The following is a 72,089-nucleotide window of genomic DNA, read 5'->3' on the forward strand; positions in this document are numbered from 1 at the left end:
CAGATGCAGAGCATTAAAGTTACATTAGAAGGACCGGAAAACAAAAGACTATATAGTAAATAGAAGAATAGACAGCACACGTGTTGCTATGTATCCAGTATATAAGGGATAATGACCTTATCAGAAATTAATGGATAACACGGAGGTGTAAACCTAATAGCCAGTTTATTTCTGATGGATGACAAATAAATGAGTCTTTCCCATATTTGAGAATAACATTTGGTACTATTTATTTTTGAAAAATTTATCATGTATTTATTTATTTCCATTCTTTCATGAAAAACATCATAAAATGATACTTATTCTTTATACAGCGTAAGAATCAAGTGCACATTTTTTACAACGCATTCCATATATCATGTCCTGTCTTTAAAAGTATTCATGCACTTGAGATACATTTAAAGGAAAATATTTCTGAAAAAAAAAAATTTCATAATTAAACATGGCAATCTACATACCATTCAAATACTTACTCAATCACACAAAATAGTTAACTTGTATTGATCTAAGCAACTTTTATTAATTTTTGCAAGCACGTCAACAGGAGAACAGAAAAGTCTAAAACTGGTCAAACAGCACTGAAGACAAATTAAAAAATAGTCATAAATAATGTATATATATATATATATATATATATATATATATATATATATATATATATATATATATATATATATATATATATATATATATATATATATATACACTGCCTGGCCAAAAAAAAAGTCGCCACCTGGATTCAACTAAGCAAATAGGTATGAGCCTCCTATTGGATAATTACTGCATGGGCAACAAGTTATTTAACCCCAACTGGTGCAATGACTTGCTTCTCATTTCCTAAACAACCATGTCGAAAGACACATCGCTTGGTCGTGGAAAAGATATTAGGCTGTTTGAGAAGGGTTAAATCATTGGCATGCATCAAGCAGAGAAAACATCTAAAGAGATTGCAGAAACTACTAAAATTGGGTTAAGAACTGTCCAACGCATTATTAAAAACTGGAAGGATAGTGGAGAACCATCACCTTTAAGGAAGAAATGTGGCTGGAAAAAAATCCTAAATGATCGTGATCGGCGATCACTTAAACGTGTGGTGAGATCAAATCGAAGAAAAACAACAATAGAACTCAGGGCTATGTTTAATACTGAAAGTAAGAGCATTTCCACACGCACACAATGCAATGGGAACTCAAGGGATTGGGACTGAACAGCTGTGTAGCCGTAAGAAAACCACTAATCAGTGAGGCTAACCGGAAAAAAAGGCTTCAATTAGCTAGGGAGCATAAAGATTGGACTGTGGAGCGATGGAAGAAGGTCATGTGGTCTGATGAGTCCAGATTTACCCTGTTCCAGAGTGATGGGCGAATCAGGGTAAGAAGAGAGGCAGGTGAAGTGATGCACCCACCATGCCTAGTGCCTACTGTACAAGCCTGTGGGGGCGGTGCTATGATCTGGGGTTGCTGCAGTTGGTCAGGTCTAGATTCAGCAACAGCATGTGCTCAAAGAATGAGGTCAACTAACTACCTGAATATACTGAATGACCAGGTTATTCCATCAATGGACTTTTTCTTCCCTGATGGCACAGGCATATTCCAAAATGACAATGCCAGGATTCATCTGGCTCAAAATGTTAAAGACTGGTTCAGGGAGCATGACACATCATTTTCACACCTGGATTGGCCACCACAGAGTCCAGACCTCAACCCCATTGAGAATCTTTGGGATGTGCTAGAGAGGGCTTTGCGCGGCGGTCAGACTCTACCATCATCAATGCAACATCATGATAAAAAATTTATGCAGCACGGGATGGAAATAAATCTTTTGACATTGCAAAAGCTTATCGAAACAATGCCACAGCGAATGCGTGCCGTAATCAATGCTAAAGACGGTCCAACAAAGTATTAGATTGAGTGACCTATTTTTTTTGGTGGCGACTTTTTTTTTGGCCAGGCAGTGTATATAAATGTATCAACAATTACAAGAGAGATATGTCCGCAACAACATACAAAAAAAATCAAATTTATAGCTTTGTTTATTTATTAAATTGATTTTTTAACTCTGTCATTATGAGGAAGGAATAAGAACAAAAAGCCATTTTACTGCTCAAAAGTGATTTGGGATTCTAAATAATACAGGTGCTGGTCATAAAATTAGAATATCAGGAAAAAGTAGATTGATTTCAGTAATTCCATTTAAAAAGTGAAACTTGTATATTATATTCATACATTACATACAAACTCATATATTTCAGATGTTTATTTTGTTTAATTTTGATGATTACAAATGACAACAAATGAAAATCTCAAATTCATCATATCAGAAAATTAGAATATTGTGAAAAGGTTCAAAATTGATGGCCCCTGGTGCCACACTCTAATCAGCTAATTAACTCAAACCACCTGCAAAAGCCTTTAAATGGTCTTTCAGTCTAGTTCTATAGGCTACACAATCATGGGGAAGACTGCTGACTTGACAGTTGTCCAAAAGACGACCATCGACACCTTGCACAAGGAGGGCAAGACACAAAAGGTCATCGCTAAAGAGGCTGGCTGTTCACAGAGCTCAGTGTCCAAGCACATTAATAGAGAGGCGAAGGGAAGGAAAAGATGTGGTCGAAAAAAGTGTACAAGCAAGAGAGATAACCGCACCCTGGAGAGGATTGTGAAACAAAACCCATTCAAAAATGTGGGGGAGATTCACAAAGAGTGGACTGCAGCTGGAGTGAGTGCTTCAAGAACCACCACACACAGACGTATGAAAGACATGGGTTTCTGCTGTCGCATTCCTTGTGTCAAGCCACTCTTGAACCACAGACAGCGTCAGAAGCGTCTTGCCTGGGCTAAAGAGAAACAGGACTGGACTGCTGGTGAGTGGTCCAAAGTCATGTTCTCTGATGAAAGTAAATTTTGCATTTCCTTTGGAAATCAAGGTCCCAGAGTCTGGAGGAAAAGAAGAGAGGCACTTCATCCACGTTGCTTGAAGTCCAGTGTAAAGTTTCCACAGTCAGTGATGGTTTGGGGTGCCATGTCATCTGCTGGTGTTGGTCCATTGTGTTTTCTGAGGTCCAGGGTCAACGCAGCCACATACCAGGAAGTTTTAGAGCACTTCATGCTTCCTGCAGCTGACCAACTTTTTGGAGATGCAGATTTCATTTTCCAACAGGACTTGGCACCTGCACACAGTGCCAAAGCTACCAGTACCTGGTTGAAGGACCATGGTATCCCTGTTCTTAATTGGCCAGCAAACTCTCCTGACCTTAACCCCATAGAAAATCTATGGGGTATTGTGAAGAAGAAGATGCAATACACCAGACCCAACAATTCAGAAGAGCTAAAAGCCACTATTAGAGCAACCTGGGCTATCATAACACCTGAGCAGTGCCACAGACTGATCGACTCCATGCCACGCCGCATTGCTGCAGTAATACAGGCCAAAGGAGGCCCAACTAAATACTGAGTGCTGTACATGCTCATACTTTTCATGTTCATACTTTTCAGTTGGCCAACATTTCTATAAATCCTTTGTTTTTATTGGTCTTCAGTAATAATCTAATTTTCTGATATGATGAATTTGAGATTTTCATTTGTTGTCATTTGTAATCATCAAAATTAAACAAAATAAACATCTGAAATATATGAGTTTGTATGTAATGTATGAATATAATATACAAGTTTCACTTTTTAAATGGAATTACTGAAATCAATCTACTTTTTCATGATATTCTAATTTTATGACCAGCACCTGTATTTGATTGACACATTTTTATAGGTCACCTATAACGCTTTTTAAAAGAAATCCTACAACCAATCAGCATCAAGTTTTCACCCAGATAATGGTATAAATCATATATACATATTTGCAACAGAATTTTAGTCCAGCATTGGATGTAGTTCTGTTTTTTTTTTTTTTTTATAAAATCTAGAAAGGTAGTTCTGTTATGTTGCCCTTAACTGACATGATTGTTTACTTAAATGTGGGACATGGGCATGTAAGGAGAATCTCACAATATCCTACTGACATATTTTTTGAAATTATTATATTAAAAAGGCTTTTTTCCATGCAAAAAAAATTCAGAACTTTTTTTAAACTAACATTCTTTGAGGATGTCTCAAGAACAAAGGAAAATCATGGTTAGTTGAACACATAAAATCTACACACATCAAATTTAAATCAAGATTAGTGCGCAACACTAATTAACTTAAAATTTCCGACATAAAAAACACAACTATAGCGGAAAACCCTGACCTTTTCCTATCTTATTTTTTTCTAAGCATGTACTGTGCTGGTCATCTCGTATTAGTTTCACATTCGCAGATTCATCTCTGTGCCTTTTTTTTTTTTTTTTTTGCCTCTGTGCCTCAGGGTCTAAATAAACCTCGGAGCACATGCTGGCAGTGAACGTGTGCAGAAATCTGTAATGGAGTTTTTTTATGCATGGTGCATAGATAGATGGAATATGTTAATGCCAAATAACTGGTTAGTGAATGTTTTATTTTTTATTTGTGAGTTTGTGTCTTGTAACTCATACAAGAATGTGTTTCTTCCCTCAGTAATAAATCGTTTAAACAGTGTTGAGGCCTGCATCCCTATGACACACTGATGTGTTTCATGTCTTAAGTTAATGTGTGATTGTGTGTTGACGCTTACACACTCTGAAACTCATGAAAAGAGGAGTCTTGAGTGATGCAAGCATCAACAAAGTGCATGTCAGATGAGAAAGAGGAAAGCTTTTGGCCTGCTTGGATAAGAATCCAACGCCTTGGTAGATGTTGCGTTTGATGTGGAAATGAATCATTCAGATTCCCTGGGCTCCAACTTGTCTTTCCACACCCAGTTTCTACCTTCTTCCTTCTTTTCGAATTGGACACTTGCCAGTGATCCAGAAACATCTCCTTGTTAGCCCTTCACGCTTATCCCATATGCAGTGTTATTTATAGGGCTCCAAAACTACTGTGCTATTTGTGATTTAGTAGAGGAAAAGACACTGTGTCATTTTTAGGATGACTTCAGTCGTCAAAAACTAACACAATATTCAGAGCATTAAGAGGGTCTTTGAGATAACACTTTAGAAGAGATAAAACAAGATGATATTTTGGGATTTTAGGCAAAAGACAAAAATAGAAAAGTCATCTCTAAGACAGGATTAGGGCAACGCTGTATTTTTCATCTAATAAGTCATATGTGGTGACTTTGTATTTCTTTTCAATATGCACACACCCTTTTACCAAGCTTTGAAGATTTCTGAAAAAAACTTGTACAAAACTTGTAATGTGTTTACAAATTTAAAGTAGGGGACCATTGTCCTCCACCAAAAAAGGATTGGTCCTTTCAGGGGTAAAAATGAGTTAGTGCTGCATGTAGGGGTTTAAGAATCTAAATGAGCATGGGGCAAATATAGAAACTTGTGGTCACTCCATTTAATTGTCATCAATAAATTATAATATTAGTGAAAAGTTAATTTATTTCAATTAATAAATTTGTTTTTCTGCTAATAAAAATAGAACATTTAGGATTAAAATGTTAGATCAGACCAATATAAAACGTTTTACCTGCACTTGAAGTATTTAAAAAAATTTGACGGATGCTAAATTAAAAGGTCTTTAACCTGACAAAGTAGCCCCATTGTTATGTATATTTAAATTGATTTCTCTCCACAAATGTAGCTCTATCTATGCAAATGTACATAAATATTTGTCTGTTAAAAAAAGAAAAAAAATCTCAAAATCATGTCACAGACTCTGCATCACAATGACAATACCAAACCAAAAATACTGCATATTTGCACCATATATATATATATATATATATATATATATATATATATATATATATATATATATATATATATATATATATATATATATATTAATGCTCTGAACATCTATATCAGTGTGCTTTTCTGCACCATGTTTTTTCTCCCACACTTTTTACATTTGATCACTGCTGCACTTTAAGGAATGAAAATGTTAATTTACTGTCTGAAAAGCTGTACTAAACAAAATTTTATTTTGTATACATTGTATACAAAATGACAATAGAAGTTGTCAGTCTATCTAGTATTTATCCATCCCTCTATCCATTATCTCCAGTTAAAGCTGAAGTCTGTAAGTTTTTAAAAAACACTTTTTTGTCATATTGGCTAAAACTGTCCCTATGCCCAGACAGCAGTACATGTGATATGTAACCTGTGAAAAAAACTGCTTCAATTGGTCCCCCCTACTGCCTATATTTCAATCTGGAAAGAATATTTCGGGACGAGTCAAAACAACCAATCACAGCCAGAGGAGCGTCTGATGGAGTGTCAATCACAGCTCACACACGCTGAATCCCAGCGTGTGTGAGCCCATGTAGACCAGGTTGCTCCTACCCTAACCACAGCTCATTTCAGTCTCTTATCCACAGTGATCTGTGAAGCCAATGCAGCCAGAACTCTTTCTTTTCTTAAAGCGTAAACCATATGACATAACTTAAGGTAAAACCTATAAATAGTGGTGTCCTCCTTTTAATATCTAATGCTTAAAGGAATAGTACACCCAAAACATGATTAGCCTTCATTTTCTACTCACCCCCATGCTGAACAACACTCTGGAGTACTTTTTTGATATCTCAAATGCATCTGGAGATCTGGGAGGCTTCTTGCTGTCTGCTGACATTCAAATAATGGAGGTGCCCAGCGCCCTGAAAGTGCGCACCTGCGCGTTCATGACGCTACGGAAGCCGGCAGACCAAACCAGATGAAAGTGCGCATTCAGCGTCTGCTCTGCCAATAATGCAAGCGTAGAAGAAGAAATGTGCTGTTTACCTGTGCAAAGAAAGAAACAACGAAAGAAAAATGTCTGAGGACTTCAGTGTTGAGGAAGAGCATGAGTTCTTTGCTGAGCTGAATGCGCACTTTCGTCTGGGTTGGTCTGCCGCGGTTTCCGTAGTGTCGTGAACGCACTTTCAGGAAATCCTATACACTACTGTTTATGCTCTAAAAACATTCTAAATGACTTTGTTTCGAGTAAATTCTGGATGCTACCCACTCAGGACACTTGGAATACATTGGACGAGCAGTATGGAGGAATATTGAAACGTTTTTTGTGGACTTTTATGGACCTTTCTGTCTCGGGCACCATAGACCTCCATTATTTGAATGTCAGCAGACAGCAAGAAGCCTCCCAGATCTCCAGATGCATTTGAGATATAAAAAAAAAGTACTCCAGGGTGTTGTTCAGCATGGGGGTGAGTAGAAAATGAAGGCTAATCATGTTTTGGGTGTACTATTCCTTTAAGGACTGTTTAATTTCCAACCCTTGAACTGGTTAGAAAATAAATGCTATTATAATATTGAAATTTATAAAAATATATATATATATATTAACCATAGGTATAATAGAGATAGACCCCAGATGCAAAAATGAAGGAAGGTGGAATGGAATACTAGTGAAAAAAATAACATGTCATGGAGCGGTGTTTGTATGGAGGACCCAAATGCAGAGACCAGTAGGCAGAGGTGAATTAAAGTCGGTTTATTGAAGTTGTCAGATCCAAGGGCAGGAAACAAAGTCCAACAGAAAACTACTAACGCACCTGAACCAAGGAGACATCAGGGGAAAACCAAAACTAGAAGCCAGGGAGAGACGAGGAACACAGACAGAAGTTAGACGGGGAAGGAAGGCAGAAGTTAGACAAGGATCCAGCAAACAGGAACTGAAGAGGGAGGGCTTTTAAAGGGGCCAGAAACAAAGAGAGAGCTAACGAGGGAATTGAAAACAGGTGCAGGCAGGACAGAAAAACAGAGCAAGGAAGGACACAAGAGGGCAGCAGAGGACAACAAATGGAAAACCAAGAAAAACAGGAACAAACAGACCAAGACTCTGACATAACATCAACAACCAATAAATTTGGTTTTGTTGATATATAAGTATTACTTTTATACTTTTAAACAAATGTATTCTTTGGTACAAGTATTCTTGTATTCAAGTATTCTTCTATTTTTATAGTAGATCTCAAGACTCTTCACTTGTTGATCAACAACCCTAAGTGGGGTCATGAGAAAAACCTTGGGAATCAGAGGTGTAGATTGACCCTGAACTTATATTGGTGCCTGAGTTGTTTGCCACCATTTAGTGCAGATTGTTCCCTGTCTGGTCACCCCTATGAAAATGTTCTAACTCTGCCACAGGCCATCAGTTCTATAGTCTTCACAAAGACAAAAACATATTTAGCCCTTTAACTGCCTGGTCAACCACATAGAGGTTGGAGGTTGATCAGGCAGATAAAGGGTTAATATGTTGGGGATTAAATTGGTAACTCAATGAACATCCACATTTTCATCCATTAAAAAACTTTTTTTCATTATCCAGTGTTTGAAGAAGAAGCCGTTGCTACTGATAGCTGTGTTAAGATCTATGAAATTGTGAGCACATCTGAAGCAAAAAAAAAATCACTTTAGATATCATGTACCCTGTGCATCCCGCTATAAATCTATTTGAATTAACAATACAGAGAGCCACCATCCTAGAGGTGTGAAATTAACTTGACATGTTACAGTGACCATGTAACTTTTTTGCGAGCCTACATACTGCAGAAGGCATGTTTCCTGTGAAAGGAAGAACAAAGTTATAAAGTATACTAAGTTGCACGATAGAGCTGCCAAGCAGATGGCCATGAGCCTGATGGGAAAACAAGGCAAGGACATAGGGAGGAGGATGAATACTGCTGGCTTAGATGATGAAAGAAGAATAGATTACACATGATTAAATTCACACCCTTTTAATTTAGTGAAAGTTAATTAAAGCAAACCATGATTCAACAATGATTTCACCTTCAATATTTTACAAGAGATTCAAACTAAAAAAATTTGTTTGACACTAAATCCCCCTTATGAGGTCAATTTGATTTGCCATTTGACAAAAAGTCATTATGCCACTTTGTCGCTAAGCCCACCTAAGATGGCACACAACAGATAGAGACACAGCTGAGGAGGTTTGATCACATAATTTACAAAATATTTCTATGCTCATTTCATATCTGGCTAAATGATTCTCCAACCTTTCAGAACGCCTTGCAAGGTGCGGTTTTAACTACATCCCAAAGATAGAGAAATGTTAAGGATCTCAAAAAGAGAAATTTCTGTGAGTCTGGCTTTGAAACATCAACTCCACAAGCCAGTCTTTAAAAGCACCAATAATCACTTTTATTCCCATTATTACACAAACCACTTTTTGTAGTAATAAACACAGTTATAGTGATGGGAAATAACAGTTTAGCAATATTGTTTGTAATATCAATGATATTTACTGTAGCACAATGAAATATGGTAAATGGCTCGTACTTTTTCAAGACAGAGGACTCCAAAGCTCTTTATACTACATTCAGTCATTCATGTACACATTCACACACTAATGGTTGAGAGCTACACTGTAGCCACAGCTGCCCTGAGGCTCACTGACAAAAGCAAGGCTGCTGTACACAGGCGCCACTTGACATCCAGACCACCATCAGTAGGCAATGCAGGAAAGAATCTTGCCCAAGGACAAAACGACTGAGATGGACCAAGCAGGAGTTAAGAATGGTGACCATCCATTGTAGACAAACTCCTGGATACCATGCCTCTGTCAACCTAAATATTGTTATGAATGATTGAGTAATAATTACAAATAATCAATTTTTCTCACGTTCCCTTTCTCTACTTCATTTAACTGCATCCCAACAGCAATGTTCACTGGATATATCTTGCTCTAACACATTCAGTTTGAGCTTTTAAATATTTTGTTTTGGTCTGAATGTACGTACGTCTTGATCCTTGTTGTCCCATCCTTACATTTTTAGATGGGTATAAAGGGTGTTGCATACTGCCTATTTATACCATACTGCAGTCTATGATTAAAAAAAATATTGTAACCTATGGGCTTGAGAACTTGGGAATGAGGGAACATTTAACAAGAAACCATCCATCACACCTGCATGATTGTATGGCAAACATAGAAGATAAACATTTTGATTTCCAAAGATCCCTAACTCCCAATGTTTACAGCAGAAATTGAGTGTGTTGTCACCGGCTCTACTTCAGGGAGTCGGCATGTTTCATTACATTTTCTTCAGACTATTTCTTATTTAAATCCACTACACCAACCTGGGACCCTTGCTAGTCAGCACATTAGGCTTTTCTTTTCCAAATGTTCAGTCTCTTCATCTTTTTTCTGTAATACAAAGGCGGATATTTTCCTCATAAACAGTGCAAACAGCATCACCTTCAGAAACCAAACAGCACCACATATAAACAAGATCAGGGACGTTGAAGTGGCACACACATGCTTACAACAGTAGGTAAACAAAGAAAGGCAAAGGGAAGATGGGATAAATAAACCAAACAAGATTTGTGTATTTTTTTCCAAGATAATTACAGTGAAAGGGTATAAAAAACAAAAAAAGCAAGTGCCCAACCAAATATATTATCCTTGTATTGTTGAAGAAATAGAAAGTGAGCTAACAGCATTTCTAATGCATATGTTTGATCTAAAAAGGCACTCAGAGACTCTGTTGATGAAGTCTGAATTTAGATTTTCTCCTGGGAAATATATGAAGGAGAATAATGTTAATAAAAGAGGAAAAGTGCATTTACAATCACAGCTGGAGAGAAAACGTGCACATAATGGAGAAATACAAACCTATGATGCTCAAATACATTGAAAACAGTCCACATGAGCGCAGATATGGAGGAATAAAACAAGTAAATCTAAAACTGACATAAAATCTTGATTTAGAAAAAATTCTCAGGATCATTTCCTATGGTGGCATCTTATCTAGATTGCTTTGAAATGTCTCAATATATATAAGTAAATGATTAAAAATAACCATCACAAAAACATATTTTGCCCTGGTTTTCTTTGACCTGTGAGCAGTGGCAGAGCTAAATATTTATTGTTTAAGGGCAAAGCTATCAGCTATCTCACTGTGGTCCACAAACCAGAAAAAAAAAAGTCAAACAATCGTTTGCAACTGGAGCTTTTAACACTTGATGACTGGGGCTTTCTTAAGATGCCTGAAGAGTTGCAACCAGATAAGAACAATATTTTCTTTAGCAAATTTAAGTAGAAGGATAAAAATTACACATTCTACTCACAATGAGTCCCAGACCACTGTTTTCCTCCAGATAATTTATTTCTGATTTTGCATAAATCCAACAAAAATGCAAAAAAAAAAAAGAGCTAGAACTGGAAATTATGTGACTTTGTTCCTAAGAGTTGTAGATTTTTCTATGGTAAATATTACTTCTTACCTCTCACAGCAGATGTAGAAGAGAGCAACCAAGTACGGAATATAACGGGCAAATGGCAACCATAAAGGGGCCACAAGAAAAGCAACAACAAACAAATACCTGCAACAAATAGGTCAAGTTCTGACATATAAACTCAATGGTAATAACAATCTCCAGGCAATCAACAGCTATACCTTGCCAGTAAGCAGAGACCCTGCTGGGACAATAACTTGGCCCAAAGAGGATATTCAGGCCACTAATCTTAAAACATGAAAGCTATCCAGTATTACACTAAGCACAATGAAAGACCCAGAGGACTTGTGAGCAACAGAGACTGCAACAGATACTGCAAAGAACCCTCAAGGTCCCAGGCCTTTGGTAGAGAACCAAGCCAAACACACTGCTTAAGAGTAGCAGGGGTTGGAGAAAAAGCAATTTATATATACATATATAAAACAAAAGTTAAGGTACATAGACAACATTTCACTGTGATGTGTCACTATCATGATATTCTTGATATCAGCAAATCTAACATATAGAGTGACTTTTTCCTGTTTGCAGTGTTGATGATGTTAAGGAGGATAGAGAGGAGACATTCTGCTCCCTTGAGACACTCAGTGGTGTGGAGAGAAGGAGAGGAAGGAGCCATTTCTGAAGGACTACAACTGCTTCATGGGGGAAGTTGACCTTTTGACCAGCTGATTCCTCACAGAGAAAGAGCAGGAAGTGATATCTCACAGTGCTGCATCACTTTGCTTTAACAGTAGCCTCCTGTTGCACAAGGAGCTTTCAAGAGCAGTTGATGGTTGAGCTGTGTGGGTCGACTCCACAACAATACCAGAGGCCTGTCAGTACATCCCTGTGGCCATTACTAAGGAAGCATCAGGCTAAGAGAAAGCCACACAGGGATAAAGTTCAGTGTCTTTGGGAAATGCACTCTCTTTATGTGTGCGGCGTGTGAAATTCTTTTGTGTGTGACAGTGGACAGGTCTGTCACTGCTCCACCGGCTCTGCGACTGGGATTTCAGTATTGTAAGTAATTTATTATAGATAGGGTCAGGTTGTTCCTGTCATTTCGTTTTTGCATCCTCTTTTTTTTCTGTATCTTGATAAAAACATATTATGTGAATTTGTGTTTATCTGTCATAAAGTTTCAATACGGTAAAAAAAACTACAATATTTTTTTGTTGTTCATAACAATTTATATTTTTTGAAAGCGGTCTAGTGATGTATAAAGCTATGAATTTTTTCTATATTTAGAAAAGTATGTGTTATTTTTCATGTTAGTTAATTGCACTTTCTAAGATTTTATTTTGTCAAAATAAATTTATTTCATACACCTTGTTAACATTTAGAAAGTAAGGGTTGTAATGATGTCTTGATTATTAGATTGCCCCAAAAAATGGCGCTACTAAAACATGCCCTGATAAATTTTCATACAAACGTTTCTCTCCATATGAGTACTATGACATTTCCACAACAAGACCATCAAAGAGTAGATTTTGCAGTTTCGGTTGTCGAGGAAATTAGCACACCTGCAGACTCTAATGATTAATCAGAACTACATAGGATTTACAATAGTTGGATTGACTCAGTTTGTAGAGAAATTAAAAATCCCTTTGGGAAACGTAATTGTGACTTGATGGAGGCACTCAAAACCCCAGATCCTGTGCAAGCCACATTCTTGGATGTCAGCAAGGTGAAGCCTTTACTTGACAACTGCAGTGGACGCTGAATTTAAGGTGGCCCGCAACTTCCTGGTAACACAAATGAAGGAGTCTTCTCCACCAGATGAGAAGAATTGGACAATAAAACAGGTGAATAAGGATATGGCCAAAAGTTCAGCATTTTTTTTATTTTATTCAAGAATCTCAAAAAAAAAGCTACAAGGCCTGCTTTAAAACAATTAAATAGCCTATATTATCATTGTTGGGATCCTCAGGCTTGCCCACCAGAGGGCGCCGAGGATCCTCTTCTGCTCTCTTTGTCTTTTCTTTAGGGCTGGAGTCACTGTTAAGGTTCTGGAGATTACCCTCTGCCTCCAGCAGAGTGTGCCGTGGGTCCTCCTGAGCTGAGCCTCCCACACACCTGTGGCTGATCTACTCATCAGGAGGACCACAGTATTTAAGCTGCCTTCAAACCTTGATTCCACGCCGCAGTGTTGATCTTAGTTGGTTAGCTTCCTGAGCCTCTGTTACAGAAGAATCTTTGTTATTTCTGATGCGAGATCAGATTCTAATTCTTCCTTGTCTCTGCCTCACAGGAATCCTGTCTCTTCGTGAAAGCTCTGGACGAGCTTAACCTCCTGTCTCCTCGTGAAAGCTCTGGATGAGCTTAACCTCCTGTCTCCACGTGAAGCTTTGGAAGAACTGTCTCTCTGGCAACCTGTCTCTGGCCTGCAGCTCTGGGAGAGTTGCATCACAGGGAACCAGTTTCAAACCTAAAGGTCTAGGAGAGCTAGCCAGCTAATCAGCCCTGGTGAGCCACCCGAAGACCCCTACGTGGTTTAACCTGAAGACTTCTTCGTGGAGTCCCCAAGAGGTTCCCATGTGGATTATCTCCTGTTTTTCTCAGTCATCCAGCCATCCCCCGCTCCTTGCACAGACTCCAGTGAACCAGCCCCTGACCCATTCTAGTCCCAGTGTTTTTCTGTGTGTATTTGGACTTTATTAAACATTTTGAACTTTTCCCCTGCCTCCTCTGTGTGTGTTCTGCATCTTGGGCTTAACACTAAGAGAACCCATCATGACAATCATGACATGGTCTTTTGTGGCATTTAAAACAAACTGATATTCTTCAGCATCAAACCTTCATAGTAAAGCTGTGAAACAGATTACATATACTTAACGTGACATGCTTCAGCAAGATTAGAATGCATTATCTAATATGATGTTGGATACAATAATTTTACATTATATAGGGAATCAATGTTTATAACAATATTGATTTAAACCTTATTAATCCTTACATATTTTGAAAAACTTCAAAGGCCATTGGAAACAATGCCTAATGCCATTTAATAATGGACTGACTTTAGAGCCAGCACTGCATCCTGGGAAAATTAATTTTCCACTCTTAAAAATGTTGTCAGCGAGCATCCCCAAGCCATGCTTCATCAACACAAGGCTATTCTGATCCAGTCGGCATTTTGAGAAGGACTTGACTCGGAAATTTAGAATTGAATGGAAACACAGGGTTTTGAGAAGGTTTCACAAGTGCTTCCTGCCACTGTCCTTAAAGTGGAGTAAATATCTCTCTGCACACACGTATACAGATGGATCACTTGTACACAGAACGGTAACACACTTTGTTCTGCTCCCTGTGCTCCCTAGCTGCTGTAACTGATTCTCCTAGCATGAACATTTACATCAGTCAATGTTCAGCATGACTGTGACAAAGTGACTTAAATTACAACAATTAAATTGATTAAACAGTGTGGTTTTCGTCCTGGCCGTGGAACAGTGGACCAGCTCTACACCCTCTGCAGGGTGCTTGAGGGTTCTTGAGAGTTTGCCCAACCAGTCCACATGTGTTTTGTGGACTTGGAGAAGGCATTCGACCGTGTCCCTCGTGCTGCCCTGTGGGGGGTGCTCCAGGAGTATGGAGTCGGGGGCCCTTTATTAGGGGCCATCCGTTCTCTGTACAAGCGGAGCAGGAGTCCTGTTCGCATTGCCGGCATTAAGTCGGACCTGTTCCCGGTGCATGTTGGACTCCGACAGGGCTGCCCTCTGTCACCGGTCCTGTTCATAACTTTTATGGACAGGATTTCTAGGCGCAGCCAAGGACCGGAGGGGGTCTGGTTCGGGGACCAGCGGATCTCATCCCTGCTTTTTGCGGATGATGTAGTTCTGCTGGCTCCCTCCTGCCAAGACCTACAGCGTGCGCTGGGGAGGTTCGCAGCCGAGTGTGAAGCGGCCGGGATGAGAATCAGCTCCTCCAAGTCCGAGGCCATGGTTCTCGACCGGAAAAAAGTGGCTTGTCCCCTTCAGGTTGGAGGAGAGTCCCTGCCTCAAGTGGAGGAGTTCAAGTATCTTGGGGTCCTGTTCACGAGTGAGGGAAGAATGGAGCGGGAGATCGATAGACGGATCGGTGCGGCTGCTGCAATAATGCGGACGCTGCACCGGTCTGTCGTGGTAAAGAGAGAGCTGAGCGAAAAGGCAAAGCTCTCAATTTACCGTTCAGTCTACGTTCCTACCCTCACCTATGGTCATGAAATTTGGATCATGACCGAAAGAACGAGATCCCGGATACAAGCGGCTGAAATGAGCTTCCTCCGCAGGGTGGCTGGGCTCTCCCTTAGAGATAGGGTGAGGAGCTAGGTCATTCGGGAGAGGCTCAGTGTAGAGCCAGTTCTCCTCCCTCGGGAGGTGTTCCAGGCACGTCCCACTGGGAGGAGGCCCAGGGGACAACCCAGGACACGCTGGAGAGACTACGTCTCTCGGCTGGCCTGGGAGCGCCTAGGGCTTCCCCCAGCAGAGCTGGAGAAGGTGTCTGCGGAGAGGGAAGTCTGGGAGTCTCTGCTTAGTCTGCTGCCCCCGCGACCCGGTTCCGGATAAAGCGGGAGACGACGAGTACGAGTACGAGTAAACTTAAATTACAAACTACTTCACATTGACATCAGTGAAAAAATAAAAGAAAATCTTTTTAAAAAGTTTTTATTTTTTTCACTTTACAATAGACTTTTGAGTTATTTGAATGGTCACAGCACTACACTATAGTTTATTTTTTATATTTTGTGGATCATTTTTTGACTATTTAATCTGGACTTAATTGTTCAGTAGACGTTTTTCAACAAAATACAGATCTAACGTGTCCAGTTTCTGAATGATTGTAGTAAGTCTGGTTTACCAGCCGCTGGGGGAGACATTAGAACATGGTTCAGAAAAGCCTATCAGGACACTAAAGGCCAATTGATGCCTCTGACGTATAGCCTCCACATCCATCAAATCTGTCTGTGTCTCTCTCAAAAAATCCTGACTACATATCTGACGGTCGGAAAACCAGACCTCTATCGGAAGTGCACAGACAAAAAGCAGCTCTGATTGGTCCTTGATATGCTTTTTCTGGCTGTGTGGTCGTCCTTGTCCACTCGGTGCCGGGGCGCGCCATTTTTGAAAAACCGAGGATCAACTACAATGGACAACTACGATGAAAGGTTAATCGAGGAGGTTCGGAAGAACAACCACTTGTCCGATGCCTCAGACAAATTACATAAAGATGCCAAAGTCTCTGCCAAAATGAAGATCTCATGACCATCCGTCGAAGTCCTTGCGAGTTCTCGAATAGGCTCCCCCTTGCGCTTTGTGCGTCCCTAGAAATTCCAGACCGACGGTGCAGAAGCATACCATCAAAACTGGTTTGCGACCAGACCCAAGCCACATTTGATGTGTGCGGATGCAGAAGTATGATCTGCCCTTAAAAATTCAACAAATGCTTATTTCTAATCCAGTAAATTATTCTTGAAAGATTTTAAAATAATTTTAATACATCTTTTTATAGAGATTGGAGATTCCTTTCACTGATTGAATGGTCACAAAGCCAGTGTTAAGCCTTAAGTAAATCAAATGTTTGCTGAAAAAGTGTGCTGAAATGGAATGGCCCCCTTTAATTTCTTTCTGCAGCCGGGTCTGTGTTTATCCCATGTGACTTAAAGGTTGACAGAAAACTGGAGGTACACATTATCATTACTATTTGGTTCGGAATTTAGCAAAGAATCGTTAAATTCCTACTATGAAAACAAATGTATGAATTGAGAACTCTGACCTTGAACTTTTTTTTTTCTTTTTTAAAGAAAGAAAAGAAACCCTGTCATGACTAACGAATATTTTCTAAAAATCCTCCATGAGCAATCTGTCTGTTTGATCCAGGAGCAAAATATTACACAAACCTGTAAAATCACAGGCTAATAAGAGGTTCATCTTTTATTACTTCGGTGAACTGATTAATAAAAGTTAAACAACCAGCTAGGTGTGTATTAAACGTGTATTACACAAAACAAACAAGATGTCAAACACTTTCTACAGGGTCTGCAGAGTTAATATTAGTCTTAATTCTATTTTAGTAAGTGTTATTGAAATATAACTTTAAATATATATAGACTGTCTGTAGATGGATTTTAGTCCTCTTTTTGAAACTTTGTTGACTTACACACAGTTTTTATACATCAATAACACTTTGAATAATATAGTTTTAGGTCAATTAGCATTTTAGACATGTGACACTTAATGCATGTTACAGGTTTATTTGATGCAGATTTTCTAGGTGAGGCAAAATAGAGGGTTTTACCAGGTAGATATCAAAAGAACACGTGCATCCTTACGAGCACATGCGTAAAATGAGGTAAGGTGAGGGAGCACGCGGATCTTGCTGGATTTTTAAAGGCGCGTAAGCGCACTGAGCTCAGACTGAGAGAGGATGCTGAAGGAGTCTGAATGATGCAGCCTGCGGACTGAATGACCGATGGAGCGCACATGTGAAGCTGGATCAAGCGGAAACGATGAACAGCGGGGCAGAAAGGTGACCATAACAGAACATGATTTAAAATCTGACCTGCCAGCTGAGCCGCTGTTGCCTGAGACAGATGAAAGGTGGTTCCCAAACTGACTGAGGAGATGTTTACAGGCAACGAATGTGTTTTACTGAGCTTTAGTGAGCGATACTCTATTTGAGCATCAGAAAGTAGAAAACAAAAAAACAACGAATGTCATCTGTCATGTCCTGTTTTACCTTTGGAGACTTGCGCGTAAAGACCAAACCGAGGGCGCAGCTTTGCGCACACTTTAAGGTTACACCTATAGTCTGATCCGCCTGCGTTATGCTGAATGGACCCACCTTTCGCCGATATGACCCGATGCGACTGGTCGACTCAAGGCACCTCCCGCAACTGATGTCCTTGAAAGACCATGAGCCCACCATGGCGGGAGGGACCCTGGAGCCCCGCAACTCTTCAGCGGCAGCGGGCGAGGAAGGGGCCCCGGGTCAGCAGCAGCACTCCTTCCCTTGGGTGCCCACCGTGCTGGCCGGCGTCCTCATCACGACCATCGTAGTGGATGTTATCGGAAACCTGCTGGTGATCGTGTCCGTGTTCAGGAACAGGAAACTCAGGAAAGCAGGTACAGAAACAGATAAAGAAAGCTGCTGGAGAAATGTGAAGAGAAATAAGGTTAATGTGTGAGATCAGTTTGATTATATCATCTAATCTGAGTAACTTTGGTTTTCATCTAGATTTTAAAAAACTACAATAGTAATTTATATAACAGTTAAATAAAAACATTTACCCCAAATAATTCATTACAATAAGATTTTCTTAAAAAAAAAAAAAGCAGAACTAAAAAAAAAATAAAAATAAAGTTCAACTTTAATGTATGGCATAAAGTATTCCCTAAAAAAATTAACTATTGTGTCAACAAATTGTTGCAGGATATTGCAGGACTGGCAAAATAACTATGAAGAGTTTGATTTTTTTTCTACCCTCCCTCCCTTTGCCTTATTTACCTGCCATGAGGAGAGACCCCAGGGCTCCTCAAACACTTTCACCTGATGCTGATCTGACTCGCATCATTTCTGAAGCTGCCTATTTGTCCCGCAGTTAATTTTCTAAATTAATAGTATCCAAATCATGATTAAAAATCTCAACTGCTGTGCACAGAAATGCAAAAATGATTACAACTAATTAAACATGCATGCAAAACCATTCCTCTAACTATTATCCCCTCATTAAGCACCAGACTCTACTGTAGAATAATTAGAAGCAGTACGCATCACTTTAAAAGCCCTTACTCTGGACACTTTCGCTCTTAATCATCATATTGCCATTGCATTTTGTGTTTGGCATCATGTAAATCGTAAGGAAGCTCTATTTTGTTTATCAGCTTTGCATTCAGTAACAGATTCAGTCATGTTTTTTTGTTCTTTTTGTACTAAATAAGAAGCAGAGGTCTAGTTTCTAAAGAAAAGCAGAGAAACAAAGGAGAACTACATCTCCTGCATGAACGCTCAAATCAAGAGGCACTTAGTGAGACACTTAACCCAATCTGTTTTAATGGAGATCAACAGGAGGTTGCACATGCACAGAGGGCCATGCGCAATACAAGAACAGCAATCCCATCCACACCTTTGTTGCACAAAAGATGGTAAAGATCTAACATAGGACACTGTGAGAAGTTTATTTTTAGTTGGCATGTTAAAATTAAGCCTTATTTGTGGGCATATTAAAAAAAATCATGTTAAAATCCACAGTAATTTATTAAAAATTCATCCAGGATTTACAACGTCTGTTTTTATTTTAATCAACCATAACAAGTTAAACATTTATTGCTTAAAATAGCTGATGTTCACTTTCTTTAAGGTCTGATTTGCTGATAGGATCTATAAGGAAAAAAGGGAAAATTAAGCCCTATGTCTTTCGCAGAGGTTGTAGTTTTGAATGCATCAAAATTTGTCCATAAATTTTGTCAGATGTTATGCTTTTTAAAATCAGATTCTTAGTTGTGGTGAATTAAATCAGAAAGAATCAATCAAGCAATCAATTTCTTTATTGTCAACTGCTATTTACGTTGTAATCAAGATTTCAGTTTCAGTACAAACCGTTCGGGGAACGATTTACTGTGGCCATGCGTGCCACGCTGCCTTTGGCGTGTTCTTATGGCTGCCAAGGGCCCCACTGTTAGGCGGTTCCCTATAGCCCTGCCTTTAAGAAATTATCATTTGACCAGCTGTTATCCAGTTAGTTGGTCTTTGGCTGATTTATGCTGTTGTCTTGTCACACTCTATGGAAAATAAAAGGACAAAGAAACAACCAGATGTGAAATTTACACCTGGAACTGTGGAGAGTCTTCATGATGAAAAATGTCTGGCCAAAAATTTTACAACTATGAGAGCCTGAAGTGTCCATCTGAAATGTTTCTGCAGAGAAAGAAAAAATAGATAAACTGTTCTCTGCATCGTGAAACAATCAATCACTTGATTACTGATTTATAGTTAGCAATTTAAAGGGATAACAATGGGGGAGTGTTCGCCTAGTGGTTAGAGCAGTGCGCTTGAGTTCTGAGAAGGTTGCCTACCTGGTTCGATCCCCACAGCTTGCACTCTGGATTCCTGAGCAAGACCCTTAACCCCACACTGCTCCCTGGGCGCCACACAAAGGCAGCCCACTGCTCCCAAAGGGGATGGGTTAAATGCAGAGAGGAGGGATTTACTTTTTTTTCAACATAACAAAACATAACGCTTCAGTCACCTGAAAAGCATTTTTTCAGTTCATACTTCTTTTCTGTTTGACATGTTTTACCATCCAGAAGATGCTTACTTTTATAAATTATTTTACATTTGATTTATGTGCTGAAGTAAGGAAATAATTGATCGATCATGTATCTTACTTTAAGATTATGGCGGCAACTAATGATTATTTTTCTATTAATAATTGGACAGCAAGTTTCTTGAAGTAGATTTGTTATGAAATCAAACCAGGTGAACTCAAACTTTTCCCCTTTAGGAGGTCTGAATAGAGTATAGACAGAAGAAAACATTTTCTTATCTTAAATGCAAAATGTATATATATATTTTTTAGAATTTTGATATGATTACTGCTCTGTCAGCTAAAGGGGATTTTTTTAGAGTCTCTACATTCCACTTAACAATTAATAGTCTAAATTAGTTGATGATTATTTAAATAATCGATCAATCACGATTAATCAGATTCATTGTTTCAGCCCCATTTAAAAAAAATTTTATTGAGAAAACTATAGATAAGCAGGAAACCATGTCATGTTTTTGGTTTCTTGTGATTACAAGTTGTCTTCTAATATTGCCAAACTGTCTGTAAATCAATAGATAAAATCTGGTATATATGTCTCATTTTGAGTAACTGTAGGTAGGCCTTTCAAAATAAACAATGAATTAATTAATCGCATGAAAAAATGTATTGCAATTAATAAAAAATGTATTGCATAATAAATTAAAAAGCTCGATAATTTCCATCTATTAAAGACTCTAGATGACAAAAAAACTCACTCCGGTACATCGGTCTCCACTCACCCCTCCAAGTTCATATTCTTAGTGTAGCAGTTGTAGCATAAGAGCCTTATGACTGTAGATCAGCAAGCCATGGCAGTGCTGGATAAAATTTGGAGAAACACATGGAGAAGCCTAGCGTTACAACTATGTGGGAGAACTTTGGACAATAACAATACTACGGTTTATTTCTGGGACCCCATCGTCCAGCAAAATGTATTATCTTGACAGTAGTAGATCCAAATAATGCCGTCACTGTATTAGGCTTAAATCCAAGAAGAGAAATGTAGTAACTAAACAGGAAAATTTAATTGACTGCTCCAGTGTTACATAAATTCATCCTGCAACTTTGCTTCCTCAACTCTATCCTTTCTTTTGTCCTCTGCATTTTATTTTCATTCATCTCCTCACCTCATCGTTCAAATAATTCATTCTTTTCCTTGCTGTCTGCTCTTGTGCCATCAATTTGCTTTCATTCCTTCAAGACTTACCTGTTCAGCTATCGTCTCAGGTGTCATATTCTCCAGTTTCTTTGACTATTCATCGCCTCTTTCCTTCTGTCCAAGACTTCCAGAGTCTTTTCTTTCAACTTTGCAAAAATTTCCTTTTGAAAAGTCAGTGACTTAATGCAATCAGCTGGGTTTTGTTAGATCTATAACCTTCAACCAATCTGTCTGTATGATTTGACTGAATGGAATCTGTAAACTGCTTTGAAATGGCATTTAGTGAATTGGTGCTATATAAATAAACAGGATTGAATTGAATTGAATTTCAAACTGCACCTTTTGAATTATTCTCATTTTTTCTTTTCTATGCTAGGGAAGAAATGGCTGCTACTTTTCATCATATAGCTGCTAACATATATTAGATGAAAAGCTGTCAAAGCACCTTCATCATATTCTTTAGAAACTCTTCTACTGAATTCATCTATAGGAGAATTTAATCTTTAATTGTTTTCATGTCTGAATGCTCAGCCCAGCTCTGTATTAAGGAGGAGGGAGGAGTGCTTGTGTTTGGCATGGATCGGACCTGGCTCACTGCCCGTTCCCGCCAAATTAAACTCATTTGCTGTGCCTTAAACTATGAGCTGCTGAATTCATGCTGGAAATCAATCTGAACAAGTCTGACTCTTTCATTGATCTTCTGGGCAGTAGATCATTGGCGCTCAACCTTTTCAGAGGCAGAGGACAGTCCTGCCTGAATAGAGTAATCCATAAAACACTGGGCTGCTTGATGAACTCCAAATATCCCCCAGAGGTACCTATAAGAATTCATTTCTACTACGCCCGTCCTGCCGCTGCTGCTTCTGCTGAACGTGAAGACATGTAAAGGAATTTGTATTCATGAATTTTCAGGAATCATCCATGAGTGATGACCAGTGGTGGTTGATAAGTGCTCTCTGGCCTGCTCCGTATCGCAGCAGGGACCACACTACCTGTATGAAAAATATATATTTGGTGCCCCCTTTCTTTCTAGTTGTAAGTTTTTTCAGTCTTCCTTTTATGCATTTCTAAAGAACACAAGCAACAAATCGTGTTTCAGAATAAATAACATTAAATTTTTTTCAAGTGCAAACTTCTTTAAAAAAAACAGAACAAATCATTGGGTTTACCTCTTTGACGTGTGTAAAATTTCACAACTAATTTATTATGAAATGTAAATGTGTTAACTACACTTCAGTTCAGAAAAAAAAATATGTTACACGTGCTGGAGCACCCCTAAATTAAATCAAAACTCCCCTTGTCATGATCGCAGCCCCGTTAGCTTGTCTGATTACTCACTTAATTCACCTGCAGTTCCCTCACTGCTCTCTAATTATCATTGATCTTATTCACCTGCTCCCTCTGCTATGTATACGGTTCAGCCCAGCTAATAGGGTCAGATCATTATTGTTAGTTTTTCGTGATTGTTATTCACGTTTGGTTTTTGAGTTTAATGAAGTCCCTGCTTCATGTCCTGAATCTTGGAGGTCAGTGGATTAATAGTGTGTTAGTGTTTGTCTCCTGTCTTCTGATTAAAGCTTGGTAAAAAAAAATAGATTTTGGATCGATTCCTTTACATTTTCACAAAATCAATGTGTAGGGAACGAGATTGATTAGTTTTATAGTGACGGGCGTGACGTTCACATTAAAATGAGCAGGTGTGTGCAAATGCCAACCCATGTAACAAACCGCTCAGCAAGGTATCCCAACTCAAGTCTGGAACCGTTTTGGTTTTAAAACAGCTAAAGATAATGTGCTGGATATGTGACATTAAAGGGAAACACTGTTTTTTTTACATTTTTACCTTGATTTTACGTTATTACATCATGTTCTACTCACCCGAATTAGTTTTGTGTCATTTGGAGCCGTTCTGAAGATATTCGGTTAGGTTATATCCAAGTAAGTCTTCCACGCACGCCGGCTACCATTCATTCATCCTGTCTGCTGAACTGCTGCTAGTTTTACAGCAGTACATGCCTGAAAGATGTCTAGTGCTAATACCACAGATGATCTCGCTCTCGAAATGGAATTGAACGATTCAGATTAGCTACCCGAATGAATAGAAGGGGTGGAGCGTAGCTGCCTGTGGCCCGGGCTGCCTGTCACAACTCCAGTCCGGACCGCGGCTGACATCATACACACTCCGCTTTGTTTTTAAAACATGATGTAATAACATAAAATCAAGGGGCCAAAAAAAACGGCGTTCCCCTTTAAGGTGACTGCCCACTACATTGATAATGAGTGGCACCTCACATCTCATGCTACAGACCACCAAGATTACTTAAAGCCAGACAGCTGCAAATATAGCAAAAAGCTATATTTGCTCCCTTCCCCTGAGCCTTCAGGGTTTTTCCTCGGAATGCTGGGGAGTTCAATTTTAGTCACAGAAGCCTGGCTACTAGGTGGAGACCAGTTTAAAGTTTCTGCAATTATCCTGGTACCATGTCTTGTCTTTTCTCCTCAATCTCTGAGCCTGCATGTCTCCATCTGAGCGTGTCTGTCTGAGCTCGCTGCTGGACTCATTGTAAATCTGAACCTGCATTCCTACTCTCTGGATTCCTGAAACCCTGTTTCTGTCTGTTCCTGCTTGGATCAGAATCCCTGGTCGGGTTATGGACTCCTCATTTCCAGAACTTTTCTCTGTCTGATCTGTATCCCTGACTTGGATCGGATTCCTGCCTGCTCAATGGGGTTGCTGCGTCAGAGACAGCCTTGGCTACTATTTGCCTTGCAGCTTGTTTTGCAGCCATTGACTGGATTCTGCCTTCCTCGGAGAGGAAGGACTGAACTATTAAACCAGGTGAGTGACTCACTCGGATAATCATCTCCTGTCAGATGATCATGGTCACTTACCTGTGTTCATACCTCCAGAGTGTCAGTGATTGGGCGGTTCCCTGCCCCCTATCCAGCAGCCGCTGCGGTCCACTTAGCCACAGCAATCCTTGTTTCTGTTCTGTTCAGTTTTAATTTCTGACATTAAACATTTGGAAAATTCCCACTGCCTGACTCATCTGAATGCTGGGTCCTTCTCTCCAGTTTTATGACACCCCTAAGATTGGAGTGTTTTTATTGTACTCTATGCACTTTTTAAAATAAAAAAAATAAAAGCATAAAACACTGTACAGTTCTTGGTTTAAATTATAATATTATACTTATTGAAACTTTCAAGCAGGCTCCTGAAGTGAGAGGCAATCATTTATTTCATAGATTGAATCTAGTCATTTCTTTTTATTTGTCATTTTTTGTCCAATTTCTTGCTTTTCGAATTACTTTTGTGAATTTAGCTTTTACCTGCATATATTAATACAGTAAAATACAATCCATTTTATGATTGGCAGTCCAAAGAGGGACAGATGCTAAAAGGAGAGGAGAGGAGCAAGCTGTGTGCATTGTACAAGGTCAGTAAAACAATCAGAATAGTGGCAGGCCAAACATTTGTTAATATGACAAAAAAAAAACTTCCATTTAGTGGATGATTTTACATATGTCATGGAAGTTAGATGATCGCCCCATATTCAATGCTTTCCAGAAACACCCATACACTTAACATATCAGTGGACTTCTGTCTAAACAAGACATCTTTATTACATTTTCCTTATCTATAAGCTTTATACTGAGTTAATTTCACTGTACAATGAGAGGAAGAACAGGGAGATGAGACAGAGCAGAGCAGGGAAAGAGAAGAGGAGAAAAAGAGAGAGCAACAGACCAGCTAACAGGCCAGAGGATCTCAAAATCTGCCTTTTGATTTAGGGGACTAAAAGTTGTTTAAGACTACTGTACCCTAAACAGTTAGTACTGTTCTAGTACTTACTCACTCAGTTTGGCACAAAAAAAGAGCCTTTCGTGAAAACTGGTTTAAAAGCTTTAATGGTTGGATATTGCTGTAAAACAATTTCCCTTTCTGCTTTGTTTGTCTGGTATTTTGTCAAAATTTGAAGATAAGATGCATCAGTGAATAATGGAGTCAGCAATTGTTACTGAGCATGTTTCAAAAATGTAGAATACGTATGCAGAAAACTGTGAAATTTATCATGCCTGCCCAATACTCTTGTGGATTCTCAGCACCCCTAAACCTCTGATACTATAATTGCCCCGGTCAAGAGTTAAGTCAAATAAGTTTCTACAAACTGAGGCGACTCTCTTATTGCATCATCTAATGAATTCTGTCATTATAAAACACAGAATTGAAAGAATAGGGAAAAAATTCATTCCTAATTCTTTTTAAGACTTTTGATAAATGGTCTTGTTTTGTAATTTTTTCAACTTAATTTTTTTGTGTGTAATTATTCACATTGTCATTAGAACATTAAGTATAGGTATATGTCGTGCCACTACTGCAGAGCCTTGTTAGGGTCGGGGTCTGCAACCTGGGCCACATGTGGTTCTTTGGACCTTCTGCAATGGCTCTTCATATTGGCTAACAATGGTATAAAAGACTAACTAATGTACCATAAAATAAATACCAGTCTTAGAAGTGTTTGCAGTTTTTATAAAGAATATTTAAAATGGATATTCACAACAAAATCACATTAAAAGAAATACATCAAATAATAACCTATAGAAGATAAGATTAATCTTTATACATTGTTTTATGTTTTGCTTATTTTAAAGGGTAAATATGTAAATAAACTGTTGATTTTTTTAAGATATCAACAGATTTTCTGTGTCAGATAGTGTTTAACCAAAATAGTTATCTGTTACTAAAAAGTCATGTAATATTTTGCGGCTCTAAACGACTTATTCTAGCCAGACTCAAAATGGCTTTTTGCATATAAGAGGTTGCATCCAGTCTTAGGGGATTTAAGTGTATTTGCAAGAGTAAATACAAGACTTTTAGAAAACAGCCAAATATATTTTTTTTAAATCTATAGATGTCAGAAAAATTCTAGAAAGGAGAAGAACAGATGATACAGATAAGTTATGATGCAGAGAAGTTATTTTAAGATAAGTCTTTCTTTCTGGAGAAGTAAAGGTGGATGCTTCCCTGAGTCCTTTTTCATGCCCACAGTGTGGCATCCTGATTTAGTCTATAAGCTTGCTTTTTATCTGACGGATCGGGCTTTCTCTCGATTCTACCTAAAAAAGCTGCTATAAATGAAGGATGGATTGAGGAGGTCCAGGAGAAATTTGCAGACACCAGTGGTCTCTGCAGCCCATCTCAGTCTCAGCTTTCTTAAAGTTGATGTGAATGAAACCATTTTTATAGATCTGTCTGCTCAATGCTTCATTTCTATCGTAGTATATTGCAGCTACAAAAGGTCAATCAAAAAAAAAAAAATCAGGAATGCGATTTTTATCTTCTTTCGTTAGAACATGATCATTCCTCCTCTAAATTCCTTCATGTTCTGAATTTGTATGGTTGTTCAAATCCCTCTGTTTGCAGACTTATTAAGTCATTCAACATCAATCCCAGTTTTACGTCCAGCAAAACCCAGCAGATGGTTGTTTCTTGTTGCACAGCTGAATCAGACAGCTGCAAGACAGCAGGGCAGTGGGTTTATCACAGAAATACCACCAACTGAGGGGATTTACTTGAAAATAAGCTCAAGGTTCTTCCTTGACCTTCATTTTCGTCTTTACATCCTTGGAGCTCTCTGAACATCTCCATGAGGCCTTGCAGCTCTCAGACAGGGAAGATTATTATGTAAATCAGTCAGCTCACTGCAGCGGGTGGTTGCATGTTGTTTGGGGGCATGTGTGAAGAGCAGATTTGAGCAAACATGGGCAAACATACCAACAACTGATGTGATTAGATTGTGAAGTTTTAAATGAGTGAAACCCTTCATCACAGTAGATCTGTGTTTATTTATTTTTATTTCAGTGCATCCACAACAGATTTAAGACTTCTGAGAAAGCAGGGGATATGTTCAGGATTGATGAAGCAAAAATACCCTTTGAGAATGCAAAACTCTTAATTAAATAATTATGAAGATTAAAACATAGTGTGTGAAGAATGGGATTGGTCTTGCCAAAACAGAATGAAGTCTGGTAGGAAATGAAGTTTACTTTATCCATTCAGATCCCTTTTTATCATAGATATTGTCTTTGTATGTAAAATGTTCCCTGTTCTTATTATGGACTTAAATATAAAAATATCCTTTTGTCAAATTCATAGTAACATTAAAGCATAGTTAAAATTTTCCACCCATATCAGTCTATCTTCAGATTTTCCTGATGTAAAAGCAGCACCCTGCCTCTTCCACAGCTGATTCAGGACAAAGCGATGCATCACAAATGCTGAAAAATATACTGAAAGCAAACTTGCCAACATAAACAGAGGATTCCTAGACTGTGATTAAGAAATTGAGACAAATTGTTTATTCATATATTATGCAAAGAAAAACAAGTGCAGTGAGGGAAACTGAATTTTGGTTCTTTGTTACATTATCTGTTAGGTTGTCAACACAGCATTTCTTCAGCCCTTGTTTTCAGAAGTTTTATCTGAAAATCTCATTTGGCCAAAAAGTAAGTGGAGAAGCTGTAAAAGTAAACAAAACAAAAAACCTTGAAAAAGTTTAGAGAACATCTATTGAAGACTACCGTAAAAGACTTTTGCCATTCAGAAGGGACATAGAAACAATTGAGGGTTCAAGCTTTTTTACTGCACTGCAGCTTAATTTTAATTCTAACGCTTATTGTCCATATATCCAATTTTCACTGTCCTTGTGCTTTGGAGTGTATCTGTTGCTATGGTTTGTATGTTGACGTCCCCTACTACTGTTTAGTATTTGCTTCAGAGATCAACTATCTTCATTTTTTTTTGCCTTTCCACTGCATTCGCTGTTCTTTGAAGTGAAAATATCAAACTTGTTTACTCTGCCATGCTCTTTAGAGCTTATAACTTAAAGTTAAAGTTTTTTTTTTTTTCAGTCTATGGTTGGAAAAAGGGCTTTGGTTCCTCTTGGCGAACAGATTCATTGAATTCAAAAAAATTACACGATTGTAAATAATCTTAAGGATAGGCTGTGAGTTTGTAGAAAGACTTGGGTTTACAGTCTTGTTTGATGGAGTGTTAATCTCTGATAAGTGGACCTTTTTCAAAATGATTGCCTTGCTATGTCACCTACATGGTTTTGACTAGCTTTTTTGGTTTTCTTTAAACAGATGCTTTCGCTCTTTACCTTTGTAGAGTGGACAGCTGACAATGTCCCTAGATTGTCTGACCTAAGCTGGGGATTTCTGCAGTGTTTATGCCTGGGTGGGTTTAAAGTTCCTTCTTACGTTTTCATTGTTGGTTGATGGATTACAATAATCCACCTTGAAATGTTTGTGCATTGATCTTTTTTTTATATATAGTATTTCTTGATCTTTGTAATGATTTCTTGCATGCAAGGTGAATTGTCCTGAGATTTATGAATTTATTAACTCCTGAAAATACATCTTACCAGAAGTCAAAAGATTCATTAGCCTCGATGCGGAAATGTTTCAGACAAATGAATTGCAGTGACATTTATGATGTAAACCAGAGGCGGAAGGCTGATGTAAAACAAAGATGGCTGCCCCAGTTTTAGCTAAAATGCCCTCTTTTTCCTTTTGAAAGTGAGCAAACTGTATTTTTGCCTTTGTGGATGGGATGATGTTTGTGCCTTCCTCCCAACTGGAAATGGCAATAATTTGATTTATCAGTTACCAGAATGTGATCCACCACTGCTGTCACTGCTGCGATTGGCTAAAAGCCTGATATGGGAGGTCGTTGCTACTTGGTCATTTACCCAATCAGCTTGAAGAATTGTACTGAATGTCTTTTGTGAACACTTTCCACAGGAGCCCTGCCAGATTGATACTGTGTAGATTTATTATTTCAGCTACATGAATCAATTGGGCTTATGCCAAGTTATTAATGCTGTTCTGTTCTATAATGTCCTCTGAAAAGATTTGTAACCTTCAGATTAAAGGTGTATTTGTAATGATTTAGTGCAGCTCTAGTCATTAAAGGCATGTTTCCATGTTTGAGCTGATTCTTTGCTCAAATAAATTTGATTTGAATGCTTAGACCACCTCGTTAGCATGTCATAAGGCTTTCCAGGAGCTTGGTAATGCTGATAAGTTAACCAAAAGAAGGATCTAAAGCAGGTAGACTACAAACTTCAATTAGGGATGTCATAAGCTCTTGGTTCTACTCCATTTTGGAGCATTAGACTAAATTCAGTTCAGTAATAGGATTTATTATTATAACAGCAAACCTTTATCAGCACCAAAAAATAAATACCGTAAAACTAAAAGCATTATGCAAACCAGCCAGGGAGTGACAACATGTTTACATAAAGAGCCTAAGTTTATTGTTCAAAATGATAAGGTGGTCCAAAAAGGAGGTCAAAGTAACAGACTTTAACTTGCGTAATAACATAATTAACTGAAGCAAAAACTGACCTAACATACAAGACATGGGAGTTTTAAAATGTGGCTGATTAGACCACATACCAATTGTAATTAATTGATTCTGAAAAACAAATGTAGCTATTTAGTGAAAAACTAGATTTGAATAACAGCTGACTGATTGTGAGAGACTCCTACCTCAAGTTTGGAGCTCTGGTAAAATTTGTTTGTGCCTGAGAGAAGATTTGAAATATGTGACATTTTTAAATACCTCTTACAAATGATTTCAGAACAAATTTGTTTGTACATACAGTTCTTGCATGACTTTCATGTTTGCAACCAAAGCACTGAACAGGAAAACCCCAAGCATATGAGGGTTTTGTTTCAGTCTGTCGTGGTAAAGAGACCTTATACACCCCAACTAGAGAAGCACCAAAACTAAGATTTTCTCTGTGATTTCCCATCACCAATAAAGTTTTGATATAAGGTTTTTTATTATTACCTGTAAATAAAAAATAAAAAAAGTTAATTCCTCAAAGTTCTAAGACAGTAGTATCTGGAGTGGGGATAATAACCGAGAGAGGCGTATGTCTATACTAGGGTTGATTATCAAACCAACCGGTTCCAATCTTCCACTTCTCCTGGCATACAGGTGCTGGTCATAAAATTAGAATATCATGAAAAAGTAGATTGATTTCAGTAATTCCATTTAAAAAGTGAAACTTGTATATTATATTCATACATTACATACAAACTCATATATTTCAGATGTTTATTTTGTTTAATTTTGATGATTACAAATGACAACAAATGAAAATCTCAAATTCATCATATCAGAAAATTAGAATATTACTGAAGACCAATAAAAACAAAGGATTTATAGAAATGTTGGCCAACTGAAAAGTATGAACATGAAAAGTATGAGCATGTACAGCACTCAGTATTTAGTTGGGCCTCCTTTGGCCTGTATTACTGCAGCAATGCGGCGTGGCATGGAGTCGATCAGTCTGTGGCACTGCTCAGGTGTTATGATAGCCCAGGTTGCTCTAATAGTGGCTTTTAGCTCTTCTGAATTGTTGGGTCTGGTGTATTGCATCTTCTTCTTCACAATACCCCATAGATTTTCTATGGGGTTAAGGTCAGGAGAGTTTGCTGGCCAATTAAGAACAGGGATACCATGGTCCTTCAACCAGTTACTGGTAGCTTTGGCACTGTGTGCAGGTGCCAAGTCCTGTTGGAAAATGAAATCTGCATCTCCAAAAAGTTGGTCAGCTGCAGGAAGCATGAAGTGCTCTAAAACTTCCTGGTATGTGGCTGCGTTGACCCTGGACCTCAGAAAACACAATGGACCAACACCAGCAGATGACATGGCACCCCAAACCATCACTGACTGTGGAAACTTTACACTGGACTTCAAGCAACGTGGATGAAGTGCCTCTCTTCTTTTCCTCCAGACTCTGGGACCTTGATTTCCAAAGGAAATGCAAAATTTACTTTCATCAGAGAACATGACTTTGGACCACTCACCAGCAGTCCAGTCCTGTTTCTCTTTAGCCCAGGCAAGACGCTTCTGACGCTGTCTGTGGTTCAAGAGTGGCTTGACACAAGGAATGCGACAGCAGAAACCCATGTCTTTCATACGTCTGTGTGTGGTGGTTCTTGAAGCACTCACTCCAGCTGCAGTCCACTCTTTGTGAATCTCCCCCACATTTTTGAAGGGGTTTTGTTTCACAATCCTCTCCAGGGTGCGGTTATCTCTCTTGCTTGTACACTTTTTTCGACCACATCTTTTCCTTCCCTTCGCCTCTCTATTAATGTGCTTGGACACTGAGCTCTGTGAACAGCCAGCCTCTTTAGCGATGACCTTTTGTGTCTTGCCCTCCTTGTGCAAGGTGTCGATGGTCGTCTTTTGGACAACTGTCAAGTCAGCAGTCTTCCCCATGATTGTGTAGCCTATAGAACTAGACTGAAAGACCATTTAAAGGCTTTTGCAGGTGGTTTGAGTTAATTAGCTGATTAGAGTGTGGCACCAGGGGCCATCAATTTTGAACCTTTTCACAATATTCTAATGTTCTGATATGATGAATTTGAGATTTTCATTTGTTGTCATTTGTAATCATCAAAATTAAACAAAATAAACATCTGAAATATATGAGTTTGTATGTAATGTATGAATATAATATACAAGTTTCACTTTTTAAATGGAATTACTGAAATCAATCTACTTTTTCATGATATTCTAATTTTATGACCAGCACCTGTAGTTCAAATTGTTTATTTTCAATTTCTAGTTTCATACACAGTCCGTTGACCCAAAATTGAAGTTTCCCATTATCAGTAAAGAAGAATTTGCAGCAGTGTGCGCGCAGCATCTGTGCTGCGGTATATAATGCAACGGACGGCACACAGCCGACCTGATTAATCCCTGCCAGAGCCAGAGCGTGTGCTTGTTTCATATGCATTCAGGATAGAATGAAAAGCTCTTTAACTCTACTGAGCTTATATATAATTCAAAATGTCAGAAATAGCGTCGCGTTCAACATACCTGTCTATGTCTCTGAAAAAGGTACTGGGTATTGCAGGCTGACAAAGAACCCAACGTCTGCCCATTCCCAAGGGGCGGACCCGTTTGTCCGGTTCAATTTGCATGTTTTCTAAGCCTAAACAAGGATTTGTTTATGGCCCACTCTATAAAGCCTCAAAGTCAACTCTATTTCAGACATTTTGAATTGAAAAGACTTCCTGGATGAGAAGCGAAACGTCTTTAAACTTGGAAACAAAGTCCAGTGGATTGTTTTTAAACTTTTTTTGGAATGACTATGACCTGGATGACTGAGAATAATTTGTTTGTTTTCTTACAGCATGTCCTTGCCTTCAAAGACCTGGTAAAAGTTTAATCGGGTTCTTACATCATATTTTGCCTTTTTGAGGTGTGTACAATAAAATTCTTGGACTTTGAGTTGAAATGTCTTTTCTATTATTCTCTGCAAACATTGGATACTGAACTTTGTGGTGAGGATGTACGAAAGGTTTCTCTCTGATGACTTACATAAAGGTCATTGAAATGCTGGCATGACTGCACACTAGAAGACTTTTGCAGCTTCCTAGAGACTCTTGACTTCCTGGTTTGTGCATTCAAGCAGGAGGTTTTGATTTTTGATTTTTTTTTAGGCTGAGGCTGCCTTAGACCATCAACGTAAGTTACAAATAGAGAAGAGGACAGATAAAACTTGCTGTCATAACCTACTATTGCTAAATCTTGCTGTCAATGTACTGATTCTTCCAATTGTGAACAAAAATTTGTTTTTCTTGTGGATAACCTTTGGACCATCCTGCCTTTATATCCTGCCTTCACTTTAGTCTGTGAAGGTCAAAGTGCAAATGTGGAGGCTGTTTAAAAAATTGTAAAACATAATTTCCTTCACTTTGTTATATTATTGACTGATGTGTAGTAAATACTGTTAGCGCAGCCGAAGGATAAAAAATATTTTCATTAATCCGTCAGCTTTTCTTTGTTGAGGTTAATTTGAAATAATGACACTAAACCCCTGTAACCCACAGTGATCAGAGGAGAGATACTGTGAAAACAATAGCAACAGCTGGCAGAGAGCCTAACAAGCTGGGAAACTTGTTCTTTGGTGTGAAGGCCCGCTCTGTGTAGCTTGACAACACAAACTCGTAGCCTCGCTCTCCCCCCTGACATTAAGTCTAATGGAGCCAACCTGAGCTGAGACCTCAACTTGCTGTAGCTCCAGGAGTCAGACGCTCCTGTTTGCTGCTACACCTCTGTGATTTATTTGGTCTAATTTCCTTTAAGTGCACCATGCTTTATCATTTGCTGTAGCTCTGTTGATACTCTCAGTGCAGGTGAAAATGCATAACCTACTGGAGGCCTTTGAGACAGAGTTATGCTGCTCATCTTTAACCATCAGACCCACACTGTAAAATCACACACACACAGCACATAACTGCAGGGTGTAAGTTGCTAGCAGGGAAGGCTTACATGGGGCGCCATAACCAAGTGGCTGGAATAGTGTACAGCAACATCTGTGCAGAATATGGGCTGGAAACCCCAAGGTCAAAGTGGAAAACACCTCCAAAGACGGTAGAGAATGACCGAGCTAATATTAGTGAAAGATTGCTGTTCCATAATGGATGATTTACTGTTGATAGAGGTGTTTAGGAAAAAGTTATATATACAAAATTTTTTAAATAAAGCTTTTTATGAGCTTTTACTGCAGTTATCATTTAAGGCCAAAATAATATCAACAGCAATGTACATTTTGGTTGACAATAAAGAAGTTTGATTATTTTTCATATTGATTTTGAAATGGCAGAGCCCGAGTACGATGTTAGTTTGATAGAGAACAGAAGGATTTGGGTGATGGAGAAGAGGTTTTCTTTTTAGCCTTAAACACTTGGAGCTCAAACTAAAGAAAATAAGTATAAATGTCTCAGCTGAAACATGTAAAAAGCAGGTCAGTGAATATATAAACATAACTTAATGTGTTTGCACTTGTTTAATGTTGGATGTTTCAAACACAGTTGGGGCAACTTTAAAATGTTTAAGTATTTTATTCTGGGTTAAGTGTTAAAAATAAAAAAATAAAAACATGTTTCATTAGCTTAACTGGACTTACATCAGTTTCCCCAAGACTCTGTTATTTTGTACTAAAAATGATCTAATGACTTAAGCCATGCATGGATCAAAGGCTGCCTAGTTTATCTAGCTACTCGCTTGCAGCAATATAGCTGGTTTGCTGATGCAACGAGTCCGACCAGTTAGCATCAGTTTCTGTGGTGACAACCAGTAAAATGAATTGAAAGCGTAAATCCAAATTCCTCTCATCGACAACTCTTGCTAAATAAATGTTTGCATTTTTGTTCTGCATTGTTTTGTAAGTAAAACAAGGCTTTTGTAAGTAAAACAAGTCTTTAATGTCAAAGTTTATAAACCCACGTTATGGCCACTGATCATTTTATAAAGCATTACTGGTAAGGTTACGGATAGGCCAGCATGGTGTAATGCATAATTGTCAGAAAATATAAGAAAGTGTTGAATTTAATTTCAAAAATAAAATCTAAGAACTGTAAACATTAATATTCAAGTCTTACCAACGGATTCTTTATTAGAATTTGGTCTAAATTTAATGTTATAATCCATTCTGTTTTTGTTTAGGCTGTATGTTTTGCATCCTTCTTGCTGCTTGTAGGTAAACCTTGGTTCCAGTCTCCAGCTTTTTCAGAGCTTTTAACAGCTTTTCTTGTAGATTGTTCTGTGTTTAGCTCCGTCTATCGTACCATAAGCTCTTCCAGCTTCAGTTTCCCAGTTCAAGAAAAGCATCCTCACAGCATGATGTTTTCAAAACATACTTCACTCTGTCTCCTTTATGAGCTGTGTATTGTGGGTCTTTCAGACCAAAAGCAGTGTTTGCTTAGCATGCCATGGGAGTTAGCTATACAATCCATGGGATCAGAGCTAAAGATTATTAACTGTGCTGCACACTGTGCAAAGGAGGCAGACATATGAAAATAAGTAGATAACAACAATGCTTTATTTGCAAACCCTTCATCCTCTATGTAAAACAGGTAGAGGGGATAAAAACTGGGGAGTGAACCTCCTGGTGTTGTGGTGCTTGTGAAGAAACTATTCCACATTAGATGGCTTCTTTCAGCTCAGCCTGCATTTGTATGGTAAGTATACTGTGAAGTGAGTTTACATGAAGGAAGTTTCAATCTTATTGCAGTTTTGCATAGCGACAGTTGTGTGTTATATTTGTTTTTTTTCTTCTTACATGCATTGTTGCAAAATTTTGAAGGGAGTAATCTAACTTTATTTCAAAATTTCTTCTGATAGAGGCAGTAGATGCAGATATGCAGGCTGTTTTTACAAACATTTTTAAAAAATGCGTCACAGACCAGGACTGTATGGTGGTACAGTTTGTTGAACTGTTGTCTTACAGCAAGAAGACTCTGGGTTTGATTACCCGCCCGAGGGTCTTTCAGCATGGCATTTGCATGTTCTCCCTGTGCATGCATGAACTCCGGCTTCCTCTCATGTTCTAAAAAAAGGACTGTTAGGTTAATTGGCTTCTCTAAATTGTGAGTGTGTGTTGTATGTCTTTATATGTCTCTGTGTTACCCTGCCACAGACTGGCGACCTGTCTGGGGTGTACCCTTCCTCTTAAATATAAGACCAATTAGAAGGTAGTCTAACTAACTTACTGGTTAGTCTACATTCCTACCTTCACCTATGGTCATGAAATCTGGATCATGACCAAAAGAATGAGATCCCAAATACAAGCGGCTGAAATGAGCTACCACAGGGTGCCTGGACTTTCCCTTAGAGATAGGGTGAGGAGCTCAGTCATTTATGGTAGGCTTGGTGTAGACTTACTCCTCCTACACATTGAAAGGAGTCAGCTGAGCAGCTTGGACATCTTTTTCGGATACCCCCTGAATGCCTCCCTGGGGAGATGTTCCAGGCATGTTCCAACGGGAGGAGGCCCAGGGGAGAGGTAGGTCTCGGAGTCTCTACTGAGGTTGGTGCCCCCATGGCCTGGTCCTGGATGAAGCAGGAGACGACAAGTATGAGCATGTCGGTCGCTCTTGGTAGCTCAGTGAATTCATGCATGAAATTATGATTGTATACCAACTGTGCAAAAAAATCCAGCCATTAAATGTCCTCACTCATATCATAATTTAATAGTAGTTTTTTGGGAATGACAGCAACTCAGGCCCCATTCAAACCTTGACAATTTAGCTTGCATATGTCTGACGTCCCACAATCTTCTAAAACGCTGGCATACGCTGAACTTTCTATGTATTTTTTTCAATTTTGGGCGTATACATAGAGTATACATAACGAGTCCAGAGCTTATGCCCAACGACAGCCTAACTTATGCATAACGCACAACAGCGTAATGCCCATGGAATGTCACCAGCCAATTACCTGAGGGGGGCAGCAATGTATGCAATGGCCTACAATGGCCTAAATAAAAAAATATTTCTATGATCGCGGTATTAACCTATCTGCTGTTTACCACCATCAATGTCATGTCTGCTACGAGTTTGTTAGTCTTGGCCGTGGGAGTGAACGCAGGGAGGATCCTTCTTCTCACCTTCTTGCTCACCCTATGATGGGGCTGAGGTCTGGTGGAGTACTGACGGTTTCCTCCTGTGGACCCCCTTTTAGTAGCTTTAAGTTATTAACACATCAAATATATCTATATGTGTTGGAGATATTTTCTTGATAAGTTACACATAAATTATGCACAAGTTACTCATAGGTTTTGGATAAGCTAGACACCACGACTTATGTCAACAATACAAAACTTATGGCTTACGTATGAGCATACACTAGCATACATGAAGAGATTTTGAGCATGCTCAAAATTTCTCAACATACTTGCTGTATTTCGACATGTGTCAGCATGCTTCAGCATGCTCATAACTTATCCAACATATGTCAGCGTTTTTGCCACATTTTTCGTATGTCAGGCATATGCTCTCTAAATCCTCAAACACCAGCCAAATGGCAACCCACTTTCCTGCAACTCCATGCAGAATGTCCTCCAACTTCCAGCCACTGGAGTGACCCCTCCTTCTCCTGGGCTTGCAAATTTTTTTTCTCTGACTCCACCCTTTCACAGAAATACACAGAGATGGTGCTTCTTAATTAAAGATCTTAATTTCCACAAATCATGACAGAAAGAATACTTAAGTACAAAGATTGATGATTAAAAAGGAATTTTAGGGGACCAGCCAAGGGCCCATCAAGGAAATTGGAGAAATGTTTAAATGGCTACTAATGTAGTCCACGTAAACTGACAGAGTGGAGTCAACAGATGTCTAAGCACGTAGTGCAAAGAGGATTCCATGTTTCTGGAGAGTCAATCCTCTTTGGGATGAATTAGAGAGGAGACAGCACGAGGCCTTCTTGTCCAACATCAGTATTTGATCTCACAAATGCCCTTCTGGAAGAATGGTAAAAGAAATTCCATTAAACCTTATGGATAGCCTTCCTTGAATGGTTGAAGCTGTTCTAGCTGAAAGGGGTGTACCATCTTAATATTCAACCCCTATGGATTAGAAATGGGAAGTCATTGAAGCCCTTATGTGAGTCAAAACAGGTTAGCAAATACTTTTTGAAAAATTGTGTATATACCCATTAGAATGCGGAGCAGAAAAAAAAACATTTCTATTCAATGATTTAGACATAATCAAATGAAGTCATTCAGGAAGCAGAAATCTAGAAAAAATAAAAGATGAGAAGAAGATGGGAGATCTAAGATCAGGACTGTCAGAATGGCAATGAATTCATTTTCTGTTACAGTGTTTGTAGAGGTATGAAATCTAAACAAATAAAATAGTTGAATAAAATTAAAGCTTATGGTTCTGTAAAATAAGGAACGAATAGCACTGTTTTCATTCAGTGTACCAAATAATAATTGAAGGTAGTATCCTCAATTTTTTAAAGGAAAAAGGAGAAAATAATTCTTGACAATTTTTTCCATGTTTGCCTTGAATGACTCCTCGCACACCACCTACTTCATTTTTCTAACCCCAAACTCTGGCTTGGTGCAGTAATCCACATCCAAAGTAAGAAACTGACAAACAGACGACTATTTTTACCTCCAAACTGCAACCTGAATTGTGTCTGAAGGTGACAGCTGTGTCTGCTGCTACACTTCAACAGCGATCCTGCAGCACCAGCCGTCAGAGCTGCAGACACGATCAAGGACTCTGGAGGTGCCACATTCTTAGTAAGGGGAGAATAAGCTGAAGCAAGTCGCTGTGTAGAGAGACATTTCAGAACAAGCTCTCACCAGTAACCAGAAGCTTCCTGCATGCTGGCATCCACCTGTGTTTGCAAGAAAAAGAATATGGACTCAGGAGCACTAAGTAAAAATGTTTCAAACACTTCAATCTTCACAGAACAGATAATCAGATTAGATATCTCTTTAACTGTGTGCATAAATTTGCATTTCAATGTGTAAAACCTGATGACTTTGAAAACACTTTAAGTTCTCAGTGCCTTCAAATGGCAAAGTTCATAGCTAACTGATAGAGATCTTTTTCATTGAAGTTTCCATTTGTCTTAATGAAGAGGATGATAAAGAGCAGACTCTTTCATTTATCATTCAATGTTTCAGGTGGTTCTAGTGGCAGATAGAGTAACTAAAGAACTTAAAGGAATAGTACACCCAAAACATGATTAGCCTTCATTTTCTACTCACCTCCATGCTGAACAACACTCTGGAGTACTTTTTTGATATCTCAAATGCATCTGGAGATCTGGGAGGCTTCTTGCTGTCTGCTGACATTCAAATAATGGAGGTCCATGGCGCCCGAGACAGAAAGGTCCATAAAAGTCCACAAAAACGTGTCAATATTCCTCCATACTGCTCGTCCAATGTAATCCAAGTGTCCTGAGTGGGTAGCATCCAGAATTTACTCGAAACGAAGTAATTTAGAATGTTTTTAGAGCATAAACAGTAGTGTATAGGATTTCCTAATAGCGCCCCCATGCGCGCTCACGATTCTACGGAAGCCGGCAGACCAAACCGGAAGGAAGTGCGCATTCAGCGTCTGGTCTGCCGATAATGCAAGCGTAGAAGAAGAAATGTGCTGTTTACCTGTGCAAAGAAAGAAACAACGAAAGAAAAATGTCTGAGGACTTCAGTGTTGAGGAAGAGCATGAGTTCTTTGCCGAGCTGAATGCGCTGGTTTGGTCTGCCGGCTTCCGTAGAATCGTGAGCGCGCATGGGGGCGCTATTAGGAAATCCTATACACTACTGTTTAGGCTCTAAAACGTTCTAAATGACTTCGTTTCGAGTAAATTCTGGATGCTACCCACTCAGGACACTTGGATTACATTGGACGAGCAGTATGGAGGAATATTGACAAGTTTTTGTGGACTTTTGTGGACCTTTCTGTCTCGGGCGCCATAGACCTCCATTATTTGAATGTCAGCAGACAGCAAGAAGTCTCCCAGATCTCCAGATGCATTTGAGATATCAAAAAAGTACTCCAGAGTGTTGTTCAGCATGGAGGTGAGTAGAAAATGAAGGCTAATCATGTTTTGGGTGTACTATTCCTTTAATCTCTGCATTGAGATTCAGTAAAACAGAGGACATCTTACTCCGTTTCACATTTTGCCTCTGAAAGACATACTCTTGTGATTCTTTTTTAAAAGGGGCCATAATAAGTCATTCTTAAAGCTTCCTGAAGGTGTGGTTTCTTTTGACTCTGGCTACTTCAGAGAAATGTTTTTCTTATGGAAATTTAATACATTTTTTCAGTCTAGAAACTCATCAGTTGGACAGAAATGAGATCACGAGAGGATAAAAATAAAATTATATAAAAGATCTTTGCACATAAAGGACTAGATATACTCCCACAGCAGTGTCGCAGTGAGCTTGTTGCAGGTATGACACAGATATTTTTGATTTATGCCTAATATTGAAGTGTGGTCTGCACTATGTTATTCGACAACACAAGAGGGACAATCATGAACCAGCTGTAGGTGTAGATACGGCCGAGGCGGTGAGGAAGTGGAAAAATGCAGAGGCAAGTTTGTGTGAGAATGGAGGAGCATGAGGGCGAAAAAGAGCAGGGATTCAGGTGGAAAAAGGGTCCCAGCGTTCTCGCGCACCCACGCAACCTGCGGCTCTAGAGCCGCATGCAGCTCTTTAGTGCCCCCCTTGCGGCTCCCTGGAGCTATTTTCAGAAATGTATCAAAATCGATTTTTTGGGGGGGGATTTGTTTGTTTTAATATGGTGTGCAGGAGGTCAAACAAAAAATAATTATGTTTTCCAAAGCTTTAAACATTTGTATGAAAATAATTTTAAACAATAATTTTCATCATAGGGGACCGGAGGGTCTGCTCCAATTACAGGGGAGTCACACTCTTAAGCCTCCCCGGCAAGGTCTATTCGGGGGTGCTGGAGAGGAGGGTCCGTCGGATAGTCGAACCTCGGATTCAGGAAGACCAGTGTGGTTTCCGTCCTGGTCGTGGAACGCTGGACCAGCTCTAGACCCTCAGCAGGGTCCTGGAGGGTGCATGGGAGTTCGCCCAACCAGTCTACATGTGCTTTGTGGACTTGAAGAAGGTGTTCGACCGTGTCCCTCGGGGGGCCCTGTGGGGGGGTTCTCCGGGAGTACGGGGTGCAGGGCCCTTTGATACGGGCTGTCAGGTCCCTGTATGACCGGTGTCAGAGTCTGGTTTCCAGTGAGTGTTGGACCATGCCGGCGCTGCCCTTTGTCACCGATTCTGTTCATTACCTTCATGGACAGAATTTCTAGGCGCAGCCAAGGTGTTGAGGGGATCCGTTTTGGTGGCCTTAGGATTGCGTCTCTGCTTTTTGCAGATGATGTGGTCCTATTGGCTTCATCAGGTCGCGATCTGCAGCTCTAGCTGGATCGATTCGCAGTCGAGTGTGAAGCGGCCGGGATGGGGATCAGTGCCTCCAAATCCGAGGCCATGGTCTTGAGCCGGAAAAGGGTAGAGTGCCTTCTCCGGGTCAGGGGGGGGTGTCCTGCTCCAAGTGGAGGAGTTTAAGTATCTTGGGATCTTGTTCACGAATGAGGGAAGAAGGGAGCGGGAGATCGACAGGCTGATTGGTGCAGCATCTGCCGTGAAGCCCGGCTGTACCGGTCCGTCGTGGTGAAGAGAGAGCTGAGTCAAAAAGCGAAGCTCTCAATTTACCGGTCGATCTACGTTCCTACCCTCATCTATGGTCATGAACTCTGGGTCATGACCGAAAGAACGAGATTGCGGATACAAGCGGCCGAAATGGGTTTCCTCCGTAGGGTGGCTGGGCTCTCCCTTAGAGGTAGGGTGAGAAGCTCGGTCATCCGGGAGGTACTTGGAGTAGAGCCGCTGCTCCTCCACATCGAGAGGAGCCAGTTGAGGTGGCTCGGGCATCTGGTTAGGATGCCTCCTGGATGCCTCCCTGGTGAGGTGTTCTGGGCACGTCCCACCGGGAGGAGGCCCCGGGGAAGACCCAGGACACGCTGGAGAGACTATGTTTCTCGGCTGGCCTGGGAACGCCTTGGGGTTCCTCCTGAAGAGCTGGAAGAAGTGGCTGGGGAGAGGGAAATCTGGGCCTCCCTTCTTAAGCTGCTGCCCCCGTGACCCGACCCCTGATAAGCAGAGGAAGATGGATGGATGGATGGATGAATTTGCATCATAGCCATAAAGATCCGTGGTCATAACTTGCAACCAGTGTGGCGCAGTGCCAGGCAAACAAAGCGGTGGGTGTGTCTCGGGCCATGGATTCCAAAGGGGAAAAAAGGAAGATAGCTGATGAGAAAAGAGGATTCAAATAGACCAAATCATTTGCTTTCCTTATCAATGCAGAAGGATTGCCTACATTTTTGCTTTGTAATGAGAGGTTGGCAAAAAATTAAAATTTGGAAAGGCATTTCCAGGGAAGGCAAGCTAAATATGCAGCCAACCACCAAGCTGGGAGTGAGAGAAAAAGTGTGATTGCATAACTTCTGGATAAATTAGAGGAGCGCAAAGATAGATTTAAGAAGTGGATTGCATCTCCAAACTCCTCTACTGCTGCTAGTTTGGTTGCAAGCATGAAAAACCATCCACAGATCAAACAGGTAGCGCTCTAATGCAGGGATGTGAGCTTTCTTCCATTCTTTTCCCCAAATCCTAAAAATATAAATCACACCAAGGAAAGCTGGTGACGGAGGATGCGGGATTTCAGGGTTAGAGAGCACTGCTCTGATGGATGTCAGTTCCTGCTTTTTCCTCATGACTCAATCAACTCTTTCAACAGAAACACGTCCACTATAGACAGATTTCTTTATTGTATTTCTATAATTTCATCAATTATAGATGGTGGCGCACGGTGAAACGGCGTATAGTGAGAGCGTTCACCGCCCGTCCATCACCACATGCTGCTATGTGACATTTGCTACAGGATAAACATTTAATCATGAATGCTTATTATATATTTAAGCTCACATAGTCCTTTTCTACATTGGGATAATACACTTAGGGCCCGTGTTGCCATAAGAGGCATATATGAGACTTTAAAATTTTTGCGGCTCCAGACAGATTTTTTTTTTTTTTTTGGTCCAATATGGCTCTTTGAGCAGTTTGAGTTACCTACCCTTGTTCTATCTGCTGATCCATCTTCACCAGTCGTTTTCCACAATGTAGATCATACAAACAAAACAAGCCGGCAAGGTACCAAGCAGGAAAATGCATAGAGTAGAGCGGCTGTAGATCTGACCAATCAGAGGACTCCTGTCTGTGGCACTGTCTGCAGTCACCTACAATTTTGGAGAGGTGCACAAGAGTGTCTGCTAAGAGAGCAGGGGCATATCTGTGTTAACTGCAACACACATGCAGACGACCTGGTCACTGAGTATAAATCAGCCTTAAGTAGTTCATTATTGGATGCTTTTAACTGTCACAGTCTTGGTTCCATTATATTTTCTTTTGAGCATTTAGTTTTGTTTTGCTCCATGTTTTATAGTCTTATAGGTTTAATCCTTATTTTGTTGTGTTTTCTGGTTATTTTCAGTTTTCAGGTTTTTATTTGTTGCCCTCTGCTGCCCTCTTGTGTTCTCCTTTTTCCCTAGCTCCTTTCACACCTGCTCCCAATCTGCTCCTTAGCCCTCTCTTTGTTTCAGTCTCCAATAAATACTCTCTCTGTGCAGTTCTTCAGTGCTGGTTCCTCGTCTATCTTCCTCCAACCCCGTCTCTCTGAGTCTTCCTCCTTGTGATAGTTTCGCCCCTGATGTCTCCATGGTTTCTGTTTTGTTTGGACTTTTTTCATGTTTGATTTTTGGATTTCTGCCTCAGTTGTCTGTTTTCACTTCACTAAATCATCAAGAAACTCACCTCTGCCTCTCGGTCCTCAGACCTCAACCAAATCCTGACAGTAACAGCAACACATTTATTTTGATAGATAATATCCTCTCTGCTGTAGAGAAAGGGAAAAAACTTAGTTTATTAATTTTTAACAATTTTCATATTTAAAGAGGGTTACTGCAAATAGGAGGCCTTTTTATTACAAGCGTCTTTAAAGCTACAGTGTGTAATTTTCAGCGACATCTAACGTTCAGACTGCAGACCGCAGCAACATGAACATCTCCCCCCCACCGCTTCTCCCCCCCAACAGTACGGCGAGCGTTACGGGACAAAATGTCTTCCACAACGTCCGCATCACCTACCTTCTCAAGTGATGAGGTTTGTTTCCATAGATAATTTTAATACTGCCATCTATTGTTCAGTACCGTCTCAGTTCATCTCTCTCAACTTGCCGTAGTTACTTTCGAGTGTAATGGGCGATCTCGCAATCGCTAGTTTGTTGGCTCTGCGCTGCCGTAGCGCAAAGATGTCTGCCTCCATGGCTGCGAGACCCGCTCCTATATAATTATAAATAACGAATTCTAAGGCAACGCAAATATGAAGGTTAAGAGGCTGAGCTCGTAGATGATGATAAATAACATAGTTATGTATAATATATTACATTTCTGACTGTATATCCCTGTAATTATTACACACTGTAGCTTTAAGAACCATTATTCCGTTTACAACAAGAACCTCTCTAATGAATCCCAACTACTCACGGAATGTATCTGCTAACGATGTAACCATTTTCTTTCTGCCTTATTGACATTTACTTTTTTGCAAACACCAGAGTATGGGGTTTTTCTGCCAAGGGCAACCACAGTGATTAAGACAGAGCCAACAACTAATACAAATTGACTGGTGGTTAACAAGTCCCCTGTCTCCCTTCTGAACGCCAAAGCTCTTGGATTGAAACCTGTGATGTGCAGCAGACAAAGAGTATCATCTGGAGTATAAACAGTGAGGACTCCTCATAATGAAGGTGGAGTCATGGGGTGAAAAACTGAATTTAGGTTGAGCAAGGTCTTATTAAGTCTGCAGAGGTTAATGACCATACTCTCTCTTTGTGCTTTGATAAAAGCTTCCAGCACAACATATTTATTACATCAGTGGCTGGAAGGTGAGGCCAAGCTTAGACACACTGAAGCGTTTCATCTCAGCAAAAGCTTGTCTTCCTGTTTAGTCACAGTGCATAATTAGACTTAGTGTCATCATGATTAGAGGTCTAAAATAGAAGGATTTATTAGAAAAGTTAAGATCAGACATGCTACGTGCATGCATCAACTTCTTTTGTTTTAAACCATTATATGAAGAAACCTGAAAAAAATCTGTTTGGTTCTGTTGGAAAATATACATTTATCCATGTTAGTGCTTAGATCTAGCATCAGGTTTATAGGCCAAGATCCTGTACAAGAACATGGGGTTAAAAATTTAACTTTACAATCTCCTGGAGAGACCACAACTTACAGATATGGGATCATCTTTGCACACATAATGACAGCTATGTAGCTATGTAGTGTTCACAACCTGATTATGTCACATGATTCTTCCACTTCTACAGGTTTCTTTCTGGATGCATTCAACAAGATCATGTCTTTCAAAGCAACTTCGAAATTGGCTTTTTGAGGTATTTCAAAACTTTTCCTGAAAAGAGCTGGATATTCAGCTGCCATTTTTTTAGCCTTGAAAGTTTGTTCTCTGCCCTGTGCAGTCTCATTTCTGTTGACCAATTGGTAAGATATGCAGAAATACTAGCTTTGGAAATATATATAATATATATGAAAATATATTTGTGTTGCTGAAAAAGGAAAACATTTTCTACAAATATAAAACAAAATAACAACACGAGATTAATCAGGAATTGCATCAAACTTTGGCTGAATTCTCCTTTGAGCTAACATAGTGTTGCTTAAAACAGTCTGCAGTTGCAAGACAAAGCAACCGGCTTTAATCAGTTGCAACTAAATGCTCTAACTTTTTCAGAGGCAGGGAGGGACAATCACTGGAAACCAAGCTAACAGGAACAAACTTGTTCTCTGTCTTATAATTTTAACACATATGTATAGAAGCTTCAGATTGTTGGGTGAGGATTTATGATTCAATCAATCTGGGTTTCTTATTTTAGAAGCCTCTTTTAGAGGTGAAAAAAGTGTCTCTGTGATGTGATTTGTTTTTAAGACAACATACTTAAAAGTAAATTAAAATGAAAAAAGGAGCAAAAAAAAAATTCTAAACAGCTTAAGAACTATCTTTAATACTGTCTCTATCATTATCTCTCCAAAGGTCTTCAGTGCACTTCAATGCTGCCAACATATGTAAGAGATAATAAATGTAACTGTCACAGGCATTTCATGTACACATTCAGCTGAGCAGTTAGCACTCTAAGCACTTCAGTCAGCTCAAACTGACTTCTTCAAAATGCTCTTCAACACTGCTCTACCAGTAACATTTGTAGGCGGAATCATTTTATTTCAACTTTCAGCTGTTTCCTCAGGCAAATACAGTATTTTTTGACAATAGAAAAGCTCTGGCCCAGCTGCTGTGCAGTAAAGATCAATCTCACATATGAAAGCTGGTTTTGAAGGTTCTGAATTATGAGTTTGACATTTACCTGATGCCCCAGGTGAAGTGCTGAAACTCAGTAGCCCCTCACCATCATTGCAAGTGAGAAACTTAATTTATGAAACTGTTCCCAGTCCTAACAGGATCACTGCAGAGGAGCCTACATGTGTACATCTTCAATGTTTACGGTACTCATAAAGTGTAGTTTTAATTCTCTAAAATATGCTTTCTTTTTTATTAAAGCTCTGTTTCTATCTATTTATTAAGCCCCTGTAACACCTTAATGATTTAGACTGACGTACGGAAAACCTTGCAAAAACACTGGTATACATTGGAGAAGTTATGGGTACGTTTGTATATGTTATGAGCACGCTGAAACACGCTGGCATATGACGAAATACGACGAGTATATGCCAGCTAATGGCATATATATCTGGGGCATAAGTTACAGGTAAGTTATCTGATCGTTTACATATTTTAAGTGTAAGTTACTCATAAATCGTGGCATCCAGCTTATCCAAAACCTATTAGTAACTTCTCCTCTAGACTGCATCCCCATCATAGGGAGATGCATCCTCCCTGCGTTCACACCCACGGCCACGACCAACAAACTTCCTAGCAGACACGACGCTGAATCTGCTGCAACTGCAAACATTTTTTATTTTTTTATTTATTCTTTTTTTTTGAGGGGGGCTGTAAACAGCAGCTAGGTTAATACTGGGATCAAATAAATCTTTTTATGCAGGCCAGGTGCCTCCGGGCGTATCACTGCTCCCCTCAGGAGTAGCGATGCGCCTGAGGAGAAAATCTTTAATTGATGCTTCATAGTGCCATGCTAACGCTGCCGTCCGGTATGCATAAGTTAGACTGTTGTTGGACATACGCTCTGGACTTGTTATGAATTCGCTATGTATACACCCAAAATTGAAAAAATACATAGAAAGTTCAGTGTATGCCAGTGTTTTAGCAGATTCTGGGACGTCAGGCATACCCTGTCTAAATTGGCAAGTTGTGACGGGGCATTAGATACTTATTCAGACAAGGCAAGTTTATTTTTAAAGCACAATTCAACACTGCAAATTTCAAGTGCTTTCAGGATCAGATTGGTTTGTTTTTTGTTTTTAATGACTAGGTGTAAAATCTTTTTTTATTTTATTTTAAGGCATGCCAATTTTTAAGTTCCAACAAAATTTCCAGTCACACTTGAGGAGGGGAAACCCCGTGAGCTTAGGATAATAGTGCCATATTCATTGGAAGATCTGCGAAAAGCTAATCAGAACCCAAGCTGTAGGGGAGTCATAAAGATGGATTTGCCTTGGCTCAGCTGGACGAATTTTATATGCACATTATTGCACCTTAATTGGATAATACACTGTTTTCACCTTATATGGGGCTTTCAGATGGAGACAGAACAACATGGATGACTTTTATATAAGTAAACTATGGGATGTTTCCTACTATAATAACTTTAAAACTGTATGGGCTTTACAGCAAACTGTATTTCATGTTTTGAATGTCCTTTAACTCAACGGTTCCCAAAGTGGAGTTCAGGACCCCCAAGGGTCGGGAAACATCAAGGTTGTGGCAAGATGATTTCCACAACCTCTGAGGTATATGGAGGGCCAAAATACATCATGAAATAAATACATAAATGTAAATGGAAATAAAAAGAAATGTGTAATATAGTGATATAGTAAATATACTGTTAAATGTTTAAAACTTACAATTAAATGTTCTTTTAACTTATTAAAAATGCATTTTAAATTATGAATTTAATCTTATTTCACAAATGAATGTATTGAAAATTAATAAAGCCACAAAACTACATAACTGTATATAACTATACAGTAATATAATGTACTGTTATTTTCAGTGTCACAGGGTGAAAGGTTTGGTAACCTCTGCTTTCAATGTCTCTACTAAATATTCCCAGAAAATTTCACTAAGTTCCAATATCCATCCATCCATCCTTCCTTTATGTTGACAGTAATGCTGAAGGTTCTTGTCCAGGGAATATTTAGTGACTCTGGGTTTCTGAAGCAGGGTAGCACTTATGACACATGAGGTAGAGGGTAAGCAGGGTTCAGTCTGAGTTTGACCCGCAAGGAGTAAACTTTGAGGAAGCTACCAGCAAGGAGCCTCAGAGGAAAACAATGGCTCTAAGAACTTGGTGCAAAGTAGTAAACTGAACAGCTCAGGAGAAGAGCAACTTGGAACAAACCTAGGAAGCCAGGACAGAGAAAACAATTACAAGTGTCACTGAGAAGTGTTTCGAGCGCACCAAAGAAATTTTATATTTACCGGTAAGTCTTGTTTAGAATTGTTTTAGAATAGTTCACTTCATGCACATAGATCTAAAATAGACAGAGACCCACACACATATACCGTATTTTCACGACCATAAGGCGCACCGGACTAAAAGGCGCACTCTCAGTTATGTGTGCCATTTCTGTATTTAACACACACATAAGGCGCACCGGACTATAGGGCGCGTTTTTTATATACAGGTACATGTCCTCTCAGGTGGATTTTCTCACTTAAAAACATATTAAAACTACTTTATTCCCACTGATCACAGCAAATAAAGCTGCAAGGTGTATTTATTACAAAGTATTATTAAAACCTGGGAACCTGCCGTGAGAGACACATCGCTGATGACACAGGGCTGTGATTACTCCTCTGATACAGTTTATTGACGCATAAATTAACTTAAAAAATAGGGAGGATAATAATCTGGATGAACTGACTGCAATGATTAAATTTTCAGGTGGACTTTCTCACTTAAAAAGATTTAAATTATTTAGATGAAAAAACACCTGCTGAGGTGAGTCCGGATGCGCCGCGGACCAGAGCCTGCTGTTGAATTAAGTTTTTTAGGTAGAAAAATAGAGCTGGAGCAAAACTGAGTATGATTGTGTTTTATTCATGTATTTATTACAAAGTATTAATCAAACCCCTCAAAGTCCTCATCCTCTGTTTCTGAATTAAACAGCTGCGCTAAATCCGACATGCCAGTTCCCCCTTCTTCTTCGTTTATTGACGCATAAATTAACTTAAAACATAGGCAGGATAATAATCTGGATGAACTGACTGCAATGATTAAATTTTCCGGTGGGCTTTCTCACTTAAAAAGATTTAGATTATTTAGATGAAAAAACACCTGCTGATGTGAGCCCGGATGCGCTGCGGCCCAGAGGCGGCTGTTGAATTAATTTTTTTAGGTAGAAAAATAGAGCGGGAGCAAAACTGAGTATGATTGTGCTTTATTCAAGTATTTATTACAGAGTATTAATCAAACCCATCAAAGTCCTCATCCTCTGTTTCGGAATTAAACAGCTGCGCTAAATCCGATATGCCGGTTTCCCCTTCTTCGCTGTCAGAGTCACTTTCCGTGCCGGGCGGCTCCTTGGAAATGATGCCGGCTTTTGCAAAAGCTTGAACAACAGAGCCAGCAGACACGTTAGTCCAAGCATCTACAATCCATCCGCAAACGGTGGCGTAACTTGCCCGCCGCTGCCTTCCACTTTTCCTGAAACTGTGGTCTCCGTCGGTCATCCATCGCTCCCACGCCGCTCGCAGCCTTACTTTGAACGGGCGGTTCACACCGATGTCGAGCGGTTGAAGCTCCTTTGTCAGACCTCCCGGAATAACAGCAAGCACAGCGTTCATTTCTTTGACCTTTTTTTTCACATCGGCTGTGAGATGGGCACGCATGGAATCACAAATTAACAGAGATGGAGATGCGTGGAAAAAACCACCTGGTCTCCTTACATACACCTCCCTCAGCCAAGCTTTCATCATCCCCTCGTCCATCCAGCCTTTTTCATTCGCCTTAAACCCATCAAAGTCATCATCCTCTGTTATCCTCAGCATTCCTCTGAATAAAACAGCTGCGCTAAATCAGACATGCCAATTTCCCCTTCTGCGCTGTCAGAGTCACTTTCCGTGCAGCGCGGCTCCTCAGAAATGATGCCGGCTTTTGCGAAAGCTTGAACAACAGAGCCAGCAGACACAGTCCATCTACAATCCATCCGCAAACGGTGGCGTAACTTGCACGGCGCTGCCTTCCATTTATCATGAAACTGTGGTCTCTGTCTGTCATCCATCGCTCCCACGCCGCTCGCAGCCTTACTATGAACGGGCGCGTCACACCGATGTCGAGCGGTGGAAGTTCCTTTGTCAGACCCCCGGGATAACGGCGAGCACAGCGTTCATTTGATTCATCTTTTTTTCACATCGGCTGTGAAATGGGCACGCAGCGATGGTGATGCGTGGAAAAAAGCACCTGGTCTCCTCACATACACCTGCCTTTCATCATCTCCTCATTCATCCAGCCTTTTCATTTGCGTTAATATCATCAGAGCGCTGTGTCTCGCTGTCAGCTCCCAGATCAGCTTCTCTGATTGGTTGATGCGGCGCGTCCAGCAACAAAACTTCAATTTTTCCATCTGAGCTGCAGCAGCGCGTTGGCGGTGCGTCAGATGCTTAAACGCTCCCGACGTGCTGCACCAAAATGCGCTGCAGGACCTTTTACTGCACCTATATGCGCGTCAACCATTGACTTTGCATGTAAACTCGCTGCTTCTGCTGCACCTGCTGGGTCCGGTTCACACCGATGTCGAGCGGTTGAACAGCGAGCACAGCGTTAATTTGTTTCCCCATGTTTTTCACATCAGCTGTGAGATGGGCACGCATGGAGTTACATATTAACAGCGATGGTGAGGGGTGGAAAAAAAACACCTGGTCTCCTTACATTCAGCCACTCTTTCATCATCTCCTCAATGAGGTGGTCTCAAAAGTCGCAGTTACAACACACATAGGGCGCACCGCACCATAGGGCGCACCACACATTTTGAGGGAAAAAAAAGACGTTTAAGTGCGCCTTATAGTCGTGAAAATACGGTATACCCACCACAGTCATCCACTGATTAATTCATAACAGATATTTATTCCCACAGCACATCTAAATAGTTATTCATGCTTCTCATTTAATACAAACATTGTCATCTGTAAGAACCACAGGAGGAACGTCGAAAACCTGTGGGAACTACTGGTCAGCAGAGTTAATTTGAATCATTTAAACTATCAGTACTATTTAAAGGATCATTTATTGATGTGTTTATAAAGTTGTAGGTGCAGCCCACTGAAATATTAGGCCGCCTGGGCCGAGAAGTGTTGTAATTGACATAAATTAGCAAAAAGAAATACAGCTATGCAATAGAGGAAGCGGGTGGGAGTTGATCCCAGAGTCTGTCAAGTGCGAGGCATGCGTGTTACCCCTTGCTCACACAGGCTCCGGTGCGGTTACCGAGCCGACGGAGACCGCAACTCCCGCACACCCCCTCTCACACCGCCCTTTTGACTACGGTGTGGTGCGGCTCTGCGGCTCCGGCAACAGGTCCGGAGATTTAACAGAAGTTCACTTGAGTTCACGTAACTTCACGCGATAACACGGCCCAAATAAGGATATTTGCGAGAGTTTGTTGCGGAGGGCTCCGGCACGCCGCAAGGATAGCTTTCTTGCGGAATTTTCTGCAGCGCCGGAGTGTCTCGGTAACCGCAGCCGGACAGCTCAGCAGCCAGTGAGAGAGGTTTACGTCTTCTTAATGACTTGGAATCACTGCAGCACCGCACCCACCGCACCGCAACGGTAAGACCGGAGTCGGTGTGAGCCTGGGGTTAACCCGTCAGAGAAACAGATGGATCTAAAGCTTGGGAACCAGGATGGATTAGAATTCGGAGCCATAGTGACAGGAACACACCGTGATAAAGCTCTTTTGAATCTGAAAGGTTGTTTATGATATTGCAATTTCACAGGTCAGAATTTTTTATATATATATATATATATATATATATATATATATATATATATATATATATATATATATATATATATATATATATATATATATATAATCATTATCCATACTATTGTTATGGAACAAACAAGTTCAACCTTGAAATAATGCGGACATTAGGATACCTGCTCAATTTTGGTTATGATAGCTATTCAGCAGATTCTAAACCATTCTAAACAGTATTAAATGTATCGAGCATTGTGTCGAGTTTTGGCCGATTGTGTCAAATTGGTTTATAGGGCTTTGAAATTGCCACCACTACTTACAGCAGGCATCCCCAAAGTCGGTCCTCGAGGGCCGCTGCCCTGCAGGTTTTAGAGGTTTCTCTGCTTTAGCACAGCTGATTCTGATGATTGCAGTTCAGCAAAAGCCTGTTAATCAGCTATCAATGAAAATCAGCTGTGCTGGAGCAGGGAAACCTCTAAAACCTGTAGGACAGCGGCCGTCGAACACCGACTTTGGGGATGCCTGACTTACAGGGAAACACAGGAGACTAGAGGTAGGCTAAAGTCCTACCACATGAGTTAACACTGTAACAATGAAGTGAAGGCAATGAGCTCCTTATAAGCCTCTCTCTTGATGAACGGTGATGTAAAACACCTGCGCTCTTCCACTAATCTGCTCCCAGATGTCATATGTAGGAAAGAGTGTGGAAAATTGGCCCCAAGAGGGAGCCTCATGCCAGGATCCCAACACATTTTTAATAATTATTTCTTAGTTTGAAAACGTTCCCCTGCCAGTAGTTTATAAGATGTTTTCAGCTTGTTTTGTGCTTGTTTTAACCCGATTAAATCATTGTATGATAGACCACGAAATGATGAATAAATACTATTCTTGAATACATGTAATTACTTTAATTGCCCTTATGAATAAATCTAAATTCTGAGAAATAAACCCATTCCTTTTTGCTTCTGTTTGATTACTCATTAGATTCGTATTATTTTGATATATGATAGAGTTGTAAAACATTATAAGACTCAGTATTTATTTACATTTGAACAGTTTAAAAGAATCATTAAATGCTACTCATATTCAAGATTATTATGGGGACAGACAGTTCATTTAAATGCTCTCCTTTTAATGTGTTGATCGGAACAGTTAAGATGTTGCTGCTGCTACAGGACGTTGTACCATCTAGCTTGCATAAATTTCAAACCACTGTGTGGCAGCTCTGTTTATTTTGGTAACATCCAGACAGGCTTGGAATATTACTGTGGTCTTGATCACACATCTTTTGGGACTTCTACAAGTTTAAGGATTTTCTTGGACTTAGGCTTCTTTCTATTTCCTTTCTTCCATCCAATCCTTAAATCGTGTCCAATGCAAGAGAAGTGACTTTAAAATTAATGGGAAGAAATGGAGGTTCTTGCAGGTGAAATTATTTGCTTTAACAACCAAGACACATTTAAACAGATAATCCATTGAAAAAAATCAATAAAGCAGCCAGAAAAACAGGAAATGGAGAATTATTGATCAAGAACATTTAAGATGACAAGAAAACCTGTCTTTATGGAAAATATGTATAAATAAGGGATTAGATAAGAGATTAGATAGATTAGATTTGCAATACTTGTTTGATAAAATTGTAATTTTTTCTTGTCTTCTTTTTTTTTCATAGGAAATGCCTTTGTGGTTAGCTTGGCCTTTGCTGACTTGGTGGTCGCCATCTATCCTTACCCACTGGTCCTGACAGCCATCTTCCATAACGGCTGGATTGCAGGACATATCCACTGCCAGATCAGTGGCTTCCTTATGGGCCTCAGTGTCATTGGCTCCATCTTTAACATCACAGGCATCGCAATCAACAGATACTGCTACATCTGCCACAACCTCAAATATGACAAGCTTTTCTCCAGTAGCAACACTATGTGCTACGTTATGCTTGTCTGGACGCTGACAATCATAGCCATTGTGCCCAATTGGTTTGTGGAATCGCTGCAGTATGACCCAAGGGTGTACTCCTGTACGTTTGCGCAGTCAGTTAGCTCGCTGTACACCATTACAGTTGTGGTGGTGCACTTCATTCTGCCAATGAGTATCGTCACCTATTGCTATCTGCGCATCTGGATTCTGGTGATTCAAGTCAGGCGGAGGGTAAAGCCGGACTCGCGGCCCAAAATAAAGCCCCATGACCTTCGGAACTTTCTCACCATGTTCGTGGTGTTTGTGCTGTTTGCTGTCTGCTGGGCACCACTGAACCTGATTGGCCTGGTGGTGGCGCTGGACTCCAGGTTAAGCCGGGCCATACCAGAGTGGCTGTTCACAGCCAGCTACTTCATGGCGTATTTCAACAGCTGCCTCAATGCCGTCATCTACGGTGTCTTGAACCACAACTTCAGAAAGGAGTATAAGAGGATTGTCCTGATTATCTTTAAGTTTCACTGCTGAGATGAAATGGCGAAACCAGACACAATGAAGAGTGTTCTTTGTTTGTTTTTTTAACAGTACTCCCAAGAGAAGAGTTTTAAAAGCCATGAGGTAAACATATAAAATGATATAAGAAAAGCAGACTAATAAAAACAACACTGTGAAATGAAGAAGAAACAACATGCAGTATGAAATTTAAAAAGTGTGGAACTTCAATCGTTGGATTAAGATGAACTAAAATAAATTATACCATAGTAAGAATTATCAATGCTGCCTTCAAGGAAACTTTTCTTAGAAAATGTAACCAGAGATCAGATGTAACTCTTAGTAATTGTCTCCCTATGACTGTCTTTGGAAGAATGCTAAAAGCTCAATACATATTGTTGAAAGTTTTTGACTACTCATGTTTTTACCCAGCATACAATTCATTTAAATGTTGAAATGTGAAAATATTGCCCATCTTCCTCTGCCTGATTCATTTTGATGTAGAACATGCTGCTGAACTTCTTTGAAACTGTGACTTTTTTTAAAATGATTTTCTGAATGAAAGGAGGTAAATGCCAAAATAGGAGAAAAAAAAGTAATTTATGTCATCAAGATTCTATTTTCTCAGCATAGTCTGAAATTATTTGCAAATAAAGGTGCTTTAAAGGGACAGTGTGTAAGATTTCCGTCCATCTAGGGATAAAGGCCAAGAATCATCACTCGGGTCAAATCAGTTCAAATAAACAATGAAACACATGGAACATTTCTCTGACAACAAGGCAGAGAGGGAGACTAACTACTGAACTACACTTCCTTGTTTTTAACATAACGCTGAAATAAAATTCACTTTTCACATACCCAGCATATAGCCTGCGACATCTGTGTCCATTTTAAAGCAACCACTCCCTCATAAATTGTCCCAACCAAATAAAAGCTGCACCAATGTAGACTTTTTTGTTTTCTTCTGGTTATTACTTTGTTTCTTTTTTTGGTTTGTTTCTCTTCCCTCTCACTGCACAAAGAGTTACTGATGGCCGTCAATTGCTTCAGCTCTATAAAGGTAGAATGACCTAGGGTTATTTTGGCTTGTTTTACAGTCCTCCACCACCGAGAACACATTTTATATACAGGTAAAAAGAGTAAAGTTGACAACTTTGTTCCATTTTTTCTCCTCTGATCAAAAATGGCAGCCTAACAAGGCTTCTATCATTGAGCGCACCACCCCCTATACTGTATATTTATAAATTCCTTTTCCAAAGTGTGTGAACCCTTTCTATATTGGATGTGATGTTAAAAGTCTTTCACAAAAAACAAATTCATTTTACACTACTTGATTTTTACTTATAAAAAGGTAAATTTTTTACTCACTGTCCCTTTAACACTATTATTTGTTGTTGAGGTGTAGAGACAGATAAACAAAATAGAGAGGCTTTAAAGGACTTTAATTTAAATAGACTTACTAACCATCATTTGTAGATATTATAGGAAATAAAGCTTATTTAAACCGTTTTAGATTTTCTAAGGCTCCAGAACATGAGAACCATTTCTCATTAGCAACTTTACTTAAAATATGAATTATAACAAGGTGTCTAATTTCACACCTTAAGATTCAAGTAAATGCACAGGTGCTTATTTTAGTGTTGGATTTTACACAGGGAAACCTCTTTTAATGGTGTTTATCCTAAAAAAAAAATATTTCAAATTAAATTACAGACAAAACAGTTTGTACGTTTGTCTTTCATCCACTTTTACTGTAGATGCAGCTTGCAGGGGCTTTTTAAGAAAATCTCTGGGAGTTCTGAGTTTTACCCTTAGCCTTTCTTTAATGGTAAACATCCAAAAGAGGCTCAGACTGAGGTGCTTTCAGTGTCATACAGCCATCCTGTGTGACATACCTAAAGCAACATGAGTGTTTCTTTGGTGCAGAACAGGAAACCTTGAAACATTGCACATCTACACTATTATCAGAAAAAGATTTTGTTGGTGAGGGACATGTTAACAAATTAAAAAAAAAACATTAAACAATATGAGTTTATATTAAATGGACTATGCAACATACAGAATTAACAGTTAGCACACATAAACCATACTTTCCCATCTGGCAGCAATTGCCCCACTTTGTACAGTCATCCTTTTTTCACATCACATTCTTACTGAATTCAGTATGGGTTGCATTCATAATAAGGTAGTATTTAGGATCTGTTCCACAGAATTCTTCACAAATGCATAATTTTACCAGTTTTGATGTTGTGGCACAGCTAGAAAAATATGTTAACAGCAGTTGAACAATTAACATGTCCTTTGATTAACTGTAATTAGGCAAATATAACCTTACCATTTTTCTAAAATATAAGCCTGATATTAGAATAGAGTCTAACCTGCAGTGTTGGCTTTTGAAGATTGGAGCTGGTAGACATTTTGGACATCTGTTGGAGGAAATTTTTAATAACAAGTCCACCTTTAACAGCACACTGTTCTTAAAAGACTTTTAACAAACAATTACTATGCAATATCTTTCAATGAAGACATTGTGTTTTACTGTTTATTTTCTTTGCACATATGCAATGCTTTAATGGAGTTACAGCTCTATCTGGATATCTTCGTTTTCTGAATATTTATCAATCTGCTCTAGAACTGCAGCTGCTGAAACTTTTAGCTTACAAACTTCATGTCACCCTTATAACACACATATCTACAAAACATCAGTCAGAGTTCAGTAACCTTTCAGATATGGCCTGAATGATTGATTAAAAGTTCCTCTTCTTGTAGGCGACACATGACAATGCAGTAAACGGTTTCAGAACCTAACAAATTCTCAAAGCAGTGAAAGACCAGGAGGTAGTAACAGACAGCTTAAACTGTAAACCGTCATATCCATGCCATAAAATGCTTCATTATGAATTATTAACTCTAGTTTTATGTTTGCTGGGTTTTTTTCAGGCCAACACCTAAAATCACGACTGCAAACTCCTGTATGTCAGCCCTGTTGATGTAATTTCCTAAGATCTACCAGGTATAGCACAGCAATCTACCATCTTTCATGTCAAAGTTTGACCATAGCACCAACTCTACTTATGTCTGAAAGTGTGATTAATGACAAAATAAGAGTATCTTAATTTCCTCCTCGACATTCTTTGAAATCCAGAGGGAGAATTAATAATGTCCTACAGATTGGCTTCATGTTCATTTAACTCTTTAACAAACTGAGATGCTTGCAGCTTTAACCATGTATTCGAATCTGACATATACATAATCTAAGATAATAAAAATAAGCCAGAAGTTTTCTGTGTCTGCCATTCTAAAGCAATGCAGGATAGGAAATTTGAAATATTTGCCTATCATTTAAATTGAGCCTTATGTAACATATAAAAATCAGGTTCAAGAGAAAATCTTCCCTGCAACAAGATTAACTCAGATATGAAGTATATGAAAAATCGAGTACAAAAACTAAAGATGAAAGTGAGGAATTAAGCCGTGATTACCTTGAATGGTATTCTGACCACACCACTGTGTTTCTCACGCCCCTAGAGCGTGTAAGCGTGTATGATGGTAAAGGGTGTTACTGCTGCGATAAACTGCAGTGTGTGTGTGGCTCTGGGTGCACTGGGATCAGTTCTTCCCTGAATTAAATGTCCAGTAAGGACACCTACAGGTGCTGGTCATAAAATTAGAATATCATGAAAAAGTAGATTGATTTCAGTAATTCCATTTAAAAAGTGAAACTTGTATATTATATTCATACATTACATACAAACTCATATATTTCAGATGTTTATTTTGTTTAATTTTGATGATTACAAATGACAACAAATGAAAATCTCAAATTCATCATATCAGAAAATTAGAATATTACTGAAGACCAATAAAAGCAAAGGATTTATAGAAATGTTGGCCAACTGAAAAGTATGAACATGAAAAGTATGAGCATGTACAGCACTCAGTATTTAGTTGGGCCTCCTTTGGCCTGTATTACTGCAGCAATGCGGCGTGGCATGGAGTCGATCAGTCTGTGGCACTGCTCAGGTGTTATGATAGCCCAGGTTGCTCTAATAGTGGCTTTTAGCTCTTCTGAATTGTTGGGTCTGGTGTATTGCATCTTCTTCTTCACAATACCCCATAGATTTTCTATGGGGTTAAGGTCAGGAGAGTTTGCTGGCCAATTAAGAACAGGGATACCATGGTCCTTCAACCAGGTACTGGTAGCTTTGGCACTGTGTGCAGGTGCCAAGTCCTGTTGGAAAATGAAATCTGCATCTCCAAAAAGTTGGTCAGCTGCAGGAAGCATGAAGTGCTCTAAAACTTCCTGGTATGTGGCTGCGTTGACCCTGGACCTCAGAAAACACAATGGACCAACACCAGCAGATGACATGGCACCCCAAACCATCACTGACTGTGGAAACTTTACACTGGACTTCAAGCAACTTGGATGAAGTGCCTCTCTTCTTTTCCTCCAGACTCTGGGACCTTGATTTCCAAAGGAAATGCAAAATTTACTTTCATCAGAGAACATGACTTTGGACCACTCACCAGCAGTCCAGTCCTGTTTCTCTTTAGACGCTTCTGACGCTGTCTGTGGTTCAAGAGTGGCTTGACACAAGGAATGCGACAGCAGAAACCCATGTCTTTCATACGTCTGTGTGTGGTGGTTCTTGAAGCACTCACTCCAGCTGCAGTCCACTCTTTGTGAATCTCCCCCACATTTTTGAAGGGGTTTTGTTTCACAATCCTCTCCACGGTGCGGTTATCTCTCTTGCTTGTACACTTTTTTCGACCACATCTTTTCCTTCCCTTCGCCTCTCTATTAATGTGCTTGGACACTGAGCTCTGTGAACAGCCAGCCTCTTTAGCGATGACCTTTTGTGTCTTGCCCTCCTTGTGCAAGGTGTCGATGGTCGTCTTTTGGACAACTGTCAAGTCAGCAGTCTTCCCCATGATTGTGTAGCCTATAGAACTAGACTGAAAGACCATTTAAAGGCTTTTGCAGGTGGTTTGAGTTAATTAGCTGATTAGAGTGTGGTACCAGGGGCCATCAATTTTGAACCTTTTCACAATATTCTAATTTTCTGATATGATGAATTTGAGATTTTCATTTGTTGTCATTTGTAATCATCAAAATTAAACAAAATAAACATCTGAAATATATAAGTTTGTATGTAATGTATGAATATAATATACAAGTTTCACTTTTTAAATGGAATTACTGAAATCAATCTACTTTTTCATGATATTCTAATTTTATGACCAGCACCTGTAAATTGGCAACAGGGGCCCAGCAGTTGGAGAGGAAAATTATGCTCATCTGTGCCAAAATTTTGTTGGCTCACTAGTTTAAGTTGCCATGCGAAATCATAAAGTTAAAAAGCTAACTCTACGTTTTAAAATTTAATATTAATACATTTTTAAGTTATACAGGATTTATAGAAGAAGAAAAAATTTAACCTTTTAGGGAACGGGGTATGTTGGTTTGTTCTTTTGTCCCAAGCATTACTATGAGTACCGTAAATGAATGGATGTATTAAGATTTTATCAACATGTATTTACATTGGCAAATGTCTTTGTGTGTATTTCACACAAATGATGCTATTTATCTGTTAGAAAAGGGCTACTATTTTAGTTGAGCAGCAGTTTATCCACACCTGTAGCATTAAAAACTCTTGTTTATTTAGAGCCTTGGTTCTAATGCATTAAATATTTGACTTACACCTGATTTCTTTTTTTTATTACAGCTTGAGCCCCACTATCCATGAAATCCTTGGGTTTAGATATCCCTAACTACAAAATGTCATTAAGGTGTCATAATGAAAATAAAAATGTCTAATTCTTAATAACTTTAGACGTTTAGAGGTAGTTACTTCTGAAATCTGGGTCAGATCAGTTTTTCAGTTGAAGGTCTGCAGATCTAGGCCGAGTGGGCTTAGTTAAATTAACAACCAAAATGAATGCATGATTTCTAAAATTCTCTCTACTGAATCAAAACATCAATATATACTTTTTCTAAGATGCAAGATTGAAGTTTTGCACTAAGATCTAAGGAGATTGGAGATCATCAATTGATCAATTGGCATTTTAAAAGAACGTAAATGTAAACAGTTACATCATCAGATGATGAAGAAACAATATCTACCTTTATCTACATTTAGTAATAAAAGCTAGTAGTATCCATGTAATTTTGTTTTTCAGTTCACCATAGGATAAATATAATTTTTACATTGATTTTTATCTGTAAAGCAATGGAATAAAAAACTAAAAGCTTCTTTTCAACTGCATCTCTCCCTTATTTTGTTGCAGATAATTTTTTGTTCCATTTTTATTTCCAACATTATTTATTTTTTTCAGTGCATTTTTTTCCTAATGTTGTACATTTAGTTGGACTTGGATCTTTGTACTTTTCTTTTTCAGATGTTCAGTTGTATGTAAGACCTACAGCATGTCATGTTGCTTATCTATATTGTGCCAAGTGTTAGCTGTCAGACAGGTTGATATTTAACTCCAGAGCCCTTTCTTAAACAGGGGAATTCATGATCAAATTAATAATTGCAACTCAGCAACCAAAAAAGAGCAAATGATCAAACCTCAACCACCGTACCTTACAGCTAAAATAAGGTGTTTGTGCTGATATGTTTTGCTTTGTTTTCCCCAAACATGGTGGTGAACATTCAGGCCAAACATCACTACTCTGGTCTCATCTCTCCAAAGAAATCTGTTCCAGAAGTCTGGTGTTTTATTAAGGTATACCCTATAGGTTGCGCTGCTATGGTGCCATATTTTAATAAAATAAATGTTTTTAACCTGTCAACCCAGATAAGCTACACTTGTTCAGTGTTTTTTTTTTCTATTTGCCCTTTGATGTGATGTATTTTTAACATTTAATGTGCTAAATCAGGTCTGCAGGATCTGATATAAATGCTTCAGGCTGCTTAGTTGTTACCATGACTAAATTAAAGCTATAGACATATCTACATTGGTGTCACAATAGAAGTAACAACATCAAACTCAGCCCTTTCAAAAGCTACAGATCTCTGAGACACTCTAGGCTCTAACAGAATGAGTTAGTCATACACCCTGCAAATGTTCTTATTCTGAGGTAATTCATTAGCATAATCGTTTATCTTTGTGTTTCGATTCATTTCTTTTGCAAATAAATTAGATAAACCATTTGGACCAGCATGTTTTTTTTACAGGAACCATGTTGTTCTGAGATGGGTTGCTCACCTTAAAAACTTATCCCAATTACTTTATCCATTCCAAATATTTTTAATTTCTTGTTGCTGCCTTCACTTGCTCTGTACCAATCGATTTCTGTTTATTTCTAAACTTATATTGGAATCTGCAAGTCAATGTACAGTGGCCAGCATGTGCAAAAGCACACTAAATGATAAAAGCTCTGCAAATGCCAAGACAAACATATGAAGTTAATGTAATTAAGGGCAAGCCTGTCTTTTTAGGTGCATTTTTTTTTTTTTTTTTTTTTTTTTTACTTTGTGCAACATTTATGCTTACAGTATGTCCAATCGTTTGCTGATGGTCTGCATTTCTCTGCCATTTTATCAATTGTTTACAGGCAAAATAGGGCAAACTCCCGGACTCTGTCAAGGAATTTCAGAAAATCCAAAGAGGTGCCACAAGAAGATGAGCACTTACCTACAACATTCATACTTCTTGGTTTTAACATCTTTTTTCAAAGTACAACCATAAACTTTAATATATCTTATTAAGATTTGATATGATCAACCAACTGAAAGCCTTTTTTTTGGTCTATGTTTGTTCTGTTATATTGTGCTACTTTGTGTTGGCCTATCTCATAAAATCACTATAAAATACAAGGGAGTTTGTACCCAGGTACCCAATTTCACCCATTAAATACTTATGTCCTGCTTTTATCATATGATTTCTTGCTTCAACACACATTGATAAAGAGGTTGTATTGTTTGGCCTCTGTAGAAGTTTATGATATGCAGAATTTTATATCCAACCTTCTGAACCAGCTGTGTTGAAACAGGGATACATCCAAATCATGCAGGACACAGTAAAAAAAAAAAAAAAAAAAAAAAAAAAAAAAAAATACTTATTAGGAAATTACTGGTCTGTAGAATTAAGTTGTTTCTTACTGTCCATTATAGGCTGATTTGTTCCTTTTATGAGATAAAACTGAACATCTCCACTGGCCAAAAAATATAGCTTCAGTGATACAACAGGAAGTTTTCATTTGTTAAAATGTTACCTGATTTTTTCTTAGACGTTAGGTACAGTAATAAAAAAAAAGCTGGGCAAGTCTTCTGGATTGTGTTACTGAGATGCATTAGGATAACTTTGATTGTTTGCACTAGCTGGACAGATTCTAATATAAACCAACAAACAGAACTACAAAAAAACAGCTATAACAACAATATGAATCCTTGAAGAAAGTTTTCATCAAAATATAAAGTAATTTGATGAATATCTTTTCTTAAGTTTATTTTCCAAAAAGCAGATATGTTTATAGTGAATTAAAATCCTTAGATTCTGCAGAACATAAAACATGCATCGGTTTTGCTTGTTCAGAAAAGCCTAATGCAGATGGCCACAAATTTAATTGGTCCACTGAGGATGGAAAAGTACAGAATCAGCCTTTACCTGTGGTGATGTGTATTAAAGGATTGGGGATTTTTCCTTTTAGTCCTGAAGATCAATGCAATAAGCGAAGTGTTGATATTTGTGTTTGGAGTTGCAGCAGAAAAAGAGAAAAGTCCATATTTGTCGCTGAAGGCCAACTAGCTTCAATGGGAGCTATCAGTATTCAAGAATGTAACTGTTTTGCTTTCATAAGCTGTTTTTGCACATCACCATGAAGAATGTTTGTTCTGAATGTCTGTAACGTTGAAGAGTCAAAAGAAACCCACTGAGTCCTAAAAAAAAGTCTTAATAAATGAACGTTCACTGTGAGAAGGCTCCCTTGTTGCTTTTTCCCCCTTGAACTCTGCAGCACAGCAAACTGAAGCACTTGGAAAAATAATTATTTAGGTTCACCAGTATTCAGTTACTAAAAAGTAAATATTTTCTGTCTGAAATTACATTGATTTTTCAACACCTATCTGCTTAGAGAGAAGCATAATATTGAGTCAGGACAGATTTCTAGCCATTGGGTTTTTCTGTGAGTCAAGGTGCTAAAATGAAGAGGACACACAAATCACTAATATTGTGCTCTTCTGTGATTATATCAACAGACACCTGACCACTATCCATCTCTCCGGTTACAAACACACCTATACAAACTTCAGCCCAACACCATCCTCTGTGGTCTGATGGTGAAGGTTGTAGTAACATCAGGATCTGACAGGTAGCTGTTGCCAGAAACAACACTGCAAGTCAAGCACCATCTTATCAGGGGGTAAGGAGGGGGAATGAATTCAGAGGGCACATGAAGAGAGAAATGAATGTATTACTTGAGGGGAAAGACAGCACTTAGATGTGATAGCACTTAGAAATGACATGACAATTAGTAAAATATAGATCACGGAAATTGAAATAATAATCCCTCAACTTGTGTAGGCGAATCATATCAAGACAAAAAAACAACAAGTCTGTGCTATTTCTTCAATTAACATTTGACAAAGGTTCAGCTGGAAAGACCAAACTGTAGGGTTTTTGTTAGAAATAAGTCTGCTTTCATTTCTAATTATGGGAATCAGTGTGATTTAACTCTAGAAAGCATATTCTCTCTTGTTGCTGTCTTGATACATCAGGCCCCCCTCCCAGTAAACACTGCATGGAGACCCAACGAGAGGAGAATTTAGAGGAATAAATCAGTCCTAATGTTTTTCTTTAAAAGTTAAGATACTTTCAGCAGGACACACATATTTAATGACCAAAGCATCAGAAAATGATAATTGAATATTGAATTCCAGTTCCCAGTCCGTATTCTGACAAGTTGTAGGCCCAAAACCTTGCAGTCTTATTTGCCACTAAGTTTTTGAGAATTGATATTGGAAAAAAAATCTAAAAAATGTACAATTTCTATTGATTAAGAGATGCGAGCAAAGTGCCTTATGGATTTATTAGAGGACTATCTCTTAAATATAGTACAACAACTACCCCTTTAGTATATACAAACTTTTTTATGCACAATGGCATACATTCTAAAATTGGAAGGCAGCTTTGAATTGTTCAGATCGTCTTGTTAAAGGAAGCTGTGCCATTAGATCCGACTGCTGCCTTTGACACAGTGAATTATAAAATTTCAAAATTTCCTTTAGAGAATTGGGTGGGTATCTACTGCATTGCTGTGATTTAAATCTTATTTGGCATTACAGATTTTCTATTTGGCAATCTTGGGCTTCTCTGTAATGTGGGGTCCCACAGAGCTCAGTTTTAGGCTCCCTTTCTTTCTCTCTGTGTTTGCTACCCCATCTTCAGGAAAATGCACTCCATCATTATACAGATTACTGCCAGATTTGTCCCCCTCCTAATAAGGGCAAAGGCTTGCTTACTGATCACTGTCCAAATGTCTTAATAAAGTAAAGGCTCGACCATAGACAGCTGGAGATAGACAAATATATCTCCAGCTATATATATATATATATACTGTGTATATATATATATATATATATATATATATATATATATATATATATATATTTATTAGGGATGGAACGGTTTTTGAAAACGGTCCAAACCGTTCGGTTCGATTCGCGTGTGTTGCATTCGGTTTATGCGCTGCTCCTTTTTCTTATAGGTGAAGCGTGTACACTCCAGAGCAGAAGGTGGCGGTACTGTGACCAAAGCCAACCACCAGTAGTAAACAAGAAGAAGAAGAAGCGAAGCAGCGTAGCCGGGTGTAGCAGAAAAAAATCAGTTGTTGTGGAGAATTGTGTGAGTATGGCGAGTGGGAAAGAACAGGAGTTTAGAAGACCGTCCAGCAGCACTTTATAGGTCTGCTGTATGGGACCACTTTGCATTTAGAGTGACCTACGATGACGGCGGAAAGAAAGTTGTGGATAAAAGTGCAACAGTGTGCAAGCATTGTGCAACACGTTTTGTTTATGCTAACAGCAACACGACCAACATGTCAGGCTAACCCCGAAATCCCACATACTCCTTCAGCGCTCCGCTCCGCCGCCCCGCTGCGCTCCAGACCGCCTGCGCAAAGCAAAGCCTACAGCCTCCGCTGTGGCTCCCGTCCGCTCCACTCTGAGTTCCTTGGAGATCGTAGAGAGCATGCACGAGATGATTAAATTCAAAGCAGCAAAACATGCGGAAATGATCCAGGGTTTCCACGGATCAGTAAAAATAATTACAATTCAATAATTCTTTTTGATTTTTTCATTAATTCCATAAATTTTTATGGGATTTCGGGTTAACAATCAACATATACCGAACCGAACCGAAAACCGTGACCATGAAATATATATATATATATATATATATATATATATATATATAAAACGTGATTTCCATTTTCTGTCATTTTTATTTATTCATACTTTTGTTGATATCAGTTTATTTTACTGGAAGCTGATTTTTTTATTTATTGGATATTTATTGGACTGCATTTATTGGAAAGGCATATAAACATTCATGCACAACAGTAAGTACGTTCAGCATCAGATGTCCGGGCTCAAAGCAGGGGACCCAGTTTTCAAGGCAGACAGACAGTCGGATAATTCAAAAAGGGTTTATTTAAAAACAGATCTGCAGTACCAGCGGCTAGGGCTACTAAGGCAGGAACATCTGCAGAAAGGAAACACAGGTTAGTGACCACTTAAATCTGACCAAAGATTATGAATGTGAGGATGATTCCAGCCAGTGGGCTGACAACAAGACGTGGCGGGCTCTGCCCATAGAGTCGCAGATGCTGTAGCCACGGAGGACGGAGAAAAAGCAGGAGATCAGTTATGAAGGAAGGCAAGATAACCCAGAGGGCGAAGCCAAAACCCGGGGTCGAGAACTTGCTCAGAGTTCAAAACCAAGAGATCAAAGGTCCAGAGAGGTTCCGGGAAAAAATCCAGGTTGCTGACAGGAAGCAGCTCCAAATTCAGCAAACAGGCGGAATCCAGCAGGAGTCCAAAGACTGGTCAGGCAAACAGATCATAGATCATCATGGAACAGGCAGGCTCAGCGGCTGAGAGGCAGGTCAGGATCCGGTTATCAGAAACACTAAGGTTAAGCTGAATCACTCTGACCAGTGGCTCGAGACATAATCTCGCCTGATGACTGGAAGCAGTCAGGTTAAAACAGATCAGACGGGAACAGACAGACTCAGTGGCTGAGAGGCAGAACAAGTAATCAGAAAAACTAACGTAAATATAGCACACTCTTCCCACTGGCGCAAGAATAATCTGGTTCTAAGGACTGGTTAAGAAGGTAGGTTTAGTAGAAGCTGGATCAGGAGGATAAGATGAACTGCAAGATAAATTCTAAAGTCCAACAAATTTAAATTCATTGATAAGTTTTTACCCTTTCATCCAAAGAGAACACCAGTCAGCCTGCAAACTTTTACAATCATTCAAAGAATCACAACTGAGAATCAACAGGAATCAGAACTGAAACAGGAAATTGGAACCAGAATCATCATCATTAAAATGAAGCCCAACCCAACGCTTTGGTGACAACCAATTTAATTTCCAAATTTGTTGTTGAAAGAGAAGGACTCATTCTACCTACATAAGTGTTGTGTTGACCATTCAGGGAAATGGCATTCCGTGGAATTTCCTCTTTCATCAGTAATGCATCTTTAATTGTGTCAAATATTTTAGGTCATAATTTCATTTTTTAAATGTTTATTTTAAGTTGGAAATATTTTGATGTATCTTTTTTCAATTTGTGTATATATTTCAATCTGAAAAACTCACACAGAGAGAAAAGATAATTAGAAGAATTTATTGATAAGAAAGTATAGTCTTTGGCGCTCAGACCTTGGCAGGAACATTCATGCTGAATTATGCTTTAACATGCATGAGTAGATGAATGAGAATAGGGATGTTCCCCCCGGCCTGAAACTGGTGGTGGTTTAATCCGAGCTGGTTGACAAGGTGATCTGCTGGGCAGAATTGTGGGACTAGAAGACTGAGGGAGCTGATGCCGGGGCTTCACTCAGACTCGGGATATAGAGGTCCTGCTCGGTGATGCAGGTACCGTGAACTGTCCATGATGAGCAAGCATGAAGCGACAGTGGAGAGGAAAAACTCCCCTTTGGGAAGAAACCTTTGGCAGAACCGGGCTCAACATGGTGGTCTTCTGCCGGACCAATGCGATGAGACGAGGGATGGTGACAACTGGGATTAATACTCTCTGATGAGGTTGAGGTGAAGTCGTGTCATGAAGGACGATTCAGCTGCGATGGCGGAGAAGGGGATGGAGGTGGGTGAATTGTCGTCTGAATCGAAATCCGACATTGCGATTGCAGGATAGCGGCTGGGATGAGATTGAAAGGAGTTTATAAAGTGGAAGCAGGACACTGATTGGGCTTCGTGGTGGAGTAGTTCGAAGCTGATTGGCTCGCTTCGGAGACGGATCAGCTCCTGATTGATGGAGGTAAGTCAGAGTTTCTTCAATTGAACTTCCGCTAGAGCTTAATTTCTCTAATAGTAGCTAATTATGTTTGGTGAATCTTTACTTTTGTTTATTTGGAGGAGATAATACTATTTCCTCTCTGTTTTGATTTTATCTTTATGTTTCTTCTACTATGTATTTTCTTTTCAGATGTCCTACTTCTAAAGAGGTCACATATATTTTTATAAACATTTAAAATCTCAAACACCTGGCATATATTTGTTTCCTCCCACTATCTTAAATCTTTGGTTTAAAAAATGTGTATATAAAATTGTTGTACTCCTTTCTATAAGAACCTAAACAATCATGCTGCAATTCCCTCCAGGCTTCACAGAAACATTTGATGCAACACTGCACAGATCAGTGCTGCAGCTAGGGGAGTGGGATGAAACATACAGTATTCATTAAAATAAAGAGAAGGGGGAGTAAAGTACAGAAGAGTTTGGTCAAATGAAACCTCCCATGATATGGGTCATAAGCCTACAGTAAGGATGGCTTTATGGAAAAAATAAAAGATATGACAAGGAAGAAAAAAACTGTAAAAAGGAGGAAGCAGGGGAAAATGTTTGAATTAAGAAAAACTCTTACAGGTACACACTGAATACCTTTCAAAAAAATTTCAGCGTTTTTCTAAAAATTATATACCTACTGTAGATAGCAGATAAAGCTTAGGCAATTAAAAAGCCACATCTTCTTAAATAAACAATTTTAAATTCTTAACAGATTTTTTTTATTTTATTTAAATTATTTTTTAGATTTTCTTGTATCAAAAATTGACTTAATTTTTACTACAGTCTATGCACGTATATCTCATTGTCACATACAAAGCAGAGAATATTATCTACTTTTTAATCTACATTTACCCCACTGACATTGAAGAGATCAAGGCATGGTGGAAAGCAAAGCTATGAAACATGAACAAGGCCCTTCTGAGGGAAATGCCTCGATCCTCAATCTTCATATTCTGATACAGCTGAACGTATTAAGAGTGCATCTTAAAGCAGTTGACATACATCTGCTTTAAGTTTTGGTCATGTCTGGTATTCACCACTTTTGGTCAGATATCTGTGATACATATATTTTTGGAAAAGGGTTTACCCCAATTCCATGCATGCTATATTTGGGTTTACCAACAAATCAGTCAATAGTAGACACATATCTATTTGCCCTATATCAGCTAATGCACGTTATTTATCTATCATCCTCACGTCTTGAAGTATTTTGAGAAACTATACGTCCCTCATTGATGAGAGCAATGATTAGCTTTTGTATTTAGTCACCTCTCTTTACTTCAGTATTCAAGTACTGTGTTCTTTCCCTCTTTTCCTTATTTCTTGAGGGGTTCATTTATTTTCTTTCCTCTTTTATTCTTTGCTTTTTTAATATTCTGTAAACAGTTGTAAAATTACTGAAACTCATACAATGTGATGCCTGGGTTGGTTTTGGTTTGATACGATTTTTGTGTCTGACATAATTATTTAATTCAACCTTCTGGCCAAATGTGTTTCTTTTTTACATCTACGTTGGTGACATTTAATAGATAAAAAAAAAAGAAAAAAAAAAAAGAAAGAAAACTGGACCAGTCAAGCTACTCTATGGTTTATGGCTCGTCTTTGACAAATGTATGTCAAGAAAACAAATTGACAAATTAATCAGAACGCCAATTAATCAACCAATTAGGACTTTTCAAATTTACTATTTTCCTTATTTACATAATCATAACTAACATTTCCCCACTTAAATACTTTGAGGCTTTTTTTTGGGCAGCTTTTGTGAAATACAAATATTTCCTCTCTGTCACATAATAATGTAATCTAAGCCTTTTAATCCAGTGACAGATACAGATAGATATGCTGTGGATTCAATCCAGAAGAGAAGTCTGGCATTTGGTAGGGAGACAGGAGCAGCAGTTTCATTTAATGTCAGGTACCACACTAACAAATGAGCAGTGTTGGGCAAGCTACTTGTCCAGTGTAGTGAGCTAAGCTATCAGTTACTCAACAATAAATTAAGCTTCACTACACAAAAGCTACCACCTAAAGAATTATAGCAAGCTAAGTTACACTAATGTGTTAAAAGTAGCTTAACTACATCAGAAGCTACTTAACGTTGTACCAACCTAATGTCAATTCAAAATGAGTCTGATGCACTGGTTAAAATATTTATTAAAGATCAGCCAATGACATAACACAGTGTAAACATTGCTTTATGATCAGCATATTAAAATAAAAACTAAAGTAATTACTAGTAGACAAACTAGTAAACAATCTGCTGTTATTAGAACCAAATTAAAGGTACTGTGTAGTGTTCTACACACTGAGACATGGCTATGAGTTTGCATTCAATGGACATCTCTAGGGAAAACAAAACCCTACAAAAGATCTCAATTAAACAGTTGATTCAAGTAACAAACAAAACTGTTTACAAAAGAAGGTGAAAAAATAAAGAAGCTAATTAAGAGATACATATATATATGTCTCACCATATAATTTAATTTCTACCTACATATTTATTCATTGTATTTTTGGAGGCAATTAATTGAATGCTTATTTATTTATTTATTGAGCATTTATTTATTTATGTATTTTATATACGGTAGAGCTTTTCCTCCATAAAAAATCTTATCTGTGAACAGCCTAAAAACAGATTTATGTAAACATCCTGTCAGGTAAACTAGGCCATGAAAATACAATATCGAAGTTTCACTACTGCTCTCTGATTAGAGTATCTTAGTGGCACATAGATATGGGAGAATTATCCTGCCATAATGCAAGAGCACATAACTTCAATTAGAGAAAAGAATTTCATCTTCTTGCTCTCAAAACTTATAATGCTCACACTCAAAACATGGGCTCTCTCTCAAATATTTTCTCTTCTTTCTCAAATCTTTGTTTCTTATCTCAGATTTAATGCTTCTTGCACAGATATTTTCTCCTCTCGCTTGCCTCCTTCTCTTCGCGCACAAACCGCGCTCTGTTACGCTCGCAAACCCGTAGGCTCTGCTTGCGGATTTGTTTTGCTCTCTCAGACTGCAGTTGGATCGTTGCCTAGCAACCTTTCCAGCCAATAGAACGACAGCCTGGGAAAGGGTGCGCTTGTTTAACCCTACGGAGTGTGCCTGTGCTACTACGCCACTTATAAGAGCGTCAGCTGAAACTGCTATTTACAGTAGTTTTGTGGCTGATTGTTGTTTAGAAATAGAAAACCTGGTTTCATTTCTTAGTTTTGCCCTGGATTTTGTAGCGTTTGTGGACACTACGTCGCTACTTGATCAAAACAATAACGTCGCTACAGGAAAGTTACTTGATAAATAAAGCAGCGACGCTACGGTCAAGCTACTGGAAAATGTAGTTAAACTAATAGCTTCGCTACATGTAGCGGCGCTACTGCCCATCACTGCAAATGAGTTTATAATTACTGGTTGTTTGTACTCGTAGTGTGAAACTGAGACAATTAGCACAGCTGCTAATCTGTGTGATATGAGATATTTCAAGGTTAATATGAAATTTCTGTCCCATTAAGACCCACGGAGTCAAATATGTCCACTCAATGCTGGTTTGACAAAGGCTTCCTATTGAGTCTATGTAACTGTAAACAAACTGAAAATCACCATTTTATTTTTTACATTGTAATACCCCTGGAGCTGCCTCACTCTAACTGATGCTTTTCAATTAAAAGGGAAACTGTTTAGCTCGACCCCCCTCCCTTCTGCTTGTGGTTAGCGACCCACCGTCTCTGCATGAAATTATCCTCCTCTTAAACAGAAAACCCACATTATGCTCTACTTATCCCAGCTCTTGGAGTTTTGAAATGGAAAATGACTTTTTAAAGATGGGGGGTTGGGGGGGAGCCG

The 72,089-nt window shown here is 39.0% G+C and overlaps 1 protein-coding gene across 1 annotated transcript; it reads left to right on the forward strand.

The window, feature by feature from the left end:
* Positions 1-17,639: 17,639 nt before the first annotated feature.
* mtnr1al (melatonin receptor type 1A like) lies at positions 17,640-56,650 on the forward strand. The gene is made up of 2 exons (XM_038295402.1): positions 17,640-18,357; positions 53,976-56,650. Exons 1-2 carry the CDS (start codon positions 18,060-18,062, stop codon positions 54,743-54,745), a joined length of 1,068 nt encoding a protein of 355 aa, XP_038151330.1. The 5' UTR covers positions 17,640-18,059; the 3' UTR covers positions 54,746-56,650.
* The last annotated feature ends 15,439 nt before the right edge of the window (positions 56,651-72,089 follow it).

The sequence above is a fragment of the Cyprinodon tularosa genome, unplaced genomic scaffold (assembly GCF_016077235.1).
Source record: "Cyprinodon tularosa strain WSP-4 unplaced genomic scaffold, ASM1607723v1 ctg355, whole genome shotgun sequence".
NCBI lineage: Eukaryota > Metazoa > Chordata > Actinopteri > Cyprinodontiformes > Cyprinodontidae > Cyprinodon > Cyprinodon tularosa.

Coding starts and splice junctions, on each gene's coding strand:
- mtnr1al (XM_038295402.1), top strand. CDS start 18,060: ATGCTGAATGGACCCACCTTTCGCCGATATGACCCGATGCGACTGGTC. Junction 18,358..53,975: donor CAGGAAACTCAGGAAAGCAG/GTACAGAAACAG, acceptor TTTTTTTCATAG/GAAATGCCTTTGTGGTTAGC.